At 42.0% G+C, this 72089-nt stretch overlaps 3 protein-coding genes and 1 pseudogene across 3 annotated transcripts; 2 read left to right on the forward strand and 2 right to left on the reverse strand.

The window, feature by feature from the left end:
- Positions 1–7766: 7766 nt before the first annotated feature.
- LOC124989416 (vomeronasal type-1 receptor 4-like) lies at positions 7767–8660 on the reverse strand. The gene has a single exon (XM_047559270.1). The coding sequence runs from the start codon at positions 8658–8660 to the stop codon at positions 7767–7769; it is 894 nt and encodes a 297-aa protein (XP_047415226.1).
- Positions 8661–10749: 2089 nt separating this feature from the next.
- On the reverse strand, positions 10750–23386 carry LOC124989417 (vomeronasal type-1 receptor 4-like; annotated as a pseudogene).
- An 8389-nt stretch (positions 23387–31775) lies between these two features.
- Positions 31776–32738, forward strand: LOC124989419 (vomeronasal type-1 receptor 4-like). Its single transcript, XM_047559271.1, has 2 exons — positions 31776–32126; positions 32580–32738. The coding sequence occupies exons 1-2, from the start codon at positions 31776–31778 to the stop codon at positions 32736–32738; spliced, it is 510 nt and encodes a 169-aa protein (XP_047415227.1).
- An 11757-nt stretch (positions 32739–44495) lies between these two features.
- On the forward strand, positions 44496–45389 carry LOC124988960 (putative vomeronasal receptor-like protein 4). Its single transcript, XM_047558811.1, has one exon. The coding sequence runs from the start codon at positions 44496–44498 to the stop codon at positions 45387–45389; it is 894 nt and encodes a 297-aa protein (XP_047414767.1).
- The last annotated feature ends 26700 nt before the right edge of the window (positions 45390–72089 follow it).

A 72089-nucleotide genomic window follows, 5' to 3' on the forward strand; every position in this document is an offset into this window, starting at 1 on the left:
TTTTGGGTTTGAGGAAGGCTCAGAGATACAAACCAAAGGAATGAACAACCTATTCAATGAAATAATACCAGAAAATTTCCCAAACCTGAAGAATGAAATGGAAAATCAAATACAAGAGGCTTACAGAAAATCAAATCCACAGAATCCCAACAGACTACACCAAGGCACATTATAATGAAAATGTCTAACATTCAAAATAAAGATAGGATTTTGAAGGCCGTGAGAGAAAAGCATCAGATTACATATAGGGGGAGATCAATACGGATAGCAGCCGACTTCTTAACCCAGACTCTAAAAGCTAGAAGGGCCTGAACCAACATATTTCAATCTCTGAAAGAACATGGTTGACAACCAAGAATCCTATGCCCAGCAAAACTAACCTTCAGTTTTGAAGATGAAATGAAATCCTTCCATGATAAACAAAAGTTAAAAGAATTTACAAATAGAAAGCCTGTGCTACAGAATGTTCTCAACAAAATATTCCATGAGGAAGAAATGAAAAACAACAATGTAGGTCAGCAAAGGGAGGAACTACCTTAGAGAAAAATCACTCAAAGGAGAAAACAAGCCATCTTAAAAACCAAAAATAAGTCAAATGACTGGTAATACAAATCATATCTCAATAATAACCCTGAACATTAATGGCCTAAACTCATCAATCAAAAGACATAGACTGGCAGAATGGATTAAAAAGAAAGACCCAACAATATGCTGCCTGCAAGAGACTCATCTCATAGAAAAAGATATCCACAGGCTATAGGTGAAAGGATGGGTGAAAACCTACCACACACATGGACTCAGTAAAAAAGCGGGGGTTTCCATCCTTATATCAGACAAAGTGGACTTCAAGCAAAGGTTACTCAGAAGGTATAAAGAAGGACATTTCATACTGCTTAAGGGAACCATAAATCAGGAAGTCATAGCGATAGTAAATATTTATGCCCCAAACAATTGTGCATCCCTGTACATCAAACAAATCCTTCTCAATTTCAGGAATCACGTAGACCACAACACAATAATTCTGGGTAACTTTGATGCACCGCTGTCACCACTAGAAAAATCTTCCAAAGAAAATCCAACCATAGAAACCATAGAACTCAATAACACAATCAATAACCTAGACTTAATAGTCATATATAGAATATTCCATCCATCAATGAGCAGATTCACTTTCTTCTCAGCAGCACATGGATCCTTCTCGAAAATGGATCATATGTTATGCCACAAAGCAACCCTTAGGAAATGCAAAGAAATAGAGATACTGACTTGTGTTCTATCAGATCATAATGGACTGAGAGTAGAAATCAATGACAAAATAAAAAAGAGAAATTACTCCAACACCTGGAGACTAAATAATATGCTATTGAATGAAACATGGATAACAAAAAACATCAGGGAGGAGTTTAAAAAATTCTTAGAGATCAATGAGAATGACCATACAACATATCAAAATCTCTGGGACACTATGAAAGTGGTATTAAGAAGAAAATTCATAGCATGGAGCGCATTCTAGAAAAGAATGAAAAGTCAACAACTAAATGACCTAACATTACAGCTCAAAGCCCTAGAAAAAGAAGAAAAAAATAACAGCAAAAGTAGAAGACAGGAAATAATTAAAATCAGAGCAGAAATCAATGAAATTGAAACAGAACTTTTATGGAAATCAAATCCAGTGTATCAAAGCTTCTTTGTGGTATTTCTGTTTAGTACAGTATAACAGAATTTAGAGTTCTTTCAAAATTACTTAAAAGATCAATGAAATAGGTATTTTCTCCATATCTTTCTCTCCCACTGAGCAAACCAACAAGTAGTGAAGTGTCCCTCTCTGTGAATCTGCAAAAATAGGCTCACAATTGCATAACCAATGGTGAGAAATTCATGAAGACCTAATGCAATGGAATCTGTCTCAAATGAGAAAGCTAAATATAAAGAAGTAAAACAATCTGTCCAATAGAAGAAGCACAAAAACAATTAGATTCATAATAAGTTGCTAGCAGTTGATCTTCAAAGTCAAGAGGAACTAAGAAAGAAAGGATGAGTGGGATAAATGTGCATACTCACATACAGAGATAAAGATATGTATATATACCTATTTATATTCATATTCATAAATATGTGTCTCAAGATGTATCAAATGATAAGGTGCAATAATATATTAACATATGACTCTAATGTTCTCAGTGTTGTAATATTCCTTCAGCTATTCTGTTTGAACAACTGCACAGTTTTTGACAATGAAACCATCTCTGATCCCAATAGTGGACCTGAGATGAGGAAACATGAGAACCAGCATGGCTGCTGGAAGTCCTTGTTATTCTCCATGGCCACTGGCCTCACCACCCCTGCCCAACCTCTTGGCTCAGACTGGTGCACCCCCACCTCCCATCTGGAGAAAACGTGCTCTTCTTCAAGGTCAGCGCTCTTTCCCCAGGTGCAGGATTCACTGGACTTCCTCGGACTGGGCCATGTGTGTTGGCTCTGCACACTGCATTGATTCTGGTGAGACAAATGGAGGTGAAATGGCTCTGCCTCCCTCTTCCTGAGTCAACCTCTCCTGGAGGGACTGTATTGAGGTGTTAGCAAGGCTTCTGGAGAGAAATAGAATCCCTGGTGTAATACAAAGCCGATCCCCCGCCCTTTCAGGTGCAACCATTTTCCCCGCCTCCCAACCACTTGTCAGTCTGTGATAAAGTTGCTCCGCCCACTTCTTATGTTGCAGGAATTTCCTGCCTATGCTACAGCCATTTCCTGCTTCCCACATTACATCCTAGCTTGTCAGTCTGAACATGCTAGCTAGCTATTGGTTCATCAGTCAGCTTGCAAGTATTCTCCTCCACTATTGTATCCAGCCCGTGAGATTCCAATATCTGGGAGAAGCATCCATGCCATCTTTCTCTTTTCCCTTCTTTTCAACCCCAGAACTGATGCGCTAGTCATCTGCATAATAAAGCCTCTTGCATGAGGCCCTGTGTCCATCGTGGATTTTCTGGGAGCTATTGTTGAGCCTCGACTGAGACCGGTGTAAAGAGCGCCAGTTCCGACGGAAGGGCTGGAGCTACCACAGGTCCTGAGTTGAGCTGCATTTTTCCTTACACCTGGCTGCCCAGCCCACGTGGGGTGGGAGCAGGAGGCAAGGTTTCTGCAGCACCAGGTGGACCTTAAGCTTCCTCTATTCAGACCCCGTGAGCTTCCAGTGCCTGTCCTGACCTGATTCCCAGGTGTGAGACCCTGGCTGGGTGAGGGCCTCATCCGCTACTCTGGCCTCAGTGGTGAGTTACCGACCTCCCCTGCAGTGCACAGGTGCCAGGGCCCTCAGGAGCTCCTCAACAGGCCTCCTAGCACAGGTGTGGTGGCCAAGTCCCTGGGGCACAGCCTCCTGCTGGGCTGTGGCTCATCCCTGGGGAGACAGGTCTGCACAGCTACCCAGCACCTGCTTGAGCCACCATGTGCTGCAGGTGCGGTAACCTCTGACACAGATCAGCGGCAGCACCTCGTGGGTGAGAATCCTACCCTCCTGGCTGCTGTTTGGAGATTCCAGAAGATCTCTGTCCCAAGTCCCTGAGCACTCCTTCAACATCCTTTACCTCTTCCCACCACTCACGGTGGCCCTTATTTACCTTTTTTGTTTGTTTGTTTGTTTGTTTTTTTCTTTTTCTTCTTTTTCTTGTAAGTAAGAGTGTGCTTGCATTTATGGTATTTATTTTCAAATGTCACAAAATTTCCTGGATATTCCTCAGATTTACCTCATGTAGCTATTGTTCTTTTGATATGTAGCACACTCCTAAAGGAGGATTTGGTTTCAACAAGTTCATAGCATTTAAGTAGCTTTTGTCACATAGAACATCAGTTTAATAAGGTTCTAAGAGAAGAGTGGTGGAAAAATACACAGAGATTGGACCAGCGAGGAGAGTGGAGGGGAGGGAAGGAGGGGCAGGGAAGGGAGGAGAGCATGTCATTACTAATTCTTGAGGGATCCAGATTCTCCAGTGCAAATGGACAAGGTGGTTTCTCAATTAATTTAGTATTTCTTATTTACATGTGTACTGGTATTTGACACCTCTGTCCAATTAGGAGGGTAATTGGAATTTTTATACCTCCAAAATTTAAATTTTTCTCCTATTTACATTGGTTCTATTACAAAGTTCAGATTAATAGCTAAATATATGTTCCAAATTCTTTTCAAAGAACAAACATTTTTATATAGTTTTGGCCATTTGCAGGTCTTCTTTGAGAAAATATCTACTCTGGTACTTTGCCCATTTTTAAATGGAATTACCTGCTTTATTTGCAGTTGACTTCCTTACACAGCTCAGAAGCTAGCCAAGGGTTGCACGTCTTCTCTCCCACTCTGTCTTTTCATAATTTTGGTTGTTTCTCTTGATGTGAAGAAACGTTTTCATGTGCTGTAGTCCCAATTTTAATTTGTTTTTTTGTGGCCTATGCTTTTGGTTCCATTTCTATAAATCATTGCCAAGACCTTTCCCCTTGTTTTGAATAGAGCTGAGTGCCTTATATTTAAGACAGATAAGTTTCAACTCTGTCCTTTGGCATGTGGCTGCCTAGTTTCCCCAACACTGTTTATTAAAGAGGGAGGAAGAAGAGGCAAGATTCCGTGGAGCTCACAGTGAATTCCCTGGAAGAGAAAGCCAACACAGATGACCACTCTGAGCCCAGAGCCCAGTGAATGATGAGCACCCCAGGACTTCTCCCATGACCTTCGGAACATTCTTTGGAGAAAGAGCCATTTCTTGAACCTTCCTCTGCTTCACACTGACCTGAAAACCAGCTGTCTGTGTCCTATCAACATTCTTCTCCATTAACCTGCAGGTTCTCCTGCTGTGTGAGCTGCTGCTCAGACTGGTTGTGGACCACAGGGCCCCTCAGGAGCAGAAGCAGCTCTGCAGACTGCTGACCAGTGCTGCAGGTGAGCTGCCCACCTACAGTGCACCTGCTCTCCCTGAACACCTCCCCAGCTGGGACCCCACTCCAGGCAGCCTGTGTGCACCTGAGGTCTGGGAGACTTCAGAAGGAGTCTGGACTGAGGGTGAGGCAGTGCTGTGCTCTGTACACAGGAGGGCAGGGGAAATTGAAGGTGGAGACTGGAAAGCTCTCTGGGCCACATCCCCATGGTCCTGATTCTGTGGATGGGACAGGAACCACAGCTCCCACGTGGAGGAGGTTGAAATAGCTCCATAGACTCAAAGGCTCTTGTCCTTTCTTCAACAACCATGGCTTTTTAAATTCACTTATGTGTGAGACCACACAGTGTTTGTGGTTCTCTGTCTGACTTATTTCACTTAACGTAATGTCCTCCATGTCTGTGCACATCGCACACAATGTACTCACCATGAGAAATGGTGAGGTAGACCTGGGTGTGGCTCAGTGTTCGACCTGCTTATCTAGATGTGAGCCCTGAGTTCCATCCCTGGGACCACAACAAACAAGAACAACAAACAAAAAGAGCAACAAAATTTAAAGTGGTGCAAATGCTAATTACTCTCTGTCACTATCAATGTGTGCATGGATCATACCTCACAAATGTACAAATCTTGTGTGTCAAACAAAACATTTAAAATAAAAATAAATTAAGAAATCATGATTAGATGTGATTTCTGCAGGTATACCTGGAGGGTGGAGGTGGTGGTGTGGTGGCTTCCTTTCACTTTGGTCCTCTCGCTCTTCTGACCTCTCACTCTCCTGGAGCTTCGGTTCTGTGTCAAGCTCTTCTTTCAGGTCCCAGCAGGACCAGGGAAGCTGTGCCACCCTTCATGGCCCAGGCTTCCGGAACATGGCTGTGTGCCTTTGTTGTTCATGATGGAAAACGTGAAGCACACATTCAGAGAAGCAGAGTGCACTACCTGGACCACGATCCAACACTCAGCTTCAGCTGTCACCTGCTGACCCCCTGTCAGGTGTCCCCTCTCCTTCCTCTCCTGCCACACAAGAATGTTTTAAACAGATTCCATTCATCATTTTATTCCACTATTAAATACCTCAAGATACATTGCAATAAGTAATACTAAAGATAACAACTGTGCCTATACTGCCCCACAAGGATACCAATTCTATACTAACAGACACCCAGCATTTCTCCATTAGTACTCACTCAAATTTTTTTGATTATCTTATTACTAATTACTTAAAGTTTGTTTGAAATGAGACCTCAATAAAATACAATGCTGTGTTCTTTGCAAACATTTCCTAGATGTCTTGTGATCTATGAAATTCTCACTTCCCTTTTTAAAATTCTTGTGCTATTTAAATTCTTAAGAAATTGGAACACTTCTCCAATTGAACTTTCTACATTTAAATTTTTGTCATGTCCATGTGGTTGTTAAACATGCTCTTATCCATCATATTTCCTGTAATTTCACTAGATTTATAGGCTTAGGCTTCAGCCAGGTCCAGACATGAAGGAGGCAAATTTCCATTAAGAGTTTATGAAATAAGTCATCAAATTATGATCAACAGGATTGTGGTAGATCAGGATGCTATAGGGGGACATGAAATCTTGGAATAGATTTCAAAGCAAGATAGAATTTAGAGCAAAGCTGTGTATGCTACAGAAATAATTCAGAAAGAGTTCATAGCATGCTTGCTATTTCAGGTGGAGATGTGTGTGAGAGTGGATTCTTAAAGGCATAGGGTTCAACTGCTGGGCTATGAAGTTGGGTGAGCCCTTTAGCATCTCCTAGAGGGAATCATCCAGGCCTGAGGAAACCTGGAATGGATTGATGGCTTAGCACGTCAAGTCTTCTCCCTCAAATTAGTGGGGTCCTGAGGACATGCCTTTCACCACAGCCATGACAACTGTGTGAAGAGAGTCCATGTCCTAGAGGGACCCTGTGGTGCATCTCCCCACTTTACAGGAACAGAATTCTTCAACACAGCAGGGACCTATTGACCTCCACCTGCCAGGCAACTCACCTTGGACTCACCCTGTGTTGTACAGATGGCCAGTGCTGAGAACAACCTGACCCACAGATGTGTTTGGCCTTACAACTCTATCATGGTGTCTGATGTCTGCAGAACTCCAGTATATGGAGCTCTTACATTCTTAGTTCAGAACCAAACCACACAGGTATCAGGTAGAACACATGTTGTAGCAATCACATTTCTGATGACCTCATTTTGAAAAATAGTTGATGGTGTTTCATTTATTATGTAGGACTACAAAAAAATTCTTAGCTGCCATGGAGACAGGATTAGCCCTTGTTGTTTGAACTCATCATTCTTTTGTAAATTCCATAATCACTTTCTATGAAAGGACACTCATGTGTATTTTCAAATAACAAAAAATTACTCTTTTGGCTAGTATGTAAGTGGTGTTCCTGAAGTAAACAACAGTGGAATGCAGGTTTTTCCTGCTATAATTCTCAAAAAGCAAGTATATTTTTGGATTGGGTCCAAGAAATGGAATTCTTGGACGAAAGGGCCAGCACTATCAATTTAATATAAGGTACTTAATGGTTATCCTGCTCCCTACTGTAGCAGTGCTGGTGAAAGGCAGGTCTCACAAAGGCCAGGATCAGAGTCACCAGCTGAGGGGCACCTTAGAGCAGAGACTTCTGAATCGCTACAGGTTTCTGTGACTTCAGGGTCACCTCTAGGCTGCAGGACACCAGAATTTTTATTGAAATTAAATCCAGAATATCAAAGCAACTTTGCCTTAATTCTGTTTAAAACACAGTATAACAGAATTTAGAGTTCTTTCAAAATTACTTAAAGGATCAATGAAATAGGTATTTTCTCCATATCTTTCTCTCTCACTGAGCAAACGAACAAGTAGCAAAGTGTCCATCTCTGTGAATCTGCAAAAATGGGCTCACAATTGCATAACCAATGGTGAGAAATTCATGAAGACCTAATGCAATGGAATCTGTCCCTAATGAGAAAGTTAAATATAAAGAAGTAAAACAATCTGTCCAATAGAAGAAGAGAAAACAGAGTATCAGAAGGAGAACACTTTGAGCAGCCTTCATCTCAGGGGGAGTTCTGTAGAGAAGCTTGGAGGTCTGCAGGTAGAGGACATGCTGTTGGTGCTTGTGGAGGAGGAAGACCATGTAGCCACTGGCCCAGTCCATGACACCCTGGAGCACAGCATCACGAAGAACCATGAGAACAATAAAAATCCATCTGATTATCTTGTTTTCTGATTCAAAATAACAGTAATTATTGTTTTTACTGATATTTGATGTGTTCAGTCTGCTGATATGTTTGATATAAAATGGTAAGTTCATGCTTATCAAGGAATTGAGAATCCAGAAGAAGAACAACAAGGGAAGGATGTGCCATGCAGACCTGGACTGCAGCCTCCCCCACCTGGAGGTTCTGGGACTGATGGTGATGGCCTGAACCACTGTGAGGAGACTGATGGTGCTGATGGTCAGGCCACGGGCCACCCTATTGAGGTAAATCAAAATCTTACAGCCTGCCATATCCATGAGGTTTATTAACACAAAAATGGATATTGTCCTTGTGATTCCTTTTGTCACAAGTGTTATTGTATTTGTAAAAGTCAAATGGATGAGAATAAGCTGCACAGATTTCATAGTGCTTCTAAACAAGCACATATAGTTCACAAGGACAAAGATGTTCCCCACAATGCCAAGTCCTGTTGCAAACATGACGATTGTTCCCTTGGTAAGATTCAAAACCATTGCTTACTTCATAGGCAGAAAAACTTGGATGCAGCAACACCTTTCTGAAGGAAACAAGAGTGATGATGATATGTATCTGCAAAAGTGTTTTGTATCAGCAATTTTATAGAGTGTAGGAATAATCAGGGTTTATGTAATGGTGCTGATATTTTTCCCAAGACATATTACTTTTCTTGTGTCACTCTTTGTACATCATTCTATGTAGTTTCAGATGACATCTTGAAGACTAAAACTCAAACATCTAAACTTTCAACCCAGAATGTTTTCAAAATTTTATATTAACAAACCAATCTAGTCATTAAATTCATAATATCCTTCCTGTGTTCAACCTGTGTGCAAATGCACAAAACCCCAATTCCTCAAGCAAGAATTTCTCTCTCTTTTATTTCATTTTACCATATTCTCAGTTATTTAATCCCAAGAGTCAGGAGCTGATGTTTGGTCTGACTACCTTCCCCAAACCTTATACACAGGTACTTTTAGAATGATGTTGCTTCAATGTCTTTAACATCTTGTAATTTCTGCTAGTTACAAAATCCATACCGTCTTTCATTTTGTTTTATATTCCTTTCTAACTCTCATTTTTGTTCATCTAAGAAACTCCGATTAGATTCCTCAGAAAGCTTGGAATGGAACCACCATTCGACCCAGCTATCCCACTCCTTGGCCTATACCCAAAGGACTTAAAATCAGCATACTACAGTGATACAGCCACATCAATGTTCATAGCTGCTCAATTCACAATAGCCAGATTGTGGAACCAACCTAGATGTCCTTCAATTGATGAATGGATAAAGAAACTGTGGTATATATATACAGTGGAATATTACTCCGCCATATAGAATGATAAAATTATGGCATTTGCAGGCAAATGGATGGAACTGGAGAATATCATGCTAAGTGATATAAGCCAGTCTCAAAAATCCAAAGGACAAATGATCTCGCTGATAAGGGGATGATGACACATAATGGGGGGTGGGAGGTGTTAGTGTTAGGGTTAGGGTTATGTTTAGGTTTAGGGTTAAGGAGGGTGGTAAGAATGGAGGAAAGAAGGACTGTATAGAGGGAAAAGAGGGGTGGGAGGGGTGGGAGGGGTGGGGGGAAGGGAAAAAATAACAGAATGAATCAAGCTATGTATGTAAATTTATGTAAATTTATGATTACACAAATGGTATGACTTTACTCCATGTACAAACAGAGAAACAACATGTATCCCATTTGTTTACAATAAAAAGAAAAGGTGGAGGGGACCTGGAGATGTAGCTCAGTGGTAAAGCACTTCTGGGTTCAAATCCCAGGACCAAAAGAAAAGGGGGGTGTCACTTATCATTAAAAAAATAAGAAACTCCTACTATACTTTTACATTTGCAAGTTTCTATCTTTGATGACAATACCTTTATATTTCTAAACTTTTGAACACTAAGATGACTTTATGATTTCACTCCTTACAAATAATCTGTTGTATTTTTGATTACAAAAATTTGATTTATTTCAATAGAAAATCAAGCTGTATAACCTTGCAGATAGAATACCAGCAGTTAGCGATGATCAAGCAAAGGCTTCCAGGAACCAGTCTTTTCTCAGAAAATCATATAACCAGGAGATGCAGCAAAGGAGGGTCCCTAGAAGAAATGAGAAATGCTCCTCTTTGAGGGTGTTTTTCAGTGGTTTTAGGTAGGCGTGTAATGCCCCATCTGGACCCACACCTAACAGGTTAGACCAGTGAGCACGTCCATCCTATGCCCAGTTCTTTCAAAAAACTCAAGAAAAATTTACTGCTCCCCTGCTGCCTAGTACTGGGCTAAGTTAAAAGCATGAAGCCTCGAACTACAGTAACAGACTGAAAAATCAGCAGGAATTCTCACAAGAGGAACTGATTTGAAACGAGTGTTGTTTTTCATTGAACCTGCAACAAGAGGCATGTAGTGAAGCTGACTTGCACACACAGAGTTCACTACAGCAGCAGAAGGGACACTTCCAAACAGGCAATGACGTGCACTTCAGACCACACCAATGTAATGCAGGAGCTAAAATGGTGTCTGGAGAAACTGGTGTCCAAACTTATGTGAAAACTGAGGAGCTGACAGAATCATAAAGCTGGGTAAATGGAGGCTGAGGAAGTCTGAGTTTTCCCAGATGCCCGACAGCACTTCTGTCTTTCTGTCTTCAGGACCCACTGCAGAGCTCTCGATGAATCCACACCCTGTACACAGGGATAAAGAAGCTCCTGCACATCTACAGGGACCTCAGCTGTAAACGGCCCCTTCTTCTTCCTGGCCCAGGTGCATATCTTCAGATACATGAGGAGTGGATAGAACTGAGGCTCAGACCCCTCAGCAACCCCCTTGCTCAGTCAGACAGAGGAAGATCTGTGCTGCTGAGGGACTGTCACATGTGCCTGTGAGCAAACCAGAACCTCAGGTCAAAGCAGACCCACTCACCTTGATAGGCTGTGCTGCAGACAAGCTCTGCGCTGGTCCTTCTGACAAGGGGCAGCTTCCCAGGTCCCACTTGTACCCTCTGGCTTTGTGGAGCTCTTGCCTCCCATGAGCCACCACCAGGACTCCAGTTGTCACAGTTGACACCTGTCAGGGAGAAGCAAAGCCCTGTAGAACCTCAGTCCCTGAAGGACCACTTTCCTCTCCCTCCACAATTACTGCATTTCTTGGTCTCAGAGGTGACCTCAGTCTTAATTAAGAGTTGATTGTTTTAGTAGAATGGTGTGCAGTGACTAGTCAACAACTAGCCCATTCATTTGTACCTAGTGCTTCAATATCTCTCGCCTTCTCCAATGTTTTCCAAAGCTCCATGCTGTGAACCAGATGGGACCAGATTCTGAGGAATGGAATGAGTCACTTCCCTTCTTCCTCAGTCCTTCTTTACACTCAGAAAAATAATAGATGACCAGCCCTTGGAACTCTGCTTTCTGAGAATACCAAGCATGGATGTGGACAGGACAGACACCCTGCTCAACCAGTGTGCGTCAGCAGCTCAAGGTCTTTGCCACAGTTGTTGCTTTAATATTTGTACATTAAGTTATAAATGTTACTGGAAAACTAGATGGGATCCCAAACCCTGATCAAACCCACCCTGTCTTAGGAATCCTCAGGGCTCTTGTATGAGTCCTCCTATCCAGTGTTCATTCTACCCTCAAGGGGCATGTGCTAGCCCCTGGTGCAGAGGGATGGAAATGAATGTGGCCATAGGGCTGGGGTGAGAGTGGAATGTGGGGGTTTTCCACATTCCATGTGGATGAGGGGGAGAGTTTCTGTCAGAGGACCATGGTGACAGTGATGAATTAAGAACTAATAAACTTATCTAATCAATAAACACCGAACCAATACTCTTCAAATGGAAAGTGTGTGACAGATTGCTTAATGCCACATCTGGCCTCCAAAAAGGTGGAGAAGCCCCACCTTCACCTTTCTTGTAGTCCCACAGGTAAAGGTGCTGGGACTGGGAGGGGCTGCTTCTGTGAGGATCAGGATGGGGTGGAGCTGGGGGAGCCATTTGCTTAGGGAACTAGCATGTCCCCTGATGCTAACCATTCGCACAGGGGCCACCTACTCTGGGGCAATCTGGAGCAGTCTCTCATGGTTGCCAGCTCCTGGGAGTCAGGCCTCTGTGTCCCGTGGATCAGCCAAGCCTGATTCTGCTAGACAAGGAAGGCTCCCCACAGGGGAGGGCAGCATTGTCCCTTCAGAACTGAGAGCAGCCTGGACTGGCCTGGGAGGTGGGCTCCTGGTCCCTGGGCTTCCTCTGTCCTGTGTGAATGTGTCCTCACTACCTAGAGGCACCCCAGGCACATGACAGAGGCCAAAGTCCTGTACCACAAATGGAAGAGCCACCTGAGTCATCTCCCTAGTTGTGAGAGAAAACCCAGGTGGGTAGGGGCTTCAGGCACTCAGGATCTTGTGATGGGTTTAAGGCTAAACACAAAGTGAAATAAAACAATAATTAATTGTCCCTGGCTGTTATGGTTTGGATATGAGTGTCCCTCAAAAGCTCAGGTGTGAGACAATGCATGAAGGTTCAGAGGACGGATGATGGTGTTCTAAGAGTCTGAACCCAATGAGTGATTTAACCCCTGATAGGGATGAACAGTGGTAACTGAGGTGGTGGGTGTGGCTGGAGGAGGTGGGAATCAGGGCGTGGCTTTGGGTATATATTTTGTATCTGGAGAGTGGAGTTCTTCTGCTTCCTGATGATGTGAGCTGCTTCCCTCTGCCACACTCTTCTGCCATGAGGTTCTGCATCACCTCGAGCCCCGAGGAATGGAGACATCTTTCTATGCATTAAGACCTCTGAAACTGTGAGCCCTCAAATAAACTCTTCCTCCTCCATGGTTGTGCTGGTCAGGTCATTTGGTCACAGCATGAAAAAGCTGACTCAAACACTGGTGCAGTAAGTAGCATTTTTGTTGGCCACTTTTTGATTTTGTTTAGAAATGTAAATATTGCATTTTTACACCCTAGAGAGGTACATGAATCCTTGTAAAAGCTGTGTCCTGCTCTCACCAGTTTTTAGACCCAGAACTGTGTTCCCTGGGGTCCCTTTAGATGTAGAATCATGAAGATTAGAGACTGCCAGCTAGTTTGTGCAGCAGGAAAGGAGTTTAACTGGGGATTTGATCCACGTTACAAATCATCTGTTGTTAAAAAGACGTGATGACCAAATGAAACAAATGCCGGTGATCTTCATTAATTTCAGAATGAGCATGTTACAATGGTTGCAGTCGAGTCTTCTACTAGAGGAAGGGCTGTCCTTTTACTTGGGAAAGTGTAGGTGGAGGTTTGCACCTGCTCAGAGAGAAATCCAGGCATAAGTCAGAGAGATGGGGAGGGTCAGGGAAAGGTGACTCCTGTGTCCTGTTTTGCCTGCTGCCTGGCATCCTGGGTTGGTGAGAAGTGCCCCAGTGTGAGAGAGTCAACATCATCCTGTGTGCCAGGGGCTCTTTGTACTGCATTTTAGACAAGAGACCCCAAGGCACCAGGATAGCACAGATGGCCACAGAAGAAAGGGGGGCTTGGACGCCAACAGGTCAGCATGATCCTCTGGGCTCTGTGACTGGATGTGGGAGGGTCTGCATCATCCCCTGGGCTCTGCTGTCCTCATGTGACTGGTCGTGAATGGATCTGCTTCATCCCCTGGGCTCTGCAGTCCTGGACTGGGGCTGGGGCAGGTCTGCATCATCCCGTGTCCTCTGCAGTCCTTCTGTGACTGGACCTGGATGGGTCAGCATCATCCCCTGGCCTTGGCCATTCTCCTGATTGGATGTGAGCAGGTCTGAATTATTCCCTTAATTTTGTAGTTCTCCTATGATTGGATGTGGGATGGTCTACAACATTCACTGGGCTCTGCAGTCCTCTTTTGACCAGAGTGGGGTGGGTCTGCATCATCCTCTGGGTTAGGTGGTCCCTCTGTGACTGGACATGGGCAAGTTTGCATGATACCCTGGGCTCTGCAGTTTTAATGTGACTGGATGTGGGCAGGTCTATACCATCCCCTGGGCTCTATGGTCCTCATGTGACTGTTTCTTGGATGGTCTGTACCTTTCCCTGGGCTCTGCAGTCCTCCTGTGAGTGGACATTGTCAGGTCTGCATCATCCCCTGGACTCTGCTCTCCTCCTGTTACTGGGCTGCACTCTGTGTCGCTCACTACCTCTGCTCACACTGGTTTATTTGAGGATGCCGTCCATTTCTTTTATTAAATGGCTCTGAAATTCTTCATTATTCAGACCTATTTCCATAGAGAATTCTCCAGAGAGTGTTGAACAGTCTTTTCAGCTTTCTGAGCAATAGATGATGGCTGCTCTCCCAATTTTACTAGAATCTCTTCACAATTTTATTAAACCACTATGTTCAGAAATATCATAGAATCGATATGGTCATCATTCATGTCATGGAAAAAGCAATACTGGCAGAAAGTAAGTACGTTTACTTAGTAATTTCACTTTAGAGGGATTTCTTCTATCTTCACATTTTGGCGCACTGAATGTGGAGACAGAGTAGAGTTATTCTGGATATTCCTTTGGCTTTGTTTCTGTGCAGGTGTCACATGTCGTGATATCATGGTTTCCAGTTTAGCTAAGGTGCCGACTTTCCATCCTTCCTCCGTCAGTGAGCCAGGTGACCATGCTTATGACATCCGCTGCAGACAGCAGTGTGTCAGTGAGCATGGAGCAGGTACCTCAGGCATGCGCAGGTTTTGCCTGTTTGTTTCTCTAAAGAGGTGCATGTCAACATCCCCTCGTACGTGGAGACATCACTGAACCTGCATCGCAGGCTGTTCTAGTCACAGGCATTCTATATCTTATTTCTCACACATGTTGGTCTGATGATATTTCATAAATCATGTAAATATTCACTTTCTTATGAGGAAACATTGTGCTAAGACATTTATTTCCATATTTGGTTTGTGAACAGGATTGCTTTCTCTATACACGTCATTATTGCTGCAGGAGAATACACAGGTCTTATTCTATTTCACTCTTTGGGTTTTTACTTTTCACTTTTTATTTGATCTCTGTAGGTGCACACAGGAGTGGATGTGTTTGGTCATGTGGTACCACATGGAGTCTAGCTCACGCTGACTAGGATCCCGGTCTTGCAGTGGGACCTGCTGTGGAGCCTCACTTGGCATGTGCTCATGTATGAACAGCGTGCAAGACTGTTCTGCCAGGCCTAAGCACAGAATCCTTCAAGGACGGGTCATCTAAGGAAATCTCCTCAGGCAGCCCAGCCTTCCTCCAGGAGCACTTGTCCCGGGATCCCTCAGAGATCAGCACACCAACTATTTAGATTCTCTTACTATTTCTCCTTTGAAAAACAGCAATGATGGCTAAGGCCACTTAGACCAGCTTCCTCCTCTGGATGTCCTCACTTTAGGAATAGATGCTGACCTCTCCATGATCCTTGAGAGAGAGGATTGGAAGGGCCAGTCTCAGCTAGGTGTGATGGTGCATGACTCTAATCCCAGTGGCTCAGGAGACTCAGGCAGGAGGGTTGCAAGTTCAGGACCAACCTCAGCAACTTAGTGAGACCCTAAGAAACTCAGTGAGACTCTGTCTCAGAATAAAGAGAAAAAAGTGCTTGGATGTGGCTCAGTGGTTAGGCACCCCTGGGTTCAATCTCCAGTAACTCACTTCTTTTCCTTTTATCCATTTCTTTATTTAATTCACACATACAATGAACATATTTATGGGATGCAAAGTGATGTTTCTGTACAAGTATACACTGTATAATGTTCAAATCAGGGCATACATGTATAGCTCTTCAAATGCTTATGTGTCTTTCACTTGATCGTTAGTCTTTTGTTTGTTTGTTGCAGTGTTTGCAATAGAACCCAGGGTCTTTCACATGGTACATAAGCCCTCTACCAGCGAGCTACACCCATACACCATGATGTTGAATTTTATTATTTATATGATTTTATATATATAAATTATTAAACTTCTGTGAGGTGTATTCATTGCAATTATTTTAAGCCATTCTGTGCATTGTTTATGCACCCTGCCGATTGTTTCTTTTGCTTTTCAGAAGTGTTTTTGTTTAATGTAAATCTGTTCCTTTTTGCTTGCATTTCCTGTTCTCTTGGTGTCCTCTTGAAAGATTCCTGACCATTCCAGTGTCCTAGGTCTTTCTCCTCAGGTTTAGGACTAGCCACAGCTCTCTGGTCTTCTGTTTAAGTCTTTAGTCTATTTTGAATTGATTTTAAGTTATAAGAGTCTAGTTCTTTCTTCTCCAGGTGAATGTGCACTGTGGCCAGCGACATTTCATTGAGGAGGCTGTTTCCTTCCTGCCTCTTCTCAGCAGCTTTGTTGAAGATCAGCTGGCTGCAGATCTGTGCATCTGCTTTCAGGCTCCCTACTGGGTCCATCAGTGTACGCGTCTTTTTCATTCTAACACCACGCTGCTCTGATCACTGCAGCCTGACAGTGAACTTGGAGTTCTGTAACAGTGAGGATTCATCCTGCTTTGCTCTCTTTGCTCAGGGAACTTTTGTCTACAGTTTTAATTCTTTGTGGAATTTCCATGCAGTTTTCCATAATGGCCATGGGAATTGATATTCCCATTAACAAAAATACACAAAGGGTCACTTTTTCATATACCACATCATTTATTTTCTCCACACCCACCTCACTAACAGTTTTATGTCCTATTAGACAAGAGTCAACCTCTCAGGCATGAGGAGGTGTCTTTTGGGGGTTTTCATTTGCATTTCCCAGATGGACACCTGCTCACATATCTGCTGGACATTTTAAGTCCTTGTAAAAATACCAGCTCAGGTTCTTTGACCTTTCCTTACTAGGCTACCTGTAATTTTAGTTTTTAAGGCTGCATGAGTTTCTTATATTTTGGATATTAAACATTTAGCAGGTGTATGGAGAAACCAGTGAAGGAGACCAGTCAGGACTTCCAAGTTCAATGAGATCCAGGGAGACCAGTCAGGGTTTCGAAGATCACTATTTCAAGGTGTGTTTCCCAGCTCCCTCTCTCTTGGATATGGAAAAATTTTAATCATGTGCCTCTTTCTTTTCAATTATTTCTTCTGATGATTCCACATGGTTTTTAAATTTCCCCAACTCAGTTCCAGCACTTCAGTGGGAAGCAGAATCTCACTGCTTTAGGGGGTAAATCTGCCATACAAATTTAATTTTTCCAAGAATGACAAATACTCTCCATGTTCATTTCCTCAATGTTTAATGCTCACTCATTTGTTCTTCATAAAGAAAATTCTTTTGTTTTTGTATAAAAACTTAGGTGCTAGAGATTGAAACTAAGGGCAAATTCTCATTGTGCTACAGCCCCACCTGTTTTGTTCTTTATTTTGGGAACTGGTCTCATAAATGGTTCAGGCTATACTTGAACTTCTTTTCTTCCTGCTCACCCTCCTAAGAAGTTGGGGGTACCTGTGTGTCCACTGTGCCTGCCATGACTCAGCCTTTAAGTGTGACTTCCATCTGACGTCCATCTGACACCCAGGGTTTCCACTCCTGCCCTTTGTGGCCATGTCCAAGGACTTACTCAGGATTGACTCTCTTCATCCTGCTCTCTATGCCACTGTTAGGAGATGGCTGTGGATGGAAAGTACACTCCTTGTCTTCCAGCAAGGCACACTTATATGAAGAAGATAAGCTCCTGATCACAACACAGTGTGACATAATAGCATTAATGACTTGCTACCATCTGTGTGGACATGTTGCCATGAAGCCACAAAGAAGAGGCCTTCACCATGGTCTCCTAGAACAGTAAGATCCCAAAATGAATCAGAACCACAGGAGAATTCAAGAAGAAGAGCACTTGACAATGAAGCACAAGACTCTGCCTCAATTCATTTTTTGTTCTTTCATTATTATTTTTATTTGATTCATTGCACATACTTCAAATAGAGCAGTAATCTCCAGAATTTTCAGAGAACTCAAATATTTTTACAGCAAGAATACAAATAACCCAATCAATAAATGGGCTAAGGAAATGAGCTGACACTTCACAGAAGATTTCAAAGCAATCAACAGATACATGAAAAAAAATTCAACATCTCTAGTAATAAGGGAATTGCAAATTAAAACTACCCTAAGATTGCATCTCACTCCAATTATAAAGGCTATTATCAAGAATATAAACAACAATAGGTGTTGGCAACGATGTGGGAAAAAGGTACACTCATACATTGCTGGTGGGTTGCAAAATAGTGCAGCCACTCTGGAAACCCATATGGAGATTACTCAGAAAACATGGAATGGAACCACCATTTGACCCAGCTATCCCACTCCTTGGCCTATACCCAAAGGACTTAAAATCAGCATACTACAGAGATACAGCCACATCAATGCTCATAGCTGCTCAATTCACAATAGATAGATTGTGGAACCAACCTAGATGCCCTTCAATAGATGAATGGATAAAGAAACTGTGGTATATGTACACATTGGAATATTATTCAGTCATAAAAGAGAATAAAATTATGACATTCATGGGCAAATAGATAGAGTTGGAGAATATCATTATAAGTGAAATATGCATCAATTCCTATGTTTTGAAGTATGGAGAGGTGAAATAGGTAAAGTAAAATCACAAGTGTTTCAAAGGCTTAATCAGATATCACACTAGCTCAACTGTATGTTCTACACACAATATTTCTTGTGGTTGAAATTTAAGAATAATACAAAACAATATTTTCACTTAATTAAGAATCAGGATGTGCTGTGGAGTGCTGAAGTCCGGACAATAGCACCAGGCAGTGAAGAGGTTTTAACAAGCAGCATCTTCAAACAATCATGAACTGTGATCAACCTTAACTTCTTATATATCTGTTAAAAATGCATTTAAATAATTAGTAGGTCAGAAAATGCACACAGAAATATGTGCATGCTCACTACTATGCCTCCATTTACTGGTTTATAGTCTTTGAAGCTTTTATATTCTTCAGGAAGTTTGTAAAGTAGACAGATGCAATTACATATATTATTATATTCAATTTTAATATTATTGCTCTGCAAAGATTTTTTCATTAGTCATGTTAGACATCATTGCACATCAACACAGTGGGGAAGCTGTTTTTTCACACGTTCAATAAAGAGCATCAAATTATATGTATTGTTATATTCTATTTTAAATTCTATTATACTGCATCGCTTCATGCACCTTGGATATAAATATGTATGAACGTGCTTTCAACTTGTTCATTCTTTCACAACTTTAACAAATCACCTTGGGTGCATGAATAGCTATGAATAAGTAAAATGGTCCTTTTACTGGATATTGACATTGGTTTTTAAAATAACACAGGAAAGTGCAATAATTTCATAGCTTATGTCTTATGTGAGCAAGTACAACTATAAGTCCACATCCCAGAAGGAAATTCTTGGGTTAACTGGTGAATATATAAGTAATATATATCCCTTGATATAATCCTCCAAATTGTATTTCGTCTCACCAGGAGATGTGGTGGTAGTGAATGAGTTGTCTCACATCAGCCGCTATGGAAGGATGGCACAGAGGACAAGAGGGGACATCTGGGTCCTCTAGCTCCCTGGGAACCTTGTGACAGATGAAGACATTCACCAGCTTTGTGGTGTGAGGGTGCACCACTCTGAGATTCAGCTACCTTTACTTGATTTTGCATCACACACACCAAGAGCCTAACAAGGATTCAAACACACTTACTGAAAGGATCAGTAAATCTAACATTTTCTCAGTGTCTCTCTTATGAAGATGCCTGCATTCAGCCAGAAGTCCACCTCTGTGAACTAGCACAAATGAACTGACGATTCCAGAACCAAGAGACAGAAATTCTTGAACATATTCTGTTATGGAATCCTTGTGTAAGGAGAAGTTCAGGTGTAAAGCCATAAAACCATCTGTCCAATAAAAGGAAAGAAAACATAGCAATAACAGAAGAGCACTTTGAGAGGCTTTCCTTCAGGCAGAGTTCTGTAGAGGAGCTTGGAGGTCTGCAGGTAGAGGACATGCTGGTGGTGCTTGTGGAGGAGGAACACCATGTAGCCACTGGCCCAGCCCATGACACCCTGGAACACAGCATCTAAAAGGATCATGAGAGCAAGAAAAATCCATCTGATTATCCAGTTGTCTGACTGAAAATAAAAGTAGTTGTCCCTTCTAATAATTTGTGATGTGTTCATGTGATGTGTTTAGTTGATATTTTTTTATGTAAAATGGTAAGTTCAGATTTCTCAAGGCATTGAGTATCCAGAAGAAGAGCAACAAGAGAAGGATGTTCCATGCAGACCTGGGCTGCAGCCTCCTCCACCTGGAGGCTCTGGGACTGATGGTGATGTCCTGAACCACTGTGAGGAGACTGGTGTTGCTGATATACAGGCCCTGGGCCACCCTCTCGAGGTAACCAAGAATCTTACAGCCTATGTCATACAGAAAATTCATCAAAGCAAAATCTGCTATTGTCCTTGGCATTTCCCTGGAAAAACATGTTATCATGTTTGTAAAAGCCAGAATGGATGAGAATAATGTGTATGCATTTCTTCTCACTGCTTAAAAAATGCATATACAATGCAGAAGAACAAAGGTGTTCCCCACAATGCAAAGCCCTGTGAGAAAGACAGTAATTGTCTTCATTGACAAGGTTCAAAATCATTTTATTCTTTGTAGGCAGAAAAACTTGGATGCTGCAAACAACTTTTTGAAGGAAGCATCAGCAATATTTCTATGTATCTTCAAAAGTATTCACATCAAAAATTTTAAAAGTGAAAAAGCACTCAGTACATAGGTAAATGTGCTGGGATTTCTTTCGTTGTTGTTGCAGTAGATATCATTCTATGTGGCACTCTTAGTGGGTCATTCTAAATAGCCTCAGATGCCATCTAGACAACTAACCTCCAAAATTCTGAACTGTCAATTCAATTCTTAGAAGTCCACATTAGCAAAACCAATATACATGTTCAAATCTTTACTATCTCTCCTGTTTTCAATCCACGTATGACTGCACTAAAATTCTACCAACCAGAATTTCTCAATTTTTAAAAATTTTAGTCTAACATATTCTCAATTATTCTATTCCTAAATACACAAGGGCTCATGTTTGATCTGACTGCCTCCCACACACTCCATATAAAAACTTACAAAACTCTCGTGTTTCAAAGTCTTTTACGTCTTGAAAATTCATCTAATTTCAAAATACATATTACATTTTATTTTGTTGAATATTCTTTCTGTCTCCCATTTTGGTGAAAGTAAAAATTCAATTTTGCTTTTATGATTTCAAGTTTTATGTCTTTGATGACAGACAGTTTAAAATTCTGTACTTCTACACATCAAAACGACTTTGTAGTCTTTCTGTTTACAACATTCAGCATTTTTGGTAGTCCTCAATCAAGACAGACTGAATGACATTTCCTTGTGGTATTCCAAAAGTTAAAGTTGAATCAATCAAAGGCCTGTAGGAACCAGGCTTCATCCTGAGAAGGAACTGTAATCCACAGGATGCAGCCAAGGAGGGTGCCCTAAAGGAGCCATGGAGACTGCCAGTGAGAGTTCTCAGGAGGGTGCCATAGAGGAAACATGGAGGATAGCTGTGAGAGTCCTCAGGAGGGTGCCATAGAGGAAACATGGAAGATATCTGTGAGAATCCAGAGGAGAGTGCCCTAGTTGAACAATAGAAGATACCTGTGAGAATTCTCAGGAGAGTGCCCTAGAAAAATGGAAGATGCTGGTGAGAGGCCTCAGGTGTGTGCCCTAGAGCATCAATGGAAGATACCTGTAAGAATCTTCAGGAGAATTCCCTAGAGTAACCATGGAGTATATCTGTAGGAGTCCTCAGGGGAGTGGCCCTAGAGGAACCACGAAGGACACATGTGAGTGTCTTCAGGAAGGTGCCCTAGAGGAACTATGGAGGATACGTGTGAGAGTCTTCAGGAGGGTGCCCTAGAGCAACCATAAAGGATACTTGTGAGAATCCTCAGGGAGAGTGCTCCAAAGCAAACATGGAGGACACCTGTGAGAGACATCAAGGGAGTGCCTAAAGGAACCATGGAGGATAATTCTGAAGGTCCTCAGGAGGGAGCCCTAGAGGATCCATGGAGGATGCCTATGAGGGTCTTTAGGATGGTGCCCAGAGGAACCATGGAGTACACATGTGAGAGTCTTTAGGAGGGTGCTGTAGTGGAACCATGGAGGATAACTGTGAGAGTCCTCAGGAGGGTGCCCCAGAGAAACCATGGAGATTGACTGTGAAAGTCTTCAGGGTGCTGCCATAGAGGAACCAAGAAGGATGCCTGTGAGTGTCCTCAGGAGTGTTCCCTCAAGGAACAATGGAGGATACATATGAGAGTCCTCAGTGGAGTGCCCAAGAGGAACCATGGAGACTGCCTGTTAGAGTCTTCAGGAGGGTTCCCTATAGCAACCATGGAGGATACATGATGGTGTCCTCAGGTAATTGCCCTAGAGGAACCATGGAGGATACGTGTAAGAGTCCTCAGTGCAGTGCCCTACAGTCAACCATGGGGGATACCTGTATAAGTCCTCAGGAGGGTGCCATAGAGGATCCATGGAAGATACTTGTGAGAGTCCTCAGGGTAGGGCCCTAGAGGAACCATGGAGGATAACTGTGAGAGTCCTCAGGAGGGTGCCCTAGAGGAACCACGGAGGACACGTTTGAGTGTCCTCAGGGGAGGGGCCTAGAGGAAACATGCAGGACAATTGTGAGAGTCTTCAGGTGGGTGCCCAGAGGAACCATGAAAGAAACCTGTGAGAGTCTTCAGGACTGTGCCATAGAAGAACAATGGAATGATACCTGTAAGACACCTTTGAATGATGCCCTGGAGGAACCATGGAGGAATCTGTGAGATTCTTCAGGAGGGTTACATACAGGAACTATTGAGAATGCTTGTGAGAGTCCTCAGGAGGGTGCCCTAGAGAAACCATGGAGGATACCTGAGAGTCCTCTGAGGAGTGCCCTAAAGGAAACATGGAAACTGGCTGTGAGAGTCCTCAGGAGGGTGCCCTAGAGGAACCATGGACGATACCTGTGAGACTCCTTAGAAGGGTGCCCTAGAGTGACCATGTAGACTGCGTATAAGTGTCTTCAGAAGGGTGCCCTAAAGGAACCATGGAGGATACCCATGAAATTCTTCAGGAGGGTGCCCTAGAGGAACCATGATACTGCCTGTGAGAGTCCTCAGGCGGGTGCCCTAGTGATACCATGGAGGATACCTTTCAGAGTCCTCAGAAGGGTGTTCTGGAGCGGCCATGGTGACTGTGTGTGGGAGTCTTCAGAAAGTTTCCCTAGATGAACCATGGAGTCTGCTTGTGAGAGTCGTCACAGGGGTGCACTAGAGGAACCATGGAGGATGCCTGTAAAAATCCTAAGGAGGGTAGCCTCGAGGAAACTTGGAGGATGCCTGTGAGAGACTTCAGGGGAGTGCTAAAGAAGAACCATAGAGGATACATGTGAGAGTCTTCAGGGGGTGCCTTAGAGAATCCACAGAGGATCCCTGTGAGAGTTCTCAGGAGAGTGCCCTAGAGGAAAAGTGAAGGATGTCTGTGAGAGTTGTCAGGCAGGTACTCTAGAGGAACCATAAAAGATTCCTGTGATGTTCTTATGAGGGTGCCCTAGAGAAACCAAGGATACTGCCTGTGAGAGACTCAGGGGGGTGCCCTAGAGGAACCATTGATAATATGAGTGAGAGCCCTCAGGAGGGTGCACTAGGTGAACCATGGAGGATATCTGTGAGAGTCTTCAGGGGAGTGCCATAGAGGAACCATTGAGAATATGTGTGCAAGTCCAAAGGAGGGTGCCGTCCAGGAACCATGGAGACTGCTGGTTAGAGTCTTCAAGAGGGTGCCCTACAGTAACCATGGAGGATATCTGTGAAATTCACCAGGACAGTACTCTAGAAGAACCATTGAGCATGAAGGTGAGAGTCCTCAGGAGGGTGCCCTAGAGGAACCATGGAGGTTATCTAGGGTAGTCTTCAGGTGGGTGCCCTGTAGGAACCATGGAGAATGCCTGTGAGATTACTCAGGAGTGTGCCTTAGAGGAACCATGGAGGATGCCTATGAAATTCTTCAGGAAGGTGCCCTGCAGGAACCATGGAGATTGCCTCTGAGAGTCCTCAGGGGATTGCCATAGAGAGACCTTGTAAAATTCCTGTAAGAGTCCTCATGAGGGTGTTCTAGAGGAACCATGGATGATGCCTGTGAGAGTCCTCTGGTGTGTGCCCTAGAAAAATGAAGGAGGATACATGTGAGAGTCCACAGGTGGTTGCCCTAGAGGAGCCAGGGAGGATACCTGTGAAAATACTCAGAGGATTGCGCTAAAGGAACCATGGAGGATACCTGTGAGACTCCAGAGGAGAGTGCCCTTGAGGAAACATGGAGGATACATGTGAGAGTGCTCAGGATGGTGTGCTAGAGGAAGCATTGAGGATACCTGTGAGATTCCTCAGGAGGGTGCCCTAGATGAACCATGGAAAATTCCTGTGTGAGTCCTCAGAAGGGTGCCCAAGAGGAAGCATGGAATTTGAATGTGAGAGTCTTCAGGAGATTGTCCTATGGAACCATGGAGGATATCTGTGAGAGTCCTCAGGGGAGTGGTCTAGAGAGGAACCATGGATGATACCTTTGGAAATCCACAGGAGGTTGCCTGAGAGGAACCATAGAGGATGACTGTGAGAGTCTTCATGTGGGTGACCAGAGGAACCATGAAGGAAACCTGTGAGAATCTTCAGGAGTGTGCCCTAGAGGAACCATGGAGGATACCTGTGAGTGTCATCAGGGGAGTGCCCTAAAAGAACCATGGAAGATACATGTGAGAGTCTTCAGGAGGATGCCCTGGATGAACAATGTTGGTTACCTGTGAGATTCTTCAGGAGGGCACCCTAGAGGAACCACTGAGACTGCCTGTGAGATTCTTCAGGAGGGTGCCCTAGAGGAACCATTGAGACTGCCTGTGAGATTCTTCAGGAGAGTGCCATAGAGGAACCATGGAGGATACCTACGGTAGTCTTCAGATGCGTACACTGTAGAAACCATGGAGGATACCTGTGAGAGTCTTCAGGAGGGTGCCCTAGAGGAACTATTGAGACTGCCTGTGAGAGTACTCAGGAGTGTGCTTGGAAGAACCATGGATGATACCTATGAAAGGCTTCAGGAAGGTGACCTAATGGAACTAAGGAGACTGCCTCTGAGAATCTTCAGGGGTGTGCCCTAGAGGATCCATGGAGGATGCCTGCCAGAGTCCTCAGGAGGTTGCCCTAGAGGAATCATGGATGATTCCTGTGATAGTGTTCCAGTTGGTTCCCTAGAGGAACCCTGGAGGATACGTGTGAGAGTCCTCAGAGTAGTGCCCTAGAGGAACCATGGAGGATATCAGTGAGAGTCTTCTGGAGGGTGCACTAGAGGAATCATTGATGATACCAGTGAAAGTCCTCAGGAGGGTGCCCTAGATAAAAGAAGGAGGATATCTGTGAGAGTCTTCAGGAAAGTGCCATAGAGGAACCATTGAGAATAACTGTGTGAGTCCTAAGTAGGGTGCCCTACAGAAACCATGGAGACTGCCACTTAGAGTCTTCAGGAGGGTGCTCTAGAGGAACCATGGATGGTACCTGTGAGTGTCCACAGGGGAGTGCCATAGAGGAACCATGGAGGATACCAGTGAGAGTCCTCAGTAGGGTGCCCTAGATGAACCAAGGAGGGTATCTGAGTCTTCAGGAAAGTGCCATAGAGGAACCATTGAGAATACCTGTGTGAGTTGTAAGGAGGGTGCCCTACAGAAACCATGGAGACTGTTGGTTAGAGTCTTCAGGAGGGTGCACTAGAGGAACCATTGAGGATACCTGTGAAATTCATCATGAGGGTGCCCTAGAAGGACCATTGAACCTGACTGTGAGAGTCCTCGGGAGGATGTCCTAGAGGAACCATTGAGGATATCTTTTAGTGTCCTTAGTAGGGTGCCCTAGATAAACCATTGAGTATATCTGTGAGAGTCTTCAGGGGAATCCCGTAGAGGGACCATTGAGGATACCTGTGTGAATCCTAAGAAGGATGCCCTAGAGTAACCATGGAGATTGCCTGTGAGAGTCATCAGGAGGGTGTCCTATAGGAACCATGGAGATTGCCTGTGAGAGTGATCAGGGGGGTGTCCTATAGCAACCATAATGATACCTGTGAGAGTCCTCAGGGAAGTTCTCAGAGGAACCATGGAGTTATCTGGAGAGTCCTCGGGTGTGTGCCATAGAAGAACTATGGATGATACAGGTGAGATTCTTCAGGAGGGTGTCCTAGAGAGACCATGGGTACTGCCTTTCAAGTTCTCAGGAGGATGCCCTAGAGGAAACAGATGATACCTGTGAGATTCTTCTGGAGGCTGCCCTAGAGGGACCATTGAGACTGCCTGTGAGAGTACTCAGAATCAAGCCCAAGTGTATCATGTAGGATACCTATGAGAGTCTTCAGAAGGGTGCCCTAACAGAACCATGGAGACTGCCTCTGAGAGTACTCAGGAGAGTGCACTAGAGGAACCATGGAGGATACCTGTGTGAGTGTTCAGGAGGGTGCCTTGCAGGAAATATTGAGACTGCCTGTGAGAGTACTCAGTAGGGTGTTCTAGAGAAATCATGGAGGATACCCATGAGAGTCTGCAGGAAGGTGCCCTAGAGGAACCATGGAGATTGCCTGTGAGAGTACTCAGGAGGGTGCCCTAAGGGAACCAAGGAGGATGCCTGTGAGAGTCCTCAGGAGGGTGTTCTACAGAAACCGTGGATGAAGCCTGGGAGAGTGTGATGGTGTGTGCCCTAGAGAGATCATGGAGGATACCAGTGAGAGTCCTCAGGAGGGTGCCCTAGAAGAACCAAAGAGGATATCTGTGAAAGTCTTCAACGGAGTGCCATAGAGGAACCATTGAGGACACCTGTGTGAATCCTAAGGAGGGTGCCCTACAGGAACCATGGAGACTGCTGATTAGAGTATTCAGGAGGGTGCCCTAGAGGAACCATTGACGGATACCTGTGAAATTCATCAGGAGGGTGCCATAGAAAGACCATTGAGACTGACTGTGAGAGTCCTCAGAATGGTTTGTCTTTCTGACCCAAGTGAAGAATGTCCAAGGATGGAGGTGTGACTTCTATTTCAGCTTGTCTTGGGAAATGGTACATTAAACTCTTTTCAAAGGCAGGTTTTGCATTCATACAGGTACAATCCCCAACTGGACCTAATAGCCTACAGCTTAGGCAAATGTGTTCATCCATCAGATCTGTTTTTTTTTTTTCAATTAAACATTGAGATTTATGCTCCTTGCTGCATATGCCAGGATAAAACTAAAGAGAATTAGTTCATATTATAGTAACTCCCTGCCTGGGTGATGCACACTAGGACTTCTTGAAGATGCAACTATAGTTTTCAATTTTAATAGTTGTTCACAGTTCCCCATCAAACAGGTATACAAGGAATGTGATTGACTTGCAATATGGCATCATAGTGTGTGTGTGGGAACAAGAATAATTCAGGGAAGATGCAGAAAGAAAACCTTCAGATTAAACAGAAACACACTTATAAACTAGCATCATAATGCAAAGATAACTGGTCCATCATGGAAATACAGGAATGTACCATAAATGAAATGTGCTAATATCATTGTAGCAAAATATGATGATGGAGTTATAATACAGGAGAAATTGGAGGCTGAAGAAAACAATATTTTTATAGAAACTTGAGAGGTCCTATACCTTTCTAAATTCTTAAAGAAGTCAAGGAAGTAACTTTATGCAAGACCCATCACAGAGCTCTCTGATGGCATCATATCCTGAACATGGGGACAGAGACACCTAAGCCTTTCTGGAGGGACATCTGTGGGATATGGTCACTTGCATCCTTCTGGACTCAGATACTTCACTAAAGATCAGGGAAGATCAAAAGTCCAAGGCTCAGGACCTTCTCAGCAATTCCCCTCCTTAGTCACAGGGAGAGTAATATCTGTGCTACTGAGGAAATGTCACCTGGCACCTTGAGAAACCCACAACTCTCAGGTCCACTCACCTTGGTGTGCTGCAGACAAGCTCTGTGTTGGTCCTTCTGACAAGGGGCAGCTTCCCACGTCCTATTTGTACCCTCCAGCTTTGTGGAGCTCTTGCCTACCATGAGCCACCACCAGGACTCCAGTTGTCACAGTTGACACCTGTCACGGAGAAGCAAAGCCCTGCAGAACCTCAGTCCCTGGGGAGGGCTTTCCCTCTCCCTGCACAATTACTGCATTTGATGGACCAGAAGTTAACCCAGGCTTAATTGGGGCTTAATTATTTTAACAGAAGTTTGTGCAGAGAGAAAGTAAACAAGCAGCCAAGCTTCTGTATTTGAGTTCCCATGTCTTGGCCTTCCCTTCCCCTTCCCAGAGGTCCACAGTTGAACCAGAATGGGGCTGCTTCCCCTCATATTCAAGACCTTCTCCAGCCAAAGGGATGTGGTGCTGATGAGCAGCACTGGGGACTCTGCTTTAGAACAAGCCCCAACCAGCACCTGGGCAGGACGGAGTCACCTTGCTGCATCTATGTACATTGAGGTCACATTGCAGCCCTGGATGACTGTTTTATTCCTCATATGTGAAACAATAAGCAAGCCCAGAAACTCTGAAGGATCCTCCCAACCCTCCCTAAGAACATCAGTCCTGGCTGTGAAGCTCAAGGACACCTCTGTGATCATCTATAGACAAGTATAATCCTTCCATATGTTCATTCTGCTGCCCTCCTGGTCCCTGATCAAAGGACATGAACATGTTGGGCTCAGGGCTGAGCTGAGAAGAGCATTGGTTCTCCACCCATGAGAGCAGCACAGGGCTTGGCAGGAGGGCACTGTCCCCTCATCCCATGTGACCCTGTTTCCTTACCCAGTGGTGCACTTGGCACAGAGCAGATACTGGAATCACTTGTGCATCAATGAAAGATGAGCCCTTGGAGAAGAGCAATACTTTGGGTCATTTAGATGAGAAGATGTCTCAGGAATGAGAGCAGGAAAATAATGTCACTTACTCAATGCACCTCACATCCAGGATTAAGTTCTAAATACCATTTTCTGATACAAAGGAAACAGGCTGTTTAACACATAGTTTGTTTAAGGGCTAATTCAGGGAAAGGTGAGATGAACCTGGAGCATCTAATATGTCATATAGTAAGGAAGGGCCCAAGAGGGATGGGCATGCCAACTAGGGGTCCAGCTTGCAGAGTCTGCCACCCTTTGTGGAAACCAGGGAATCACACTGAATCATGACATGAAGAGACCTCACATTCCCTATCAACCAAGAGCACACAGGTCCACAATGGAAATAAGTGAATCAGAGAGAAGAAGAAGCTCTAACTTGAATGGATCATGAAACAAATAAACAAAAAAGGAATAAAGGAAAATGAAATTAGAAAATCATCCCTTGGCAACATCGTGACAGTAATTTCATCAGGAGAAGACCATCAGTGGATGCTAAGGGTGGTGGGCAAGGGTTTAGGTGTCCCAGGAATTCCACATGGCCTCAAAGTGTCTCCCTGATGCCTCACTCATGCCAAATCATGCAACAGTCACATGTGTTGGACACCAAGAAAATGACCTGGCTACCAAAGGATGACAGTGCAGGTCAGAGAGGCCTCTCCAGCAGCAGGAGGCCCAGAAAGTGCCATCAGCCTTCAGCCCTTCCCTGCTGTGCCTGCAAGGCCTTTCCTGAGCCAAAGCACAGAGAAAAGCCAGATGAAGGGAAATTCCAGGAAATGTTCCATGTTTTCTTAAAACCATCCCTGTAATAAAAGGCAAAGGAGGACTCAGGAGTTTTAGAGGATAAGGATCCTAAGGAGACATGACATCTGAATGCTGTAGTGGAGAATTTGGGATTACTTTTGACACAAATAATGTGAATGGTACAGAGGGTAAAATCTAAATATGTTCTAACAAGAAATTTGCTGATTTTAATTATTGCACTCGGGTCCTGTGAGACATTATTTTCTTTTTAAGAAATAAACACTGAAGTTGGGCGTGGTGGCACACACCTGTAGTCCAGTGACCTGGGAGTGGGGCAGGAGCATCACGAAGCTCCAGGCCAGCTCAGCAACTCAGTGAGGCCCTAAGACTGAGTGATACACTGTCTGAAAATAGAGTGTGGGGGGAGCTCAGAGGTGAAGAGCTCCTGAGTTCAATCCCAGTGTAAGAAAGAGAGAGAGAGAGAGAGAGAGAGAGAGAGAGAGAAGAAGAAGAAGAAGAAGAAGAAGAAGAAGAAGAAGAAGAAGAAGAAGAAGAAGAAGAAGAAGAAGAAGAAGAAGAAGAAGAAGAAGAAGAAGAAGAAGGAGACAAAGAGGACAGGGAGGGAGGGAGAAAGGAAGGAAGGAAGGAAAGGAAGAAAGGAAGGGAGGGAGGGAGGGAGGAAGGGAGAGAAGGAAGTAGGAAGGAAGGAAGGAAGGAAGGAAGGAAGGAAGGAAGACAAGGAGAAAGAACTGGATGGTGTGACTACCCTCAGGATGGAGTCAGGATGGCCAGGTTCACAGGCAGAGAGGTAAGCTGGAGGGTGGTAGGTCGACCACCTGCCCTGAGGGCAAACTGTCCTGGGGCCCCTGCGATCCAGATGCCCAGCAGAGACCTATGGAGGTGCCTCTCCAGAGCAGACCCCACTGCACACAGTCCCACAGTCCCCATCAGGGTTGCCCGGGCCATGAGCACCTCCCATGCAGACCTCAGCATCCACCCCACCTGGGAGCTCCTGCACCTGGTCCTCTGCACAAAACCCGTGGACTCTGCTTCCCATTCTGTCCTAACACTGTGGGAGGGAAGCCCTGCCCTCTCTCTGCCTGGATCACTACCAGGCCCTCAGCTGTCAGAGTGGAGAGGGACACAGGAGGAAGGTGCAACAGCACAGCCCTGGCTCTCTCAAAGTGGATGGCCACCCAGGAAGGAGGAAGCAGGGCAGGGGGCACAGCAGTGAAGATCTCCCTCACTCAGCTGGATGCTCCCTGATCTGCATGGAGCCCTGTCCCCCTGGCCATTCCCCTCCCTTTATATGTGGTGTGTCCTGCTCTCCTGTGGGTGCACTCACAGTTCCTTCTCACCATAGAAGAGGTATTATGGAAGAAACAAATATTGCTAAATATGAGAGTTGTTGAGTTGGACCCACAAGATTTTGAGTGTGTGTTGAATTTTGCAGAAGAAGAGAGTTAAGGATGAGTGGATTTTGGAATTGATTGATGGGATCTGGTAGACTAAGGTAGAAAACACAGGGACGTGTTCAAGCTGGGAACTTTCAGATGAATTCAACAGGAGCTGGGATTCATACTGTAAGAGATATTTAAGGACTTGAACAAGCAGTTCCGTTTTGGTGGTGTGGAAATCAGAAAGAGTCTGCTTTGCAACTTCACATATTTGTTTCTTCTTCAACAAATGCCATTAACAGTATACAATGTCCTGCAAAGAGTGCCCCAGGGAAATACAAAGATTTCTTGAGCAAAGTTAGTCCACTGCATGTACCACGACTGTCTTCCATACAGCAGGAATGTGCTTGACCTGACTGTACCTGCAGGCTCCTATCAGTGCTCCTGATGCTCTTCTCAGGAAGGAACTCAAAGAACTGAAGTGATTATGTTCATAAAATTACAAATGGTTTTGAACATGATCAGGATAACAATGTTCCTCTTTCAAACTGGATTTGTCAATGTGGGAAATATTTCTGTCTTTGTGAATTATATAGTCATTTTCTTAGTGGCCTCTGGGAAGAAATCAGTGCTCCTTTTTCTCATCCACTTGACTTTTACAAACTTCCTAATGCTCTTTTGCAGAGGAATGCAAAAGATAATAGCAGCTTTTGGTTTGAGAATCTTCCAAGATGATGGAGACTGTAAAACTGTTGTTTACCTGCAGAGGGTGGCCAGGGGCCTGTCCATCAGCACCACCAGTCTCCTCACAGTGGTCCAGGCCGTCACCATCAGTCCCAGAGCCTCCAGGTGGGGGAGGCTGCAGCCCAGGTCTGCCTGGCACATCCTTCCCTTGTTGCTCTTCTTTTTTAGTATATGTGCTGCCGAAGCGAGCACATGTTGCTCTTCTTTTTCATACTCAATATCTTGATAAGAATGTTTACATCTAACATATCAGCAGCATGAACACATCACAAATTATTAGCAGTTACAGGTACTGTTACTTTTAGTCAGAAAACTGGATAATCAGATGGACTTTTTTCCCTGTCATGGTCCTTCAAGATGCTGTGCTCCAGAGTGTCTTGGGTGGGTCCAGTGGCCACATGGTGTTCCTCCTCCACAAAAATCACCAGCATGTCCTCCACCTTCAGACCTCCAAGCTACTCTACAAACACACCCTGAGGTGAAGGCTCCTCAAAGCATTCTCCTCATTCTCCTTTTGATATTATCTTTTCTTTTTTTTTTCCATTGGGTAGATTGTTTTATTTCTTTATATTCAAGTTTCTCCTTCCACAAGCTTTCCATAGCTGTAAGTGCTCAAGAATTTGTGACTCTTCATTATGCAAATCTCAGTCCATTTGTGCTGATTCACAGAAGTGGACATCTGGCTAAATGTTGGACTTACAAAGAGAAAAAGACATGGAGAAAATGTCCACTTAAGAGATCCTTTCAATAATTAAGTTTGAATTCACCATTTTTTGTGTTGTATGTGATGCAAAATCTGGTAAAATTAGGTGAATTATACATAATTACATTCTGCCACCACAAAGCTGGTGACAGTTCTGAACTGACAGAGGTCATCAGACGCTGGAGGGTCCCACCCAGCTTTCCATCTGCTTCCCCCACCTTTCAGGAATGGGCTCATGTTCTCATGCATGTAGGATGTCTCCTGCATACCACCCCTTCTGCTAGTCAGGTACAGAAACTGAATAACAATTCGTATCAAAATTACTTATACATTTCTTAACCCAAAAGACCCAGTGCTGCTGATATACATGTTCATGTAAAATATGCAGCTGGACATAGTGGTGCACACCTGTAATCCTGTTTGCTCGGGAGGCTAAGGAAGAGGATCACAAGTTCAAGGCCAGCCTGAGCAACATAGAGAGGTCCTAAGCAAATTAGTGAGACCCTGTCTCTAAATAACATATAAAAAAGTACTAGAGAATATGGCTTAGTGGTTAAATACCCTGGGTTACATCCTCAGTATTAAAAATAAATAAATAAAAATAAAAAAACAGACAAAATGAAAAAATTTAGATTGCAGTGCTATTCTGAAAACAAATCTCAATGTCCAAGGAGTGGGAAAATTTTGGTTGTTATTTAAAAATATTCCTAAATGTTCTTCTACTCAATTGAACATTATCAAACTTCTTAAAGAAAGAGTGAATTCAAGCTGTGCTCTTTTGTGAAGCTATCTAAGGCATATTTAAGATTCACTTAAAATTTCAAGCAGTGTCACAGTGTTTTAAAAAGAAATACAAAACATGCCATTGAATTTCCTCTGCATATGAACATCTGCACAGTACGAAAGAGACTGAAAGAGTAGTTGCCTCTTTTGAGAGATGTGAGTTTAGTGCAGTTTTATTAAGGAGAGTTCTATATTTCTTTCTGATTTTCTAGATATTTGAATGCACTTTGAAACAAAGGAATGGAAAATCCATGTTGAAAAGAATCCGCGCCCTCCTCCACAGCATTGTGCTAACCTTCATGCTGCCCATGCTTCAGTCTCTCCTAACTTCAGAAACCCACCAAGTATTCTGGTTCTAAATGAAGAGAAAGACTGGCCTTGTCCTTTTCTTGAACCAGAAAATATTGCGGGGCACAGTTCTGACTAGGAGGTATTCCATGGGCCACTCTGAACGTCTGTGATGCCGCTGTGCTGACTGCACATACTCACTTGCAAAGCTTCAAACCCATGAAACACAATGTGCTCCAGTTGAAGCACGGCCTCTGTGTCTCCTGGGGCCCTGCATTTGGGTGTCTTAATCTCTCGTGGACCATGGTGAATGCCTGCTCTTTCCAGTTGGTTTGTGCCAGGTCACTAGAGGTTTTAAGTAGCTTAGTAACATCATGTGTCATATTCTAATACTTTCAAGCATTTATCTTCCTCATATAATGCTTGCTGGCTTGAAGACAGCTCTCCTGTGCCGGCCTGCTCCTGACAGGGAGCATGGAGAGCCAGACCACGTGTGTCACCCATCCCTGAAAAGGCCATTGCTCTTAGACCCACAGGGAAGGAGTCCTGGAAGTGCAGTTAGGAATGCCACGTGAGCGATCGAATCCTGAAGGACAGGACCAGGAGCAGCTAACATATAGAAAGTCTTTAGCAGAACAAGAGGAGATTTTGGGACTGGCAGCAAAATTTAGTCCAGATTTGCCTGGATCTTAGTTTTCTTAAGTGTTATTCTGTCTTTATCCAAAAAGTTGGGCTTGAGTTGAGAAAACTGCATACACTTATAATTAAGTTATAGAAGTTAAGAAGAAGTTATAGAAGAAGAGAAGCACATCATTAAAGTCATCACACCTCAAGTGGAGTGGTCGATAGAACCAACTAGAAACTCATTCGTAGGACACAACTACAGGGCACAGGCACCGAAGTTGCCACTTTGTGTGTTTGCAGTTTTGTTTTCACCAATTAAGAGGAAGTAGTCAGGTGAGCTCTGCCTCAGTTTGTCTTTGAAAGTGTTCATAATATTTAAAGTTTGGGCTGGGGCTGTGGCTCAGTGGCAGAGCACTTGCCTGGCAAGTGAGGCCCTGGGTTTGATACACAGCACCACATATAAATAAACAAATAAATGAATAAATAAATAAAATAAAGGTCCATTAACAACTTAAAAAATATTTAGAAACATTAAGTTGTCCCAATAGTACCCAATTGTGGTGAGAGAGATAAATTTCCAAGTTAAAAAAAAAAACTGAAGAAACACATTAACTCAGCCTAGCAATATTATTACTGATGTATCACAATCAAGTTGATAATATTTAACAAATTTAACAACAACTTGAAAAAAAACAGAAGAACACTTTACCTAAAATTCCACATTGATTCCTAAGGGTAAAGGATTTCTCATAAGAAATACTGGACCAGAGACAAAACTCCATAGATCATTTGATGCATGGTTGGAGTAACACTTTGGATCCTTAGAAATTATCATCAGTTCGTATTCAGTGACCGTCAGTCATTCCCCACCACCAGTCACCCGGAAGTTACTGCTCTTCCCTCTGGGGAGCAGCGGGAGGCAGAGACCAGTGCACCTGGGCAGGGTACAGGTCCTCCTGAGGACCTCCCTCCCCACTGATCAGGTGGCTCTGGGTCTGAAGACGGGTTCAAGGGTGGGAGCAAATGAGGAGCCCTGACAGCTGCTCTGGGATTCAAGGGATCACATTCTGAGCACCTGGAGCTTCACTCCATCCACAGACAAAGCACAGAGAGGGCAGATGTTCACTGTTCCACTCTATAGACATGATGACAAACAGGGCAGTGACCAAGGTCTTCCTGAGTCACACAATTCTAATTCTCCATCATGGTGACCAGAGTCACCTTGCCCTTGGAAAATAGGTGCCACCCTACGGGAAGTGACCTCAGGATCAGATGGTCCCTGTTGTGTTTAAGGATTCCAGTTAAATGCTAGAATCCTCATGAATTTCTTCAGTAAACACTGCTGGTAAAACTGGAAGTGTACATAAAAAATGAAATTGGACCCTTGTACCACACACAATCTCAAATCAAGCTGTGTCAAAAGGCAGACAGAAGACCTGAAGTCACACAGATGCTTGAACATGATACAGGGAAAACACTCCTCCAGTGTGGTCTTCCCTGGGGGATTTTGGATGTGACCCCTAAAGCAGAGGAACAGTGGAACCAACCACCAGGTGGGACTCCATGAAAATTATTAGCTTCTCCACAGAAGGAGACAACCCCACAAAGAAAACACAGCCCATGAATGAGAAATATTCACAACCCTATGCCTGATAAATGTTTACTACCCAACATCTATAAGGAATGTATAGAGCCCTCCAACCTCTAAACACAAGTGCCCCATTGAAGAATGGGTGACGGTATGAACAGAGTTTTCCAAGTCCAGCAGGTATGAGACATCACTGATCATCTGAGAAATGACAAATTGAAGTCACCACAAGACCCTCCTTGTGCCTGTGAGGTTGGCTGTTGTCTAATGGACAGTGCATAAAAAGTATTCCTGGGGTGGGTTGAAGAAAATCAATGATGTTTGATAGGAAAACATGGCACTGTGGTTATTTTTTATGTGGTTGGTGGGAATGTCATTTACCATTATGAAAATGACCTTTATGAAAAAGTACATGGAAATTCTACAAAGAACTAAAAATGTCAATGAGAACCTTGAGCAAAAAGAACAATTGGGCAGCATTATTGTGTTATAGAAGCAAAGTGTACTCACTACAGAACAGTGGTAATCAAGACATGGTGGTGTTAGTATAAGAAGGACTCACACAGTGCTGGACAGCATTGGAGCCTGAGCCACCCACACGTCTGCAGCCACCTGTCACAGAGGTGCTCAGAAAAAAGTCCCAGGGAAACAGTCTTTTCAATAGCAGTGCTGAAATAACTGCAGAGCCACTGAAGAATAATGAAGTTAGATCCCTGCCTCTCACCAGGTAAAACCTATTCCAAATGGATTAAGGCTTAAAGGACCCACAACCATAAAACTAGTAGATGTAAACAGGCAGGAAAGACCTAGGACATCAGCATGGTCATGAATTGTTGAACAAAGTGAAGAGACCACCTGTGGAGTGTTTGAAAACATTTGCAAAAGATTTGCCTCACGAAAAGTTAAGAAACAGAACATACATAAAAACAAAAATTCATAGCCAGGGCTGTGGGTGTACCTTGCTGATGGAGTGATTTCCCTAGCATTTGCAAAACCCCGGTTTCTATCCCAAACACTGCAGAACAATCAAACAAATGAAAGACTTAAGAAAAATTAAATGGGAAAATAAACTAAAACAATTGTAAAAGCAAAGCAAAATGATACACCAAGAGGTAAACAAATACCCTGATTTAAAGATGGGCACCCGACTTATGTGTATGTTTCTCATGTTTGCTCAATGTCACTAATCACCAGGATGGTGCAAATCTACACCACAATGTGATAGCCCCTCACCCCAGTTAGAGTGTGTGTTCTCAAAAATGCAAAGGACAACCAGTATTGGTTAGGGTGTGGAGAAAAGGGACCCCTTACAGACTGTAGGTGAGAGTGAAAATAAATACAGCTGTTATGCAAACACTCTGGAGATTCACATAACATTCACAGTAGGGCTACCACAGGTCCAGTAATCCCACAGGTGGGCATCAAGCCAAACCACCTTACATCAGTTTATTGAGGAGGCTCTGCAATCCTACATTCTTTGCAGCAGAAATAGCCAAGGAGTGGAACCAACTGCAGTGGCCATCAGTGCATGCCTAGAAAGCATCCAGTGGTCCTTATCTCACCCTGGACACACAGCAACTCAAAATGGGCCCATGACCTGGGCTTAGGCCAGAATCTCTGCCACTCTAGAAGAAAACATAGGGTCAGGCAGCGACTTTCTCAGTAGGGCCCCTAAAGCTCAGGAAAGGATGTCCAGAGTTAATAAATGGGAGGCATCAACTTAAAAAGCTTCTGCACAGCAAAGGAAAGAATTGGAAGTGTGAAGAGAGAACCTATAGAGTGAGAGAGGATCTTGCTTACTCTTCTGACAGAGGATGAATATCTGGAATATATAAAGATCTCAAAAAACTTCACAGGAATTATCAAATAACCCAATTAATGAATGGGCAAAAGAATTACACAGACACTTCTCAAAAGAAGAAATACAAGTGGCCAACAAATAAATGAAAAAGTACTCAACATCCTTAACAATCAGGAAATGCAAATCAGGACAACATTGAGATTTCATCTCACAACAGTCAGAATGGCAGTCATGAAGGATACCAACAAAGATAAATGCTGGAGAGGATGTGGAGAAAAAGGGGCACTTTGACACTTTTGGTGGAACTATATATTAGTACAACCACTATGGAAATCAGTGAGGAGTTTACTCAAAAGACTAGTCATGGAACCACCACATGACCAGTGTTTATCCTAGGTATTTATCCTGAAGATTAAAGGCTCCTTTCTACAGTGATACATGCATATCCATTTTTATGGATCACAATTCACAATAGCCAAGCTATGGAACAAGTCTAGGTGTCCATCAGTGAATGAATGGATAAAGAAAATGTAGTATATATACACAATGGTGTTTTATTCAGCCATAAAGAAAAATGAAATCATGTCATTTGCAGAGAATGGATGAAACTTGAGATCATTATATTAAACAAAATGAGTCAAACTCAGAAGTTCGGGGTTGTATGTTTTCTCTATTATGCAGCAACTAGAGAGGGAAAAGAAAAGGAAAGGTGGGGGTGAATCTCATGAAAATCTAAGGGTGAGAGTAGAGGAAAGAGAGGTGGGAAGAGGGAGGGAGGGGGAAGTGCAGGGAGTGATATTGGCCAAATTATATGGTCATGAATAGGTGAGAAAAAATTCCACCACTGTGTGCAACTACAGTGCAGCAGCAAAAATGTGGGGAAACGTTGGGTAATATATGTGAAGAAATGAGATTCAGTCATGAAAGGAATTAAATCCTGGTGTTATGGTCCCGTTCCGACTAATCCCTGGAGAGTCAAAGTGAACACACGGTAATGCAAATCACACAACGAGGTTTCATTAAAGCAAGCTCGAGTCTGGACCACGACCAGCCCCTCAGACAGATACAATGGCTGTGGGGGGAAGCGGCCCTGAGTGGTGAGAAAGGGCTCTATTTAAGAGCTTTTTCAGCATTCATACACAAGGACCTGTACATTATTGGTTAACATTCAGTCAGCTAAATATTTGTCCTCCTTTGGTTTGGTCCCTCCACTTTATTTGAATCTTATTGGGTTCCACCAGAACTGAACAGTCCTGGAGGGAGCAGGGAGGAGGGAAGAAGTGAATTATGAGGGAGAGGGGTCAGGGCTAGGTCCCCTGTCCTTGATAGATGGGTCTCCGAACAGCTGCATGTTCCTCAGATGGATATCTCTTAACAGCCTTGATAAGCCCGGGGCTCAGCACATCCCATTTGACCTGTATTGGCCCTGGAAGTTGCCCCTGTGGCTGCTGGATCCTTGGTGCTTGCATGCCCTTTTCCTGGTGGCCCAGTCCACAAAATAGCTTGTGTATACAAGGGGGCTGCACGGATGGCACCCTGTTCTCAACATTGGCACTGGCAACACTGTGCACGGAAGTACAGATGATTTATTAGGTGAACTAAGCCAGGCTTAGGAATGTACTGCATGATCTCAATCTTAGGTGGACATAAAAATGTTGATCCCATAGAAGTCCACAGTAGAACAGGGTCACCAGAGGTTTAGGGGGAGGGGAGGATGGGAAAGCGGATAAATTATACTAAGTACCAGTTACATGGGAGTGAGGAGCCCTGGTGGGCTATGAGCAGCAGGGTGAGAGCAGACAGTGGTAATGTAGAATGAATTTCAAAAAGCTGCAAGAAAAGGTTTTCAATGTTTTCTGCATAAATGATGAATATTTCAACATATTACACACAGACACATACACCTGTGTGTGTGTCTGTGGACTGTACATCATATGTAGGGAAACATTACATAAATGATAGATTTTTGCCTACTTTAAAAGAAGTAAGAGAGATGAACTGTGTTGTTGAAATATCTTTCTAAGAAGCTGGAACTTTGAGTCCTTCAAATCCTCTCTCTCAATCCTCACGGAGAATCCAACATCATTTTCTAAACGGAGGACAGAGGAGGGAGCCAGTCCAAGCATTCACTGCCTGGGATTGCCCTTTTCAAAGGAGCCGTGTTATGAGAAGCTCCGCTGGCAGGTCTGCCAATCTGTAAGGAATATGGAATCACTGCTTCTGTTGAGGACAGGCACTGGAGGACACTTCCACAAGAGCCTGTCATTGCAGAATTCTGTGTAGACCCAGCAAAAGATGGAGTGTAATAGAGATCAAGTGGAAGAGAATCTGTACAATTTCCTGCAGTAACAGTAGCAGGTAGAGAGAAACAATCCTGTTTTAGAGACCAAATTTTGAAAAGAAGTGTTTGGCAAAATGCTTCCTAATGAGGAAGCAGGTTCACAAAAGCTCTCATTGGTTCCTTGTAGTTACACCAACATGGGCTCATCTACCTGACCACACTCGCATGCAGTGCCCTGTGCTCCCTGCAGGCCCACTGCTCCTCTCTCCATGCTCTCCTGCCTCCCCTGTTCCCTCCCCTCTCTGTTCCTCTTCCTTCTTTCGATTTGTTCAGTTGGTGCTGCATAGATACACACAAACCTGAAATCCACTCTGGTACTCTCACATGAGCACATGGTGTAAGTACCTCAAGTTCTTTCCATGGTTCCTCCTTGTCCCATATTTCTCACTTCCCTACTCCTTCCTCTACTCCATGGATATGTTTTCTATTTTTGTTGGATCTGACTAGCCTATTCCCCCTAATTTTCCTCCAGTTTCCCCAAATGAAAGGCAATATTCAACCCCTCACTTTCTGAGTGTGGTTATTTCTTATAGCCTGATGTTCTGCAGTTCCACCCATCTCGCAGGCAATGGGATACTTTCACTCTTCTTCATGGCTGAGTAGAACTCCATTGTGTCCATACACCACATTTCCTTGACCATTCATCTGCTGGTGGAAGTCTGGCATGGTTCCATAACTTGGCCATTGTGCATTGTGTTGCTATATACATTGATGCACTTGAATCATTATAGTACGCTGCTTTTACTTTTTTGAATAAATACCAAGGAAGCAATGGGTGGTGGTTCCATTTTCAGATTTTTAAGCAAGGTTCACCCTGCTTTACTGGATGGTTGTCCTAATTTTTATTCCCACCAAAAATGTATGAAAGTGCCTGTTTTGTCACATCTTTGACAGAATCTATTACTATTTGTATTTTTGATTAAAGACATTCTAACTGTGGTGAGATGAAATCCCCTGTACTTCAGAATTGCATTTCCATGGTAGCAGGCATTTGAGGTATTTTGAAGGGGAGAATGTGGGTGCATCTAGCCATTGTGTTTAACTTGTTTAATATACGAGTTATAAAGAATCCTATGGCAATGTCCTTGACCTGCCAATGTGCACAGGTGGAGAAAAGTGACTCCTGTCCTGCCCAGGTGCTGGTTGGGGCTTGCTCTGAGAGCAGAGTCTCCATTGATGGTCAACACATGCCACATTCCTGTGCATTGGGAAGCCCTTTAATGTGAGGGGAGGTGACCCTCTGTGTCACAGAAGCTGGCCCCATTCTGGTTCAGCTGTGGGCCTCTGTGAAGGGGTAGGAAGGCCAAGACATGGGAACTCAGATACAGGAACTTGACTGATTGATAATTTTCTCTCTGCACAAACATCTATTAAAATAATTAAGCCCCAATTAAACCTGGCATGACTTCTGAGTCCAACAAATGCAGTAATTGTGGAGGGAGAGGGAAGTCATCCTTCAGGGACTGAGGTTCTGCAGGGCTTTGCTTCTCCCTGACAGGTGTCAACTGTGACACCTGGAGTCCTGGTGGTGGCTCATGGGAGGCAGGAGCTCCACAAAGCCAGAGGGTACAAATACGACCCAGAAAGCAGCATCTTGTTCAAATAACCAACTCAGAGCTTGTCTGCAGCACACCAAGGTGAGTGGACTTGAGTGGTGGATTGACTCTGGATGCCAGGTGCCCTTTCCTCTGAAGCACAGATATCATTCTCTGATTGAGCCAAGGGGGTTGCTGAGAGGGACTGAGTCTCAGGACCTTTCCTCTTCTGGTATCTACAGGTATGCACCAGGGCCAGGAAGATGAAGGACCATTACAGCAGATGTCCCTCAGCTAAGGCAGAGCAGCTTTGACCCTGTGTCAGGGTCAGGATTCTTCAGAGAGCTCAGTGGTGGGTCCTGAGGAAGGAAAGTTAGATGCTTTGTCTGCTTTTAGAAAAGCTCAGTGTCTCCAGTCTCCATGCTGTCCTGCGAAGACTGTGAGCATTCATGGCTCACATGAGATTTCTGCATATGGTTTTTGTTTTATTATTGGGATTCCAAGATGCAGTTTTTCTCTAGCAATATGTTTTAGGTCCCTAATGCAGAGTGTTTAATGAGAAGTCATTCTTTTTGCATCATTTATAAACTGTTCTCACACATAACATTACAACATAATGATAAGTCAAATTCATTCTTTATATGCAAGTTTGTTGGAGTGTCTACTAAGAGCAATTAGGATTTAAAATCAAAGTTCCTCTTTGTGAATTCCAGGTTGTTGTCATTTTGCTTGTATTAAAATTCCAGAGTAACTTCTTTCAGATTAGTTCAGTATCATGTAGGAGGGACCACCAATCTCATATGAATCTAGAACGAATTAGCCCTGGAAGGATGCATGTACCTTCCTAGCCGGTTGCTGCTATCTCCAGGTGGGGGATGATATATCTCTCTGAATGCAAGACCTTCCTTTTAGAACCATTACTATGTGATTCCAAAATCGATCTGGGATTACACCAGTCTCTTCTCTGAAATTCTTCATTTCATTTTGTCAGAGTGAAAGAGAAGGAAGTTATATGTCTCAGAAGTGCCTCACAAATTTTATTCAGAACTGTGTAGTTTGGGCAGTTCGAATGGGATAAAAATATGAGAAAAACTAGAAATGGTCAAGAAACACGGAAATGTTGGCCAAGTCCTCAGGGCCATGATGTTCCTGAATCCAGTCCTTATAATCCTTCACTTCCTAGTTGAAACTGCTGTGCCTGGATCATTAAGACTTGTATAATAAGGCATTACCCAGTAGACATTAGAATTTTGTGCTGTTTATTTTAAGGCATTGTACAGTTTTATTCTCCCCATTTGTTAGTGCAGGAAACAGAGGTGGAAAAGTAATCATGATTCTTCCTGAATTCAAGGACTACATGGTACCAAACCTGAGAACAACCTGTATTCCTGTCCTTCAAGTTCCCAGGGACATTGAGCAGAGGAATTTAAAGTAATTGTTTAATAAGAAGCAGGAGCTGTGGGGAAGTGAGGAATTGCATTCCACATACACTGATACATGCAAATCCTAGGTTTCTTTCAACATCATTTGTTTTGGAAAAAATGGGCACATTTGACATAAGTTCTTAGGTGATATTTGAGACTAAAAAGTAGGAACCTGTCCAGGACTGCATGGAAATGAGCTGCAGTGTTTAAACTTCACAGCAGCCCAGTAGTGGTGCAGGTGGGAAAATAGACAACTGGAGCAGGCTGCAGAGTTGGCTGAAGTTATTATTTCCCACAAGGTTCTCAAGGACTGTGAAATACTTTCAAGACCCTACTGAGTTATTTCATTCATGACAAGTGGCTCCAAATGTAGTTTTCTACAAGGAGAATTTACTCGGGAGTCTTAAATCATACACTGCCTTCCTCTAGGTACAGACCACAGCAGGAGGTCATTCCTCCTGCCCTGCCCGCTTGAAAACACCACCCCATGCAGAACTGACCCATGCTTACTTGGAGACCCTGAGGTCATCAGTGGGAACTCAGCCCTCTGCTGAAGACCCTGTCAGAGCAGCATTCCATGGCTCTCTGGCCTCCCTCACCTGCTGTGTCCTGTCTATATCTGACTTTCTCAGGGTAGAGACTGAATTCTGCACGCCTTTGACTGATTGGTTTTTCCTGTTGGATTCCATCTGTAAAGGTTGAGTTCAATGTCACATTGAGGACTACAGGGACTCTCTGAGTATCCATAAGCAGTGAAGCCAGAGTCACATTGTTGTGTAGGAGAACACAGAAGGGAAGCTCTTGTAATCAAAGATGGAAAACTCTGAGCAAAAAGCAAACCTCCAGTTGTGCTGACCAAAATGAGAGAAAGGAACACTGAACAAAGCAGGAATTTGAACTATGGCTGAAATTACATTTATTAAGACATTGAAGCAATTGGATTTTACGAATGGCTCTGCATGTGTTGTCAAGAAGTAGAGAGGCCAAGCATGATCCTGGACTTTTGTAATTCAAAAATGAGCATACATAGAATGAAATAAAAAAGATAGGGAGCAAGCTGATTGGGGGAGTGCAGGTTTAATGTGTCCATGCTGAGGATGACCACGGATGGGATATTAAGGATTTGGTCAAGCAGCTTGGTATTATATGCATGGAGCCTGAAAAACTCTGGGACACAAATTTAGATTTTTGAACAATAGTCCTCCAGATAGCGTTGAAAGTAGATAGATTCATCCTTAAATGGCTAAGGTACACGAAATAAATATTTGTACTCATTCTTTACCACTGCATATATTCTGATTATTTTGATATTCTAGAAATTTCTGTTATAAAACATTTCTTTATATAAAATATCACCATTATTCTTTCTTTCTTCTAAAAGGTGTTTGGTACAAACAAGTTTTTCTGCCTATGACTAAGAAATGGTTTTGTATCTTGTCAAGGGAATAATGTTTGTGTTTCTAACAGGACTTGGTGTCGTGGGGAACATCTTTATTCTTATGAGCTATATGTGCTTGTTTAGAAGCACCATGAAATCTGCACACCTTATTCTCATCCATTTGGCTTTTACAAATATTCTAACTCTTCTTACAGGAGGAATGTCAAGGACAATATCCAGTTTTGGGTTGAGGGGCCTCATAGAAGATATAGCCTGTAAGACTGTGATTTACCTCAGTAGGGTGGCCCGGGGCCTGTCCATCTGCACCACCAGTCTCCTCACGGTGGTCCAGGCCATCACCATCAGCCCCAGAGCCTCCAGGTGGAGGAGGCTGCAGCCAAGGTCTGCATGGAGCATCCTTCCCTTGTTGCTCTTCTTCTGGATTCTCAATTCCTTCATAAGCATGAACTTACCATTTTACATAAAAAATATCAACAGCTTTAACACATCACAAATTATTAGAAATTATAACTACTGCTATTTTCAATCACAAAACTGGATTGTTAGATGTCTTTTTATTGTTCTTATGGTCCTTCGAGATGCTGTGTTCCAGGGTGTCATGGGCTGGGCCAGTGGCTACATGGCCTTCCTCCTCCACAAGCACCACCAGCATGTCCTCTACCTGCAGACCTCCAAGCTCCTCTACAGAACTCCCCCTGAGATGAAGGCTGGTCAAAGTGTTCTCCTTCTGATGCTCTGTTTTCTCTTCTTCTATTGGACAGATTGTTTTATGACTCTATATGTAACTTTCTCCTTAGAGAAGCATTTCATAGAAGTAAGTGCTATAGAATTTGTGGACCTTGGCTATGCAATCTTGAGTCCATTTGTGCTGATTCACAGGGATGGACACCTGACTAAATGTTGGCCTGCTCAGTGAGAGAAAGACATTGATTTAGAAAAGTCCTAGTTCATTGATCTTTTCAGTGAGTAAGTTTAAAGCCATTCTTAGTTTTTTGTTGTTGTTGTTGTTGTTGTATGTGATGGAAAAATGAAGTAAGGGTAGTTGAGTCTCCTAGAGGCATATTTCCATACCACAAGCTTATGAGAGTGCGATGACAGATGTCATAGGAAGCTGGTTATGTGTTCTTCCTCTATCTCTCTCATGTCCATGTTTGTATTTGCACTTTTTGTCTCATAAACCTCAACATCTGTTGATATGTATTGATATGTAAAGTGTGTTTATTCATGATTAATAGGAAATATACTTAAAAATAGAATTGAATAGTATACATATTGGATGTCATCTACATTATAAAATCTACAAGAATAAACAGACTTAAGATGAAGTTGTCTTGTTTGATGGAAATATGGAGATATGATAAAATAATTTAGTTTTATTTCTGTATTTTCTGATTTCTAACTCACATTTTGAAAGAATTTTTCTCCAATAAATGAGAAACTGGTTTTGGTCACATTTCATGGCTTGTTTCAAACACACTCGGGTTAGAGTCTATACCCTGCTTGGCATTGTTCACCTTCTTTACATCATACTATGATTTGTAATTAAATGAGCTTTATTTTCATTTTTCTTAAATAGAACTAAAACCTATGTTCACATAGAATACACCGATATGGCAAAAATGTAATTGATTAAGTCATTTAAAATACTATTGATGGTGTTGATGCATTGATAATATTTCCTCCAAGACATCAGAGTGGAGGCAGAGGCCCCTCCCTCCATAGCCACATTGTCCTCTGTATCTTTCCCATGACTCTGTTTATGTTTGATAGTTTGAAATCTCTAGTAAAAAATGGTGAAGACCTTTCCTTTGTGGTTTCCTTTTTAGTATATTAACATGGGTTTAAAGTACCATATGAATGTTATTATCTCATACTCCAAAATTAGGGTTTATCCACTTGATATAATAGTGGTGTCCTTGAAGACAAAGTGTGTACTATTTTCTTCCATCCACATTTTTCTGTGGAGCTGTTTCCTAAAATGTAGCATAGAGAACAAGAGAAAGCGAGCCATCCCCCAACAGGTGATCACCATTGGACTCGAGGGCAAGGAGTGCAAATCCCACAGTGCCACTAGGAATGAATGACATGTAAAGGAGGAATCGTGAGGATTATGTGACTGAGCATTAACAACACACAAGTGTCTAGATGAGTGAGAAGATGGCTCATGACTGTTGGAAATGATTTTTCACATTTGGATTTTATTTTCCCTACATAAATATAACTCTTCTTCACTCTAAAATGTGGGAATTGAGAAAATAAAAGTGCATCGGAAATCATGATTAGAAAATAACTGAAAAGCATTATACACAAGATAAATATTGTTGCACACATGTGGAGTGGGAGAGAGGAGAGGAATGGGAAACACCAGCCATTGAAACACACTACCATGACTGTAGCACACAGGTTTCTTTGATTTCTCAAATGTATATAGGTCATTCTTAAAAGCAGTAAAATGTAAACAGTGAGATAAATCTGCATCAGTTTTGCCTTAGATTTCACAATATTCATAGTAGAGATGACTAAATATTCTACTAATTTTTGTGAGATAAAGCTCTACATAGAGAAACCCAAAAACATTATTGTATGAAATTGACACAGCAGCGTTTACACACAGACCTGTAGTGGCTAAAAATTAAAACAAAATATATTTTGAAAGCAACAAGAAGAATACATCAAGTAAAAGTCATCAACAATTTCTAATAGATAGTGGATTTTGGTCAAGAAATTTTGAGACTAAACAGATTCACTGATCTTTAACCTAGTGAATCACTCCACTTATTGGTGGATGCAGAAACATTTTGGGTCTCCAACAAATATTGTCAGTTCATCACCAGTGTCAGTGAATGACTGAAATGTCTGATGGTTCCCTCGTTCCCATGATCAGTCTTTCTGCTAAGTGCATGTAGGTCTGTCTGGGGTAGAGCAGGAGGAAGAGGTCAGTGTGCTCTGGCAGGAGAGCAGGGTCCTCATGAGGGGCTGCATTTCCACCACACAGGGAGCTCTGTGTATGCATCCTGGCTCCAGGAAGGGATTAAAGGAGGGGACTTGGAACCTCTTCTGGAGATTCAAGTCAAATTGCCACTCACAATACTTGGTGTTTCAGTACTTCTACAGATACAGAAAGAACTGTACACAACTCCCATATATTTCATTTCTAAAGAAATGATAATCAATTGATAAATGCCAATGATCTCTCTGGATCTCACAGTTCTGATTATTTTCCATTAGGGTAAACATAACCACTGTCCCTTAGTGAATCAGTGCCACCATATGGCACATGTGACTTTTAGATCTTATGGTCCGCTTTGTGTTTAAAGATTCTAGTTCATTGCTGGCATTTCCCAATTTGATGTTGAATTCATGGCAAAGACAAAACAGAGTTTATCTAGAATGCTGAGGTATCCTCCGAATTTCTTTAGCTAATGATATTGGTAATACTAGATACCCACAGGCAGAGTATGATATTGGGCCCTAATTTAAAACTGTTCAGAAAACTGTATTCAAAATTGAGCACAGATTTAGATATATGACTGAAATTTTAGAATGCAATACAGGGAAAAACTCCTTGACTTTGTTCAGTGAGTTTTTGAATATGACTTCCAATCAGAAAAAATATAAAAGAAACTATACAGTGGCACTAGGTCAAACTAAATCCATTCTGCACACAAAGCAGACACTCAACACATTGGAAAACAGGAATGGGAAGAGAACAACATTTGAAAGCCCTATGACTAGTACAGTTTTACTGTCCAAATTATTTAAGACACTCACATAGGAAGATAGGCAAAAATCCCAAAACTAAGCAATTTATAAAAGGGCAAGGAACTTGAAAAATATTTTCCAAAGAAGACATGTAAATGTTCAAAAAGTATGCGAGCAGGTGCTCACCATCCCTAACCATCAGGAAACTGCAGATCAAATGCAGAAGACACAACTCACACCTGATAGATTGGTTCTTAGCCAGGAGAGAAGAAATAATAAGTGTTAGGAAGGATCAGAAGAAAAAGCAATTTTGGATATGGAATTGTCACTCTAGATATATATGTGCCCTGTTACTGAGATCAAGGTTCTTTTTCCACTATGAGAAGTGTATGGATATTCCTCACACAATTAAAAGCATAGTGCAATTCTATCTTAAGCGAAAGAATGAAGTAGGAGGCATTACACTATGCCAGAACTCAAAATATAGTACAGAGCTGTAGGAATTTATTCTGCATGTTATTGGCATAAAACAGACACAAAAACGTGTAGTATTTGAGAAGAATCAGGAGCCTAGAAATATCTCATGCATCTAGGGCCATCTAATAAATGTACTCTGAAGGTTCATTAGAGAAGGGAGACTGTTCTCAATGAAGTGGTCCCAGGAAAACTGCACATTCATTGCAGAAGAATGTCTGTAGATTCTTGTCTCTTACAAACTACAAAGTATATTACAATGGATTAAACTCATAAATGCAAGACCTGAATCAAACAAAGTAGTAGAGGGAAATAAGGGGAAAGACTTAGGAGACTGTAAAATTCAAGGATTTTGAACAAGTCATTAAAATGACATGAAACACATAAAAGTTCAAGGAGTATTATATTGAACTAAAAATACTCTCATCAGGAAAAGTAAAGAATAAACAAGAGTGTGAGACTAACTACCTAGTTGTTGAATGTACTTGGGATTTTTTTTTTTTATCTCATAGGGTATTTATTTTCCTTATATACAAAAGAAACTAAAACACTCAATAGCAGGAGCTGTTGGTGGGAGATTGTTTGTCAGTACAGACAATGTCTTGTATTGGATTCCAAGAAATGTAAACAAACATGCAAAACAAAATCCAATAACAAAACACACAAATTCCAGAGCAAGAACAAAGACCCTTATTTAGTAAGGTTAATAAGGGTAGGTATACATTTCTCAGAAGACAACATAAAATAGTTAAACTCAGTAATTACCAGTGTATTGCAAAGCAAGCCTCAATGCCACTGGAAAGGCCACTGTTAAAAAGAAAAAGGAAGTTCTGGAGGGGATGTGGCAGAAAGAACTTTCACACACTGTATTTGGGAACGCAAATAAGTACCGACATTATAAAAACTGTGGGAGATTCCAAAATACATTAACAATACGGCTAACATATGATCCAGTCAACCCACCTTCAGTTTAAATCTGAAGGGCATGGAGTCAGCCTGTCTAGGAGACACCTGCAATCCTATGTTCACTGCAGTTAAAACAGCACAGAGAGGCAAGCACACAAGTTCTTCCTCACAGGTGCAATAGGAAACTCTGATCTCACAGAGGTGGAGAGCAGGTGGTGAGCACCAGAAGACTGGGTAGGGAGGTCCAGGAAAAGTGGATAAATAGTGCAGTAACAGTGTATAGGAGCAAGGAGTTCTGGTGTACTGAGATTCAGCAGCATCAACTGATAATGGAAACAGTGTATATTTCAGAGAGCTAGAGGAGGAGAGTTTCTGAGATTTAGCAGAAAAAACATATTCATCAGACAAAACATTTGATTTTGGGTTTTGGTATTGATTTATCTCAGCATGATTATCTCAATAACTAAATAGAACAAACCACAAAAAAAGTTAAGAAAAGATATACTTGAGTTTGTGTGTGTGTGTGTGTGTCCCTTCCTTTGAATATTATTAAATACATATGTTTACAGAAACATCTCATAGCAACCCATAAATATGTGCAAATAAGTGTCAATTAAATAAAGACCACTGAAAAGAAAACTGTCATATAACTAATTAGAAAAAGAAAGTAATCACTGAAACACTATCACTCATTATACAACCCATTATGAGAAGTTGCAATGTAATTATTTGAAATGGATTGAATAATCCCTCATGGTAAGACCACTGTGAACATGCCCAATCTCTTCTGAAACGGATTAAAGTTGAAGGTGACCAAGGTCACTTTGATCTTGTCCACTGGGTCACATGTGGTTCCAGAGATAGAACTCACTAGCAGTGGTCACATAGCTAACTGACAAGAAGAAGGACAGAAAATCAGTAAATTAATGTGAGAAATGTTATAAGATCTCAACATATATAATAGCCACCATGCAAATACATTCAATGTGATGACTGTCCAGAACATTCTGTCCTGGTTGTTCAGCATCTGAAACTGTGAATGGAAAAGTTTCCTTCCAATCCACAATTCCTTTGTACCTCTTGTGCTTGTTAGACATTGTAAATATTCTCACCCCAGGTGATCTGGATGTCTGACATGGGGCAACAGGAGTTGAAATTTGTCCTTAGAGTTTTGATCTTGTCTTGGGATTGACCCTTCTTTCTATGTCCCTTTTTTTCCCTTTTGGAATGGGAAAGTTCACTTAGTGCCATTGTGTATAGGAGGCACGTAGCTTGTTTTGATTTTTACAGGGGCTCACAAGCTGGAGTTCGCCTTCATTGCCACAGATATTGGATTTTGAACAATGATGTCATGGTTAAGACATGGGGCCCTTGGAGATGGACTCAGTGTTGCATTGTGAGATTGTCATGAGGTTCAGGGCCAGAGTTGGAGCTCTGGTGTGTGATCGGAGCTCATGTCGGGCACCGCAGGAGTGTTCAGAGCTGTGTCTGTGAAGACATGATTGGATCGGGATTGGACCATGAGCTCTGATCCCCTCAGTGCATTAGTCCACTTGATAGATGACAAGGTCCTACTGCTGGTAACCACAGGCAGGTGGTGTGGGCACCTAGAAGTAGGGCCCGGGGGAGCAACTGTGGGACTGTATCTGACCATGGTTCCTTCTGGTCTTCTGTGTCTCCTTCCCTGCTGTTCTTCTCTGCCTCCCTGGCGCTTCTGCCTAGGAGTCAGCAGACCATGGGTACAACTCTGAAGCCACGGGTCAAAATGAAACTTTCCTCCTCTTGGGACTGTAGAGAAAAATGGAGTCTTGTTTAAGAGTGCTTTCAAAAAGTGAAATCAGGGCAAGGAGTAAACAACTTGCAGGAGAAACTCAGTGGGCTGGCAGTGCCTCTGTCCAAGGACTGATAAGCTCTCTGTTCTGAGAACATTAAAAAAAACAAAAACAAAAACGTAAAGACATCTGGTTTCTGCTCTCAAGGCCTGGCTCCTGGTCAGATCCAGATCTGGGGACCAAATGTACCGATGGCACTGAGTCCAGTGGCTCCAGACAATAACTTTACATGTTTACTCCAGTGTATTTAAGAGAGATGGGAAGAACTCAAAGGTGACAAGACTGCTTTCTTTGGTTATGTATGCTGCGAAATGCCCGTGATGTCTCTCTGGTGCTGAGATGGTATGCTACATGGGATGGTTTTCCTTTAGTATATTCTTCATATGTCTTAATAAATACTATCTTTTCCTATATGATTTCTGGTGGCACATTCAGCGGATTGACCCATATAAATTATAAGTCTGTGCACAGTCATGGGAAATACGTTCCCAGACATGTGCACATGCAATGCCGCATCTCGGGAGCCTGAAGCAGGAGGAATAACAGCTCACGGAATCCTAGCAACTCAGTGGAAGCCGACACAAGGAAAGGAAGAACAGGACTGGTGAGTCGACTCAGTGAATGAATCACTCTGGATTCAATTCTCAGTGACACAAAAATAAGGAAATTTAAAATAAATAGAAATTTAAAAACATGAATTAAAACACAACACTTTCTGACTCTAACCTGCTCTTGTCATTTAAATTGGTCACAGTGATAAAAGGTTCCTAAATCCGGGTTCTGTCTTTACAAAGTTAATGGTAGTAAGTTTTTGTGGTTAGTTTTCACCACAGCTAATTGGAAAGAATCTGTGAGCCCTCCTTGTGAGAGGCAAAGAGTATAGAAAAGACACACAATTATTCTGTATGTACAACTGACCAAGTATGTACAATTTGATTACAAGCAATGGAAAGGGGTCATCCTTACCTCTGCCCACATGAAAAAAGAAAGTGAGTTCCCATGACAAGCAGCACAGTCACAGGGAGAGGCTGCAGAGCCCACGAGATGATGCAGACCTGCCCACATCCAGGACCTCCTGAGCTGCCCTGGTCAGTGTGCCCAGTCCTGGTGACTTGGGTTCTCAAGTCTCAAAGGAGCTGTGAAGAGCCCCTGGCACACAGCATGATTTAGAGAATGTCACACGGGCTTCTTTCACCAGCCTGGGATGTCAGGAGAGGTGTCAGACCAAGTCCCAGACAGGGCTCTTCCCTGACTCTTCCTCCTGCTCTCTTACCTGGCCTGGCTTCTCTCTCACTGGATCCAGGCAGCATAATATCATGTACGGAAAAGAGCAGTGAAGGAAGTTGTGGATGAAAACAGCACTTGGGTTTCTGCAAATAAAACATGTCCTTGACTTCTAGAGGAATGTACCTCCAGGACTGTGCAGTCAGTGAAGTTGCTGTGTTTTCCAGTTATAAGCTAACTGCCTTCACTCTGTCTTGTGCACAAGGATGGAGAAAAACTCATTTACAGTCAACAGGGGATGTTGTTTTGAAAAAAATTGATTTAATTTCTGGCACAATGGACTCTGTTGCTTTCCCCACCTGGAAAATCCTGTGATCTCCACTGTCATTCTCCAAGTTCCTTCTGTTTTTCACAGAGGACAAACTGCAGAGCCAAATGGAGGCAGTGTGAATATCCATGCTCACATTTTCCAAGACCTGGATGGTGCCACTAGTGTCTGCATCCTCTAGGCGTGTGTAACTTTCTTCTTCATAATTTTCCTAGGTAGAAGCAGTTGTTTTCAAAGATCTCTGCCTTGGTAAATATGGTAGAAAAGTTAAAGAGGCACAACTATGGAAACTAATGTACATGTTTCTTTTTATAATATAACCTAATTATTTTACCTGTTACTATTCTGTTTTTTAGGGACTTGAGTACTGTAGTTCTACTGGCCGTTTTTGGATATATATGACAATAGGATTCATTGTGACATAATCATAACAGCAGGGACCGTAATATGTTGTAATTGAGTCCCCAGGACCAACCTTTCACCTTCTCCTCTTCTGAACTTTCTGCTATTTACTTAGAGTTTTTTTTAAATTAGCTGTTGTGTAAGATAATCCAAAATCAGGTGAAGGGATAAAAAATGAGTAGAAAAATGATCCATGGAGGAGACAAATGGGAAGAAGGGAAGGGAGGAGGGATGAAATAGCAAAAGACAGGGGAATGAATTGGACCTAAGTGTCCCATGGATGTGTATGATTATACCACAGTGAATCATGTAGATTTTTCATTCCATAGCTGAAAACATTCTTATGTGAATATTTAGGTGGAGTTCTCTCATGGGCTTAATTGTGAATCTTTTTTCCAAAAAGATAGAAGAGAAACACAGATAGGGATAAGTGCAGGGTCAACCAATGTTCATGGAAGGGTAAATTTGACAATGCTCCTGAACACCTATAATGAAGGTACTTTGGCCAATAAGACAAAAAGTGACCTGCAGGTTTAATGCCATGACTATAAAAGAGCAAAAGCATTTTTCACAGTAATAGGGATCATAGTCCAAAGATGCACATGGAAGAGGAGAAGGCCCAGAATAGCCAGACGATCCTGAACAACAAGAGCAGTGCTGGAGGCATCAATACCACACCTCAAGTTATCCTACACAGCAATAGTAACAAAACACCATGGTATTGATGTACAAAATACACAAAGACCAGAAGAATTGCATATAAGAAAATGAGACAAGTTCACACAGGTGCAGTCATCTGAGCTCTGACAAAGGTGCCAAAATTGTATGTTGGAGGAAAGGCAGTGTTTTAACTAGAGTGTGCTGGGCACACTGGATACCTATATGTAGAAGGCAGAAGTTGGATACCTGTTCCTCATCCTGAGAAAATGTCAACTTGAAAGTTACCAGAAACCTAAAAATGACAGCTAAGAACTGCAACTCTATCAGAGACACAGCAGAACATTCAAAATACTGACCCAGGCACCAGCCTCCTTAATAAGTCTCCTAAAGCTCAGGAAAATACCAAGTCAGGCATGTGTGCACCCTGGTAATTCCAGTGACTGGAGAGGCTAAGGCAGAAGGAGTCCATATTCAAAGCCAGCATCAGCCATTCTGTGAGACTCTAAGCAACTTAGACCCTGACACAAAATATAAAGTAAAAAGCTCTGTGGTGAGACTCAGTGGTTGAGTACTCTGGGGTAGAATCCCTGGTACAAAAAAGAAAAAAAATACAAAGAAACAAAGAAAACCAAGAATCTGTAATTGTTGTGGCATCAAATGAGAATATTTTGCACAGCAAACTAAACAGGTAAAAGTGTGGAAAGGCAGGCTATGATATGGGAGAAAATGTTTGCTACACACACTTGTAGCACAATATTATATCCATAATGTGTACAACAGGATGCACAGAAAAAAGTCAACTCCGCCTTCAATAAAACTACCACCAAATAAATGAAAGACTTAACAATCCCAAAACAAAATATTTTAATCCAGTCAGTAAAAGGATAAGAGATCTGAACAAACATTTCTCATAGAAGAAATAAAAGTGGCTAGGAAATTTATGTGAAAATGTTCAACATCCTTAACAATTAGGGAAATAATCACACTACACTATAATTTTATCTCTTTTAAGAGCACACAACATCAGGAATACAAAGCATAATAATTGCTGGTGAGTATGTGGGGAAGTGCACTTATACATTGTTGGTGGGACTGCAAATTAGTACAACCACTCTGGAAAGCAGTGTGGAGATTCCTTGAAAGACGAAGAATGGAACAAACACATGACCCAGCTACCCCAATCCTGGGTATTGTTCAACACAATTAAAATCACCTTAATATAGAGATACATGCAAATCAGTGTTTTTAGAGGTGCTAATTCACAATAATCAAATGATGGAACCAGCATAAGTATCCAAAAACACGTGAAAGTATTAAGAAAATGTGAAATACATGCCCAAGTGAGCATTGCTCTGCCATAAAAAATAAAACTTAGTCATTTGTTGGTGCATGGACGGAGTTTAAAGCATCAAGCCTGGGGATATAAGCCAGACTCAGAAACTGAAGGTCAAATGTTTTCTATCATGGGGAAAAGAGAGAGAGAGGAAGCGAGAGAGGGGGGAGAGAGAAAGAGAGAAAGAGAGAGAAACAGAGAGAGAGGAGAGAGGGAGGGGGGAGAGATAAGGAGGAAAAATAGAAAATGAATCTTATGGAAAGAGTAGGGTAACCAAAAGAATAGAGGAATGAGAGAGAGAGGGAGAAAATCAACCACATCTTGCTATGCCCATTGTGAATATTCCATAATGAATCATATATATATATTTGTGACTTTGAAATAATAAGAGAAAGGAGAACAAAAGGTTAGAGCCAGCAGATCAGGAGGAAAAGAAAGAATAGGAATGGGAAACCAGGGGAGAACAGAATTTATGGAATTTTTTTATGTGCAGTATGAACATTGCACCATTTATACCTCCAGTATGTGTTACCATTCTATGATAAAAAATGAAAAACAATAGAAATGATAATTATTCTATGTAGCACTCAATTAAAAAGGACAAGCATTCCCACAGTGAGTGTCTTCTGGATACACATGATGGTGAGATTCACTATGAGGTCTTTTCATAGCACATAGGACAAATCTATTCTTCACTTCTGCCCTGATCCATTTCATCCTCCTTCACCTTCAGTCCCCTTCATCCAGTCCACAATTCTTTCTTCTATTGTCATGGAAGACCTCCTCTCTCTCTCTGTCTCTCTCTCCCCCTCTCTCTTTTCTTTCTCATTTTGGACAGACTTCCATATATCAGGGAAAATATGTAACCTTTGACATTTTGGATCTGACTTTGTTTCATTTAGCCAGATAGTCTCCAGACCCATCCATTTCAAAACTGATGCACGATAACATTCTTCATTATGGCTGAGTAATATTCTATTGTGTGTATACAGCACATTTTCTTTATCCATTTATGTGTTGAAGGGCACCCAGTTTGGTTCCATTGTTTAACTGTAGAGTTGAGCTTTCTTAAACGTTGATATGGACATGTCACTACATTATGCTGCTTTTACATCCTTTGAGTGTAAACTGAGGAGTGGATAGTTGGGTCAAATGATGGTTCTATTCCAAGTGTTCTGAGAAATCTCCACACTGCTTTCCATAGTGGTTGCATCAATTTGCAATCCCACCAGCAATGTATGAATATACATTTTTGCCAACACTTACTATTGTTTGCATTTATAATTGTCATTCACAGTGGAGTGAAATAAAATCTTAGAGTGGTTTTTGTTTGCATTCCCCAAATTGCTAAAGACATTGAACTTTTTTTATATATTTGTTGATCGATGGTATTTCAACTTCTGTGAAGTGTCTGTTCAGTTCCTTAGCCCATGTATTGATTGGGTTATTTGGTTTTTTGGTGTTAAGCTTTTGGGTTCTTTATATATCCTAGAGATTAAAGCTTTATCTGAGAAGCATGTGGTAAGGATTTTCTCCCACTCTTTACACTCCCTCTTCATATTATTGATTATTTCTTTTGCTGAAAAGACACTTCTGAGTTTGAGTCCATTGCATTTATTGATTCTTGATTTAACTTCTTTTACCTTAAGGGTCTTGTTCAGGAAGTCAGATTCTAGGTCAACATGGTGAAGATTTGTATTGAATATGATTCATGCAGTGAATTTTCCTCTTAGTACTGCTTTCATAGTGTCACAGCGATTTTGATATGTTGTATCTTTGTTCTCATTTACCTCTAAGAATTTGTGTATTTTCCCCTGATGTCTTTTGTTACTTATGCATCATTCAGTAGTGTATTATTTAATTTCCAGATGTTGGAGTACTTTCTGTTTTTTTTTGTCATTGATTTCTAATTTCATTCCATTATGATCTGACAGAATACAAGGTATTATGTCTATCTTTTGTATTTGCTAAGATTAACTATGTGGCATAACATATGATCTATTTTAGAGAATAATTCTTGTGCTGCTGAGAAGAAAGTGTATTTGCTCATATATGGGTGGAATATTATATATATGTCTGTTAAGTTTAAATCATGAATTCTGTTATTGACACCTATGGTTTCTTTGTTCAATTTTTGTTTGGAAGATCTGTCCAATGGTGAGAGAGGTGTGTTAAAGTCACCTAATATTATTGTGTTTTGGTCTATTTGTTTCCTGGAATTGAGAAGGATTTGTTTGATGTACATGGATGAGCCACTGTTTGGGACATAGATGTTTATGATTGCTATGTCTTGCTGATTTATGGTTCCCTTAAGCAGTATGAAATGTCCTTCTTTATTCCTTCTGACTACCTTTGGGTTGAAGTCCGCTTAATCTGATATGAGGATGGATACTCCAGCTTTTTTACTGAGTCCATGTTCATGGTATGTTTTTCCCATTCTTTCACTTCAGTCTGTGGATGTCTTTTTCTATGAGATGAGTCTCTTGCAGGCAGCAAAATGTTGGGTCTTTCTTTTTAATCCATTCTGCCAGTCTATGTCTTTTGATTGATGAGTTCAAGCCATTAACATTCAGGGTTACTATTGAAATATGATTTGTGTTCCCGGTCATTTTGGCTTATTTTTGGTTTTTAACTTGACTTGATTTCTCCTTTATTTGGCTATTCCTTTAGGGTAGTTCCTCCCTTTGTTCACTTACATGGTATTGTCTTTAAATTTCTTCCTCATGGAATATTTTGCTGAGAATGTCCTGTAGTGTCAACTTTGTATTTGTAAATTCTTTTATTTCGTCATCAAATCTGAAGGTAAGTTTTGCTGGGTATAAGTTTTTTGGTTGGCATTCATTTTCCTTCAGAGTTTTAAAAATGCTGTTCTAGGCCCTTATACCTTTTATGCTCTGGGTTTTGAAACCTGCTGATATCTATATTGGTTTCCCCTTGAATGTAAGTTGATATTTTTCTCTCTCAGCCTTTAAAATTCTATCTTTATTTTGTATGCTAGGTATTTTCTTTATAATGTGCCTTGGTGTGGGTCTGTTGTAATTTGGTACATTTCATGTCCTATAAGCCTCTTGTATTTGATTCTCCTTTTCATTCTTCAGATTTGAAAAATTTCTTGATATTATTTTATTCTATAGATTGTTCTTTCATTTGGTTTGTTTCCCTGTGCCTTCCTCAATCCCAATAAATCTTAAATTTGGTCTTTTCATGATATCCCATAATTTTGGGAGTTTCCATTCATGATTTCTTACCATATTCTCTGTTTGCTCAACTTTGTTTTCAAGATTAAATATTTTGTCTTCAATGTCTGAGGTTCTGTCTTCCAGGTGTTCTAGCCTATTCGTGATGCTTTCTATGAAGTTTTTAATTTGGTTTATTGTTTCCTTCATTTCAAGAATTTCTGTTTGGTTTTTTTCAGAATATCTATCTCTAAATATTGAAATGATCTTTTGCTTCCTGCATTTGCTCTTTTAACTGTTGATTGGTGTGATCATTCAAAGCCTGCATTTGCTTTCTTATCTTATCATTTGCTTCTCTGATCATTTTAATTCTATACATTCTGAACTCCTTTTCTGACATTTCTTCTACCATGCTGTCATTGGATTTTACTGATATAGTATCTAGGTTTGTTTGGGACACTTTCTTCCCTTGTTTTCTCATATTGTTCATGTATCTCTCCTTCTAGGAGTGGAAATCTGAGGTATTGCAGTTTCCCCCCTATAGATTTATAGTGTCCCTACAGGTTTCCAATACCTCACCTTGAAGGGAGAGATCAATATTAGCAGCACACCATACAAACAATATGCATCATTAACTCAAATAGTGCCTATTAAGATATTAACCATATTGTTTTAATAAACAGATATTATGAGTTTATTATATACCGCTTAGCCAATAGGTGTGGAATAAGGGTCACAATTTCTAAAGGTGAACAACGAGGATGGGGAGGGGTGTAGTATACAACGTTAATGAGATAAGAAGTGTGTCTATAGAGGTACTATGTCATAGGAATAGTGGAAGAGGAAATAAAAGAAATTGGTTGTTAGCATGTGAAAAGGGAGAGTCTCCAAGGAGACAGATAAGAGGAAAATAAAGAGGATGAGAAAAATATTAATAAAAGAACAGGAATGTCAGAATAATAGTTGGTATCACAGGAATAATTAGAATATTACCATTAACAAAAAAAATTCTACAATAAAACTACACAGTACTGTTCAAACCTCATAGTATTCAATAGCCTGATACCTTGAAGGAAACTGGTGATATAGTGACCCTAAAAGGATGCTGCCCCTCTAGGGATGGTGGCCTCCAGGCGGGGTATAATTCCTGCTAGTGGTCAGGGGCTCCTCCACGTGTGGAGAGATGGTCAACGGCTGCAGGGGTGCTAGACTGCGGGCTGGGTTTGGGCTTGTCTGGGCCTGGTATCCCGGAACTGCCTCCCCTCTCTGGGCCTGCCTCCTCCTCTCTTGGCCTGCTTCCCCTGGATAGATTCTTATGGATATTTACAAATAATTAACTAAATAGGACCTCTTGCTGGATACTTAGGTATTTTTAAAAAGTAAGTTGTGATATTTTTTATACTTTAATTCTTGAATGAGAATGCGTATTGAAGAATTAGGTCCTAGAAATGGAATTCCTGAGTCGAAGGTGGATGCTTTAGTAATTTTGACAGGTTTTTGCCAAACAGTCTTACTGCCCTTACTCCTGGAAGCCTGGTGGTGAGAGCCTGGTACCCACAGTCGCCACCACTTCCTGAAGTGTCAGGATGGAAAGAGGAGGACAGCCTGGTCCTCCAGCTTACTGTGACCTCTGCTTCAAGTAAGGGCTGCTGGTCACCAGGTTTGCTGTTGGAGAATATTTGCTCATGTTTTAATCTAGTCTTGCTTGAGCTTTTTAAATACAAAGTTTAACAAAACTGACAATCTTCCAGTTTTCTTACTGGAGAGTCTTACTGAGCACCATTCAAGTAGACATCCATGTCTGTAATTCAGCACAAATGGGCTGAGGATCACAAGGCCAAGGCAGAGAAAATCTTGAACAGTTACTGTTATTGAATCATTCTCTAAGGAAACAGTAGAGTATAAAGACATAAAACAATCTGTCCAAAAGAAGAAGAGAAAACAGAGCATCAGTAGGAGAACACTTTGAGCAGCCTTCATCTCAGGGGGAGTTCTGTAGAGGAGCTTGGAGGTCTGCAGGTAGAGGACATGCTGGTGGTACTTGTGGAGGAGGAACACCATGTGGCCACTGGCCCAATTCAAGACACCAGAACACAGCATCGTGAAGGACCATGAGAGGAAAATCCATCTTATTATCCAGTTTTGTGATTGAAAATAACAGTAGTTGTCACTTTTACTAAATTTTGATGTGTCTGTGTTACTGAAATATTTGACGTAAAATGATACCTTCATGCTTATCAAGGATTTCAGAATTCAAAAGAAGAGCAGCAAGGGAAGGATGTTCCATGCAGACCTGGGTTTCAGCCTCCTCCACCTGGAGGCTCTGGGACTGAGGGTGATGGCCTGGACCACTGTGAGGAGACTGGTGGTGCAGATGAAGGGGCCCTTGGCCATTCTGTCCAGGTCCACAATCTCACAGCCTTCAACACCTTGTAAGTTTCTCAAACCAAAACTGGCTATTGTCCTTGTTATTCCTTTGGTACAAAACATTAGGATATGTGTAAAAGACAAGTGGATGGGAATAACAGGTTTGGTAGTTTCCTTCTTGGTGCCTCCAAGTACATACATGCAGTTCACAAGAAGAAAGATGCTTCCAACAATGCCAAGTCTTGTCAGGAATATGAAGATTGTTCCTTTGACAAGATTCAGAACCATGTCTTCATAGGCAGAAAAACTTGAATGCAGTAAACGCCTTTTGAAGAAATCAACAGCAATGATAGCAAATATTTGTGAAAAATGTTTGATGTCAGCAATCTGCTGCAGTGTGAGCAGAGTCAGGATATCTGCTCTGGAGTTCACTGTTCTCACAGGAACTACCCCTTTCTCTTGGCACTCTTTGAGAGCCCTGCTTTGTAATGTCAAAAGCCATCATGGGAACTAGTTCTAAGAAACAAAAATTCTCAACCCAGTTATTTCAGTTAACTCCTTTCTAGCAAAACCATCAACTTGTTCAAATCCTTCATTTTCCTTTTGGTTCAACCTCAACATGGCTGCACTAAACACCATGTTCTCCAGCCAGAATATTTCTCTTCCTTTTTTCTATTATTCTGTCATGTTCTCATTATTTTTTTATTTCTTTTATTTTTTGAAAGCCATAACATCGTTTATATAAAGTGGATGAAACTATTATGTACATTCTATCCAGTCTGCAGTGATAATTGACCTTTATCATCATGATCTAGGACTTGAGAAGTATTAAAGTGCACCATTTATATTTTTAGTTAGACACAGTCTTCAATCATAGGACTTTTAAAATTATTTAAATTTAGTTACACACTTAGTCATAACCACTGTACAAGACCAAATTCCATAACATGCAAAACCTTAAGAGTCATTTTTGGTTAGTCCTTTTGTGCATAAGTAAAGAAACTTAGTTAGTGACCTTTCTCAAGGCATTTTGAAGAGAGTGTTCTGTGTGAACAATTTTGTTCTCAAATAACACCTTTCACGGGGTGAGGCAGAAAGGATGTCTGTTATGTACATTTAGAAAATAGGTATGAGAAAAAATAATGAAAATGATTTTATCTTATTTCTACACTGTAATACTGGAATATGACACATTTCCAATAAGAGAAAAAGTCAGTATACCAGTTTATAATTAGTTGGGTGAGTACATGTAGAAATTATAGGAAGAACATTTATTAAAATATTTTGTAAACTTGTGTTCATCATTAAAGCAAAACTCCCGAGTTTTGAATTCTGCACTGCCCATACTATGTTAGACAAAGACATAGTCAAGAAGGAAATGAAACAGTGCAGAGGTGCCACATAGTAGTCACATCAGCGTGGCTGGACAGTATTCTCTTTTTTTAATTTATCTTTTAATTTTTTACAGACTGCATTTTGATTCATTGTACACAAATGGGATTTCTACGGTTGTATGCGATATAGATTCACATCATTCGTGTAATCATACATGTACAGAGACCAGTGATATCTGCCTCATTCCAACATCTCTCATACCCTCCTCCCTCTCTTTTCCTTCTACATAATCTAAAGTTCCCCCACTCTTCTCTCCCTCCCCACTACAACCCCCATTAAAAATCATTCTCCTCTTATCAGGGAAAACATTTGCCCTTTGGTTTTTTGGGATTGGCTTATTTCACTTAGTCTCATTATTTTATTCAAAAAATCCATTTGTTTTACCTGTTTACCTTCCCCATGTCCCACACATGTGTTACTTCTGTATCTTTAACATCTTGTAAATTCAGCCAACTTCAATGTCATTGCTTTTATTTTATAGAATATTTTCTCTCTGTTTTTGTTTAGCACAACAATTTTTAGTTTTGCTTGTTTCAAAGTGTATATCTATGATGATAATACCTTCATATTTTCATATTTCTACACGCTAATACAATTCTGACATTTCAAGGCTTATAAGTATTCCATGCTTTTTGGCATTCCTCAAATGTAGTTAAACAGCATCAACCTTCCAATCAGGATCCCAACAGTTAAAGCTGCATCAGACAAAAAAATCCAAGAATGAATCTCTAATGGGAAAAGTAATAATGAAGGGGTGCTAGGGAGGGTGCCCGAGGCAAACCATGGAATGCTCCCATTTTAGGGTTTTAGCAGAGGCCTGGGTTCACTGAGGCCCTCTTCCCTCTCTCCTCTCCCCTCTCTTCTTGTCTCCTCCTCTCCTCTGTCCTTTCCTCTGTCCTTCTCTTTTCTCCCCTGTCCTCTCTCCCCTCTGTCCTTCCTTTCCTCTCTCCTCTCTCTTCTCTCCTCTGTCCTCTCCACTCTCTCCCTCTCTCCTTCTCTCCTCCTTTCTTCTCTCATCTCCTCTCTCCTTTCCTCTCTCTCCTCTCCCCTCTCTCTTTCTCTCCTTCTATCTTCTTTTCCTCTACCTTCTTTCCTCTCTCCTTTCCCTTTTCTCCCCTCCCCTCTCTCCCTTCCTCTCCTCTCTCCTCTCCCTTCTCTCCTCTGTCCTTTTTCCTCTCCACTCCCTCCTTTCCTCCTCTCCTCTCTCCTGTCCAATCTCTCCTTCTCTCCTCCTCTCCTCTCTCCTCCCCTCTCTCATCCTATCCTCTCCCTTCTCTCCTTCTCTCCTCCTCTGACAGTTGCTCAGAGAGCAAATCTTGAATGTCCTTAATGCAGGAAAGTATGAACATTATTGAGTTCAATTTAGCTACTCCAGGGTGTATGTGTACTTCAAAACAGCATGTATGTGAAATCTACATTTTGTCAATTAAATAATAATTACAATAAAAAATAAACCAATAAATCAAAAGGCAATCTATTGCACTGCATTGGGAGGAAACGGTCATTGGGCATTACTGACTTTGGGGAGATAAGGTCCTTCATGGACTAAAGATGTCCATAATGGCTGCAGCTGGCACAGCAGGTTGGCAGAGCCACTCACACGGGCTCACGATGCACTTTGCAGCTGAGGCAGAACCTTGGTGGGATCCGATTTCAGCCAACCCTGCAGCTGTGCTGCCCACGTGGTCAACTCCAGGGCTGCTTTGCTCTTTCTCAGTCCAAGCTGGTGTTCAGACTTCAGGCCTGAATAGGACGTTACTCTTTACACCTGCTTTCTTGAGTTCCACTTCTGACCTCAGAATGTCTTTCAAGCTATGGGCAATTTCTTCAGAATAAAAGAAACCACGATCAGATGACGCCCAGGGACTTTCTGCATGGCATGTGTAGGGACAGTGCCTTTCTGCAGACTGCCCCTGTCTCCTGCAGAATGTGAAAGGGTTGCTTTAGATGTCTGTTCTGCAGGTCTCTGAAAACCTAAAGTGCATGAACACAACCTCTGCCCAGGCTTGGACCAGGGGTGTCTGATCCTGCCTTTCAACCCCTGCCGTGAAGAGTGGGTGATTGCTTTCTGTATCAATGCACCTTAGAAAGCATAGTGCACCTAACTGAAATGTGCCAGGAGATTCAAGGACAAGCACAGCAGCAGTAAACACCCAGTACTGAATAATGAATAAGAATGTAGTCAAATGCTATGTTAAAAATCAATGACAGCTGAAAATGACTATGATCAATCTGTCTCAATATAAAACCTTCAGCATCACACCTTCCCTTGTTTGTTAATCACTTTTTCTCTGTTTATGTAGACTTTATCATATTCTCATTTCTCTTTTTCTTTCTCCCAATTCTAAAGCTATAAATCATGATTAGAAACAGACTCAGAGACATGTGATAAGTGACTTTGTCTTTCTGTTCAAAGTGAAGAATGTCAGAGAATACAGGTGTGACTTATGTCCCATATTTTCTTGGAAAATGGTACAGTAAACTCTCTCCAAAGGCAGGCTTGCATTCAGACAGGTATAATCACCATCTGGACATAACAGCCAACAGATTAGGCAGATGAGTGCATCATCAAGACCTGGTTTCCTCAATTAAAAAGTGAGATTACTGCTCTTGCTGCATATGCCAGCGTAAAACTAAAATGAGTTAGTTCATATTACTGTAACTCCCTGCCTAGAAGATGCACAGTAGAACTTCTTGAAAAGGGAACTATAATTTTCAACCTTAATAGTTCTTCACAGTTTCTCAGGCATATGAGGAATGTGATTGACTTGCAATATGGCATCATAGTGTGTGTGAGGACAAGAATAGTTCAAAGAAGATACAGGAAGGACACATTCAGACTAAACAGAAACACAGTTAAGAACCAGCTGCATAATGCAAAAGATCACTGTGGTCCATCCTGGAAATACATAAATGCACCAAAAATGAAATGTGCTAATATCATTGTAGTGAATTATGATGAAGGAGTTATAATACAGGTGAAATTGGAGGCTGAAGAAAACATTATTTTTATAGAATTGTGGGAAGTCCTCTACCTTTCTGGTTCCTTAAAGAAATCAGGTAAGTAACTTTATGAAGACCCATCACAGAGCTCTCTGAAGGCATCAGATTCAGAACACAGGGACAGAGACACCTAAGCCTTTCTGGAGGGACATCTGTGGGAAATGGTCCCATCCATCCTTCTGGACTCAGGCACTTAACTAAAGATCAGGGGAAGAGCAAAAATATAAGGCTCAGGACATTCTCAGCGATTTCCTTCCTTAGTCACAGGGAGAGCAAGATCTGTGCTGCTGAGAAAATGTAACAAGGTACCTCTGAAGAATCCAGAACCATCAGGAACACTCACCCTGGTGTGCTGCAGACAAACCCTGTGCTGGTCCTTCTGATAAGGGGCAGTTTCCCAGGTCCTAATTGCCCCTATGGCTTTGTGGAGCTCTTGCCTCCCATGAGCCACCACCAGGACTCCAGTTGCCACAGTTGATACCTGTCAGTGGGAAGCAAAGCCCTGCAGAACCTCAGTCTCTGAAGGGTGACTTTATCTCTCCCTCCACAGTTACTGCATTTGTCAGGTTTGCAAATTATCTGAGTCTTAATTGGGGCTTCATTACTTTAATGGAAGTTTGTACGGTGAGAAAGTGAACAAACAGCCAAGCCTCTGTATCTGAATTCCTATGTCTTGGTCTTCCATTCCCCTTCCCAAATGCCCACACCTGAATCAGAACGGGGCCATTTCTGAGAAACAAAGTCACTTCCACTCATATTTAAGGCCTTAGCCATAAACAGGGATGTGGCATGTGATAACAGTCACTGGGTACTCTGCTTTCAGAACAAGTCCCAAAGAGCACCTGGGCAGAACAAGTCACCTTGCTGCATCTATGTATGCTGAGGCTCACACAGCTGCCCTGGGTGATTGTTCAGTCCTCACATGTGAGGATTCACACTCCCTCACTTTAATCTCAGAACCCAGGGATTTTAAGGGATCGTATATTTGGTATTTTTCTCTCTGCCTGATACCAGAATGAGGTTATCACAGGAGAGCAGTGAAACTAAGATCAGGAGGACCCTCCTGGTCTCCAAGTGAGGACAATAAATGCCAAAATACTAGAGTATGACATAATAATGTTACTAAGTTACTTAAAATCTGTGTTGATGTGATAACAACTGGAAAGAGCAGGTATTCACCATTGTCCAGGAGTGAAGTAAGACACCCAAAGTCAGGGCCACCAGGAGACACAGAGGCCATGCTTCAACCGGAGCACATCTGTGTCTCATCAGTTTGATGCTTTGACAGTGAGTGTGTGCAGTAAGCACAGCGGCATCATTCAGAGTGGCCCCATGGAATCCCTCATAGTCAGAACTGTGTCCTCCACACCCACGTATACTTGGATCCCATTTGAGAAAAGGGCAAAGAAATTTTTCCCTCAATTAAGAACCAGAATACGGGTTTTTCAAGATGGCGGACTATAGGGCGGCTGCATTTCATGTTGCTCCAGGACACAGGATTCAAAAGAGGAAATACTGAGAGACTTGGGGCCAACTCAAAGCTGCCAGGTGAGTCTCTCCCGTTGGGGAGGCGTCCTGGATGGGGCGGAAGTCCCGGAATGCAGGGAACTTTGTGAAGTAGAGTTGCTCAGCAAGACGTCCCTCCCCCCCACTGGAGCGGTAAACACGAACCACTGGGATCATTGTAGAGGAGGCGGCTCAGCACAGCGCTTGGACTCAGAGCAACCACTGGGGCTCCGGGCGGCTGCCTGAGGAGGAGCTGTGTGGAGAGCTGTTTGGACTCAGAGCGATCGCTTCTGAACGCCGGGGGGTTGCCCAGAGGAAGAGGAGAAGCGCGGCGGGTCGCTTGGTCTAGGAGTGACTGCATCAGAGCTACAGGCAGTTGCCAGAGGAGGAGCTGGGTGGCGAGCTGTTTGGACACAGAACGACCGCTTCTGAACACCAGGGGGTTGCCCGGAGGAAGAGGAGAAGCACAGAGGGTCGCTTGGTCTAGGAGTGACTGCATCAGAGCCACAGTGGGTTGCCAGAGGAGGAGGCGAGTCGTGAGTTGTTTGGACTCAAAGCGACCACTCCTGAAAACCGGTGGCCTGCCTGGAGGAGGAGCGCGGTGGGTCACTTGGTCTCCAAGCAACCACTCCTGGACACCCAGGGGGCTACCCCAAGGAGGAGGAGGAACAGGGCGGGTCACTTGGACTCGGAGAGACTGCCTAGGGCTACGGGCGGTTGGTGGGAGGAGGGGACGTGAAGTGAGTTGCTTGGACTTCTAGTGACTACGTTGGAACACCTGGCTGCTGTCTGGAGGAAGAGGTGTGTGGCGGGTCTCTGGGACTTGGAGCTATTGTACGGGGTTCCAGGTGGCAGCTCAGAGGAGGGGCCGTATAGCCAGGCGATTAGGTGCAGAGCAGGGTCCCAGGACCTAGGCGGCTTCTTGGTGGAAGAGATGCACAGAGACATGCCTAGGGGCGGAGCGAAGTTTCCAGGACTGCGGGCAGATTCTCTGAGGAGAGGCAGCCTAAGGAACCTCGTCTGGGAAGGGTGAGGCTCCCAGGCCCGGATGTAGGTCCGAGCCCCTGGGAATGTTGCAGAGGAAGACAGTCCAGCTCAGGCGGTAGTTGTAGACCGAGGGGAACCTCTAGGAGGGGAACTGACCAGCAACACCTGCCCACCGGGTGAGTCTTCCGCACCGGGGAGGAGGTTTTCCCACAAGGACGGTAAAACCAGAGACACAGGCACAAACAGGCCTTGCCTCAGCCTGAAGCCTAGTTCACCTTTGGATGACCACTGGTCAACAAGTGGAGGCACCTCTGCCCACTATCAGGGAATATACCCCACCTGAGAGTCACCAACCCTAGAGAGGCAGCTTCCTTATGGAGCACCGCATTATCAACTTCCTCCAAGACTGCAGGCTACTGAAGGATAAGAGGGGATATACTAGCAATCTTCAGGGACATTATAAGTCAATAGAGGAAATCTGCAATATCTTAAAGACCCAATGATTCCTGAACAATATGAGAAAACAAGGGAAGAAAATGCTCCAAACAAATCTAGATGTTACATCAATAAAATCCAACAAGACCATGGCAGAAGAAATGACAGAAAGGGAATTCAGAATGTACATAATTAAAATGATCAGGGAAGCAAATGATGAGATGAAAGAGCAAATGCAGGCATTGAATGATGAGATGAAAGAGCAAATGCAGGCATTGAATAATAGCACCAATCAACAGTCAAAAGAGCAAATACAGGAAGCAAAAGATCATTTCAATAAAGAGTTAGAGATAATAAAAACAAACCAAACAGAAATCCTTGAAATGAAGGAAACAATAAACCAAATTAAGAACTCCATAGAAAGCATAACCAATAGGATAGAACACCTGGAAGACAGAACCTCAGATATTGAAGACAAAATATTTAACCTTGAAAACAAAGTTGAACAAACAGAGAAGATGGTAAGAAATCATGAACAGAATCTCCAAGAACTATGGGATATCATGAAAAGGCCAAATTTGAGAATTATTGGGACTGAGGAAGGATTAGAGAAACAAACTAAAGGAATGAACAATCTATTCAATGAAATAATATCAGAAAATTTCCCAAATCTGAAGAATGAAATGGAAAATCAAGTTCAAGAGGCTTATAGGACTCCAAATACACAAAATGACATGAGACCCACACCAAGGCACATTATAATGAAAATACCTAACATACAAAATAAAGACAGAATTTTAAAGGCTGTGAGAGAAAAGAACCAAATTACATTCAGGGGGAAACCAATACGGATATCAGCAGATTTATCAATACAGACCCTAAAAGCTACAAGGGCCTGGAACAACATTTTTCAAGCTCTGAAAGAAAATGGATGCCAACCAAGAATCTTATATCCAGCAAAACTTACCTTCAAATTTGACGATGAAATAAAATCATTCCGTGATAAACAAAAGCTAAAAGAATTTACAAAAAGAAAGCCAGCATTACAGAACATTCTCAGCAAAATATTCCATGAGGAAGAGATAAAAAACAAAGAAGTAAATCAGCAAAGGGAGGAATTATCCTAAAGGAACTGCCAAGTAAAGGAGGAACCAAATTGTGTCAAAAAAAAAATAAAAAATAAATAAATAAATAAAATTTAAAAAATGAACCAAATGACCGGGTATACAAATCAAATCTCAATAATAACCCTGAATGTTACTGGCCTGAATTCATCAATCAAAAGACATAGACAGGCAGACTGGATTAAAAAGAAAGATCCAACAATATGTTGCCTGCAAGAGACTCACCTCAAAGAAAGAGATATCCACAGACTAAAGGTGAAAGGATGGGGAAAAACATACCATGCACATGGACTCAGCAAAAAGATGAAGTATCCATCCTCATTTCAGATAATGTGGACTTCAAGCCAAAGTTAGTCAGAAGGGATAAAGAAGGACATTTCATACTGCTTAAGGGAACCATAAATCAGCAAGATATAAGAATCATAAACATCTGTGTCCCAAACAGTGACTCATTCATGTAGGTCAAACAAATCTTTCTCAATTTTAGAAACCAAATAGACATAACACAATAATACTAAGTGATTTTAACACGCCTCTTTTACCACTGGACAGATCTTCCAAACAAAAATTGAACAAAGAAACCATAGGTCTCAATAAGACAATCAATAATTTACACTTAACAGACATTTATAGAATATACCATCCAACCAAGATGAATACACTTTCTTCTCAGCAGCACATGGATCCTTCTCTAAAATAGACCATATATTATGCCACAAAGCTAATGTTAGCAAATACAAGAAGATAGAGACACTACCTTGTATTCTATCAGATATAATGGATTGAAGTTAGAAATAAATGAAAGAGTAAAAAACAGAAACTACTCCAACACCTGTACATTAAACAATATGCTATTATATGATGAATGGATAACAGAAGATATTAGGAAGGAAATTAAAAAATTCTTAGAGGTAAATGAGAACAAAGAAACATCATATCAAAATCCCTGGGACACTATGAAAGCAGTACTTAGAGGAAAATTTATATCATGGAGTGCATTTAATAAAAGAAGTAAAACTCAACAAATAAATGACCTAACACTACAGCTCAAAGCCCTAGAAAAAGAAGAGCAGATCAACACCAAAAGTAGTAGAAGATAGGAAATAGTTAAACTCAGAGCTGAAATCAACAAAATTGAAAGAAAAGAAACAATACAAAAAATTGACAAAATAAATAGTTGATTCTTCGAAAAAATAAACAAAATTTATAAATCTTTAGCCACACAAACAGAGAAGACGAGAGAAAACCCAAATCACGAAAATTCAGAATGAACAAGGAAATATCAAAACAGACACGACTGAAATACAAAACATAATTACAAGCTATTTTGAAAATCTATACTCCAACAAAATAGAAAATTTCGAAGACATCAACAGGTTTCTATAGACATATGAATTGCCTAAACTGAACAAGGAGGACATACACAATTTAAATAGACCAATTTCAAGTAATGAAATAGAAGAAGTCATCAAAAGCCTATCAACAAAGAAAAGTCCAGGACCAGATGGGTTCTCAGCCAAGTTCTACAAAACCTTTAAAGAAGAGCTCATTCCAATACTTCTCAAAGTATTCCATAAAATAGAAGAGAAGGGAACCCTTCCAAACTCATTCTACGAAGCCAATATTACCCTGATACCTAAACCAGACAGGGGCACATCAAGGAAAGAAAATTTCAGACCAATATCCTTAATGAACATCGACCAAAAAATTCTCCACAAAATTTTAGCAAATCGCATACAAAAACATATTAAAAAGATAGTGCACCATGATCAAGTGGGTTTCATTCCAGGGATGCAAGGTTGGTTCAACATCAGCAAATCAATAAATGTAATTCACCATATCAATAGACTTAAAGTCAAGAATCACATGATTATTTCAATAGATGAAGAAAAAGCATTTGATAAAATACATCCATATAGGTCTGATTGTAGAAGAACAGGAGGAAGAGGTCAGTGTGCTCTGGCAGGACAGCAAGTTTCCTCATGAGGAGCTCCATTCCCACCACACATGGAGCTTTCTGTCTGCAGCTTCGTTCCAGGATGGGATTAATGGAGGAGCCATGGAACCTGTTCTTGGGGTTCAAGTCATATTTTCTCACAAGAATTGGGGTTTCAACCTTCTATGGTTCCAGAAAGAACTGTGCATAACTCCCATATGTTTCATTCTACAGACCTGGTAATCAATTTTTCAATGTCAAAGATCTCTTTGGATCTCACAATTCTGATTATTTTCCATTATGGTAAACATGGCCACTGTCCCTCGGTGAATCACTGCCACCATATCACACATGTTTTCCTGAGATCTGAAAGTCCCCTTTGTGTTTATTAATTCTAGTTCAATGCTGGCATTTCCCACTTTGGTGTTGAATTCATGGAAATGAACCAACAGAGTTCATATTGAATTCTGAGGTATCCTCATGGATTTCTTCAGCAAATGATATTAATAAAAGTACATGTCCTCGTGCAAAATATGATGTTGGACCTTAATTTTAAACCCTCCCTGCACTCCACTCAAAGTTGAGCAATGACTTAGACATAAAACTGAAGTTTTAGAATGACTCAAATATAATCTAGGGAAATCTCCTTGACTTTAGTCTTGACAGTGAGTTTTGGATTTGATATCTAAAGCAGAAAAAAAATAGAAGAAATTACCCAGTGGCACTATATTTAACTAAATACATACTGCACATAAAGGAACACTCAAATCATTGAAAGCAAGCAATGGGATGGGACCCACATTTGAAACACTGTGACTGGTAAAGT

This window comes from Sciurus carolinensis, chromosome 7 (assembly GCF_902686445.1).
Source record: "Sciurus carolinensis chromosome 7, mSciCar1.2, whole genome shotgun sequence".
NCBI lineage: Eukaryota > Metazoa > Chordata > Mammalia > Rodentia > Sciuridae > Sciurus > Sciurus carolinensis.

Coding starts and splice junctions, on each gene's coding strand:
- LOC124989416 (XM_047559270.1), bottom strand. CDS start 8,660: ATGGTTTTGAATCTTACCAAGGGAACAATCGTCATGTTTGCAACAGGA.
- LOC124989419 (XM_047559271.1), top strand. CDS start 31,776: ATGTTCCTCTTTCAAACTGGATTTGTCAATGTGGGAAATATTTCTGTC. Junction 32,127..32,579: donor AGCCCAGGTCTGCCTGGCAC/ATCCTTCCCTTG, acceptor TCCTTCCACAAG/CTTTCCATAGCTGTAAGTGC.
- LOC124988960 (XM_047558811.1), top strand. CDS start 44,496: ATGGTTTTGTATCTTGTCAAGGGAATAATGTTTGTGTTTCTAACAGGA.